The sequence below is a fragment of the Bemisia tabaci genome, chromosome 4, assembly GCF_918797505.1.
Source record: "Bemisia tabaci chromosome 4, PGI_BMITA_v3".
Taxonomy (NCBI): Eukaryota; Metazoa; Arthropoda; class Insecta; order Hemiptera; family Aleyrodidae; genus Bemisia; species Bemisia tabaci.
Genome location: NC_092796.1, coordinates 23588544 through 23660632, shown reverse-complemented (window position 1 = coordinate 23660632; position 72089 = coordinate 23588544). Strand labels below are relative to the sequence as shown.

The window sequence follows — 72089 nt, the reverse complement described above, 5'->3', positions numbered from 1 at the left end:
TTTAAAGATAATTATGAAGAAGGAATATTTTTACAACATTGTAATCGCGCTGATTCCTTTTTGCTAAATGCAATCTAATTGTTGATCTTTTCATATTTTTGAACGTTTTGTGTAGCACTAATAAATACGCCGATCTATTAATTTGCGTGCAATTGATTTGACGAAGGAACTTATTTTAATTTCTCTTTATTTTAAGTGCAACAAAATCTGCAGGCTGGTTATTGAAATTTTTTGTTAGTCGGGCGGGCGTAGACGACGTAAGTTAAATGGCGTATAATGGCGTAATAAAAGTAATGAATTCCAGATATTAGGCCGATCCAGGCACTATAAGTCTCATTTATTCGTGAGCCTCCGTTGTCATTCATATAAGAATAATTTTCAGTTTCCTTTCTTAATAAACTTTGAGAGACAAGTTAATATTCCTGTTCTAATCTAACCAAGGAATTGAATGAGAATAGTAGTTACTTACATAAAGATTTAACAATAACAGATTCCTTTCTTAAACAATCAGAGAATTGAAGCGCTGAGTGCAGAGGGGAAACTTCTCGATTTTGATGTCTTAGAATCTCTGATAATGTATCATTTCTCACGATCAAAGCAAATGTATTTGATTCTTTGGAATTTAAAATGAATTTTTTTTATGATTTTACCATGCTCTGGACGAAATATTCCAGAAAAATTACCCATAATTATATTTCTTCTCTAATAATCAAAATAATAGGGAGGATGAACCACAGCCGAGAAGGACCATCTCTGCATCCAATTCATGGTCACAGATTACCAGTCAAATCCATTATTCATTAATTTTCCGTGTTATTGGCAACAATGGAGCGAAAGATGGATGCTATGAGTTGGAAAGGAGTAAAGTTTAATTACGTCCATAGTGTCATTTAACGTCCGTCGTCGAGAGTCAGTTGTCGACTCTGTGGCGTCTTTTTCGAATCATGATCAGTCCATGAATCCAAGTCAAAAGCGTGTCAGTCCAGCCGGAATCGTGAGGACTCCAGTTGCCTAATGAAAACTAGAAACTGTCCCAAATGCAGCAACGGTCCCCTCTTTTTTTCTCAAATCCCTCCTTTGGCATGAAACAGAGCTCGCTCGCAATAGACTGATTTAGTGGCTACGTCATTCTGCATGGCTATGTTCGACCTATCGATTTGTGATGGTTGCGATTCTCGACAAATCGATTTACGATGTTTTTTAGCAAAACAATAGCATGTCTAAATTCCATTTAATGTTGCTTTAGACAATTTTGTCGTTAACAAATCATAAATCAATTACTGACCCGTGAAAGTCGAAAAACTTCTATTGCAAGAAACACTTAGACGTGCTCTACCACTATAATAAATTAACTAACTAACACTTTTCTTTATCACCATCACCTCACCGCGGTTGTTGTTGCTCAGAAGTTGTTTTTGTTGCACAGGACACCGCACCGCAATTTTGAAAAAATTGGTTGCTTTTCGAGATTTCTGGTAAAACTGTTAACTGTTATCCCATCCAATTTTACCTCCGGAGGTGGGTCGAAAAATTTCGGATTTGGTTCAGACACTACCAGTTGCTGATGAGCTCAACAGACTAGTGGATTGGGTTGAAAAAAAAAAGGTTTTTCGTTAAGGTTTGGTCGAAAAAGTTAACCAAATCCACTCGCGAAAATTCGCCTCTAGTTTAGCGTGCATTAAACCTCCACATGATGGCTTGAAACGTAAGAAAGAAATGAAAGATTAGAAATTTCAGTGAAATATTTCACGTAATCTCACGAGTCTGTGAAATATTTCACGTAATCTCACGAGTCTGTGAAATATTTCGTATTTTTCAGGGGCGAGAGTATGCAACCCGCGCTCAAATACACAAAAATAGAAGAAAGCCACAATTTTTACATTTTGCGAAACATGAAAAGGAACCGGTATTTTTCAATGTCTTTCATACATGTCTGAAATTTCATGGAATATTTAACGTGAAATTACAAGATTTTATTTTTCATGAAATTTTGCCCTCCCGAACCTCCACGTACGTCGCACGACCCCAAAATTGCGGATACACAATTCACGTGCGATGAAACCATGCAATCATCACGAGGAAATTAGGATTGTCGGATCTCATCAAAAATTCACGCTCACCCATTCAAAGTACGCGGAAAGAGAGAATTGATCCGTTGACCCGACAATAGCGCTCAGATGCGTGTTTAATTTATAGCTGCCGCGTTAGAATGCAAATCGGCCGTCACTGATCATGCACGTTGCACCCACTGCGACCCCCTCCCCCGCCACCCTCCCACCCTCCCGCCCGCTTTCCCGTCGATATTTCATTCATTTTTTTCACCGGACGCTCTCGCGGTCTCTCTCGTGGCTCTCCGTCGTTTTCAATTTTCGCCCGGCTTCCCGCCATTAATCCTCATTCATATTTCATCATCCGGGCCCATTAATGGTCATTCATTAAAAATTATGTGCGAGGCTCCCTTGAACCGTTGCCACATTGAGGGTGGCCCTTTTGAGGGCAAAGAAAACTTGGAAACCGTGTCCTTTAAAAAATAAATTCAGCTGTAGCTGGTAGAGCACCTATATACAGGAAAGTATTGCCATCTCTGTACCACTCTCTGATTGGTTCATCAGTTTTAGGCTATCATGGAGCTCCAAAGTTGGCTCAATGTAAACGAACCCGACCCAGAGGAGCACGTATTATCGACTGAGGAATGAATGATAATCACACTCAAAGCTTAATTTTTGGCAAAAATATCCATCAAAGTTCGATCCGAACAATTTAGAAGTTGGAAATAAAAAAAATTCTATCACTTTGAAAATCACGCCTAGAACTTTGTCGCCATCTTGTTTGTTTACATTGAGCCAAACTAGGAGCGGAGGGGCTGGGGTTTGTTTACATTAGGCCAACTTTGGGGCTCCGTGATAGCAGACCAATCAGAGAGCGGCACACTTTTTATATAGTAAAAGGATTGAGATGGCAATACTCTCCCGTATATCGACGGTGAAACTACTAAACCACGTTAAGTAGTTTTTCGATTAAAAAATGAAGTATGACAGGAAGTCTGCGACGTCGCAAACCGAGATACGTGGTTTGGTAGTTTCACCGTCGATATGTACTGAAACTGGTCTAAAATCGTAAACCTGAAGTACCTGAAATTTCAACAAGCATAGGGCTGAACGCGAATGAGGCACTCCGAAAGAGGTTTCAAGTAAAAAAGCGTCATAAATTTCAGCCTTCATTACTTCTAGGATAAATATAACATATACTTGAACGACAGAACTAAATCATGAGAAGTTGTTCGCCTATCTTGGTCGTTCAACTAACTGTCCACCGAATTCAAATAGTCGGCCAGCTGAATGGGAGCCTCGAAATATCGCTAAGGTTCAAGGTGCCTTCCTTTCACAAGATACATACAAAATATTTTACGTGGAGCAGAGGTTACCATCCAAAAATATAAAGGAACTCATCTGCAAACTAAATCACGATGCATTAAGTAACGGTTAGCGTAAACTGATTGCCTAGCAGAGAATCGCACCGAAATGCGAATAGTCTTAATTACACGGTTATTTTAAACACGTAATTTACAGCTATTTTCCCTCATTTTTTTAACAGCGAAACTTTTTTTAAAATTTACACAGATCAAGTTGCGACAAAATGCACTCTTTCTGTGTATCCTCCGCGCATGTGCATGATGCGCGTAGAGTATTTGATAATTTCTTAATACTATGACTTTTCCTGCTGTTTGACTTCTAATTCCAAACCAAATTCACCGTTATTCCCTGAAGATTTTTTTATAAACTCATGCTATACCCTTACAGCTTGTAGCTGAAAAATTGGATTTTAATTTACGGCTTAAAAAATTAGTATATACTTGAAAGAAGTTACTTCAAATTTCCAAAAAAAAAATCTAAAAATGAACTCAAAAATTCTAAATCAGTCACTCGATACCCTCAAATTAAAGCGTTCAAATTCATACTATGTAATAAAAGAAATTTTTAAAAAGAAAAAGAAGCAAAATGAAGAAAAATTCAAATACTTTATGCATACTGTCCCTCACAGCGCATTCTTTTAAAGTTAAAAAGGTCACACAAGGGATACATAAGGACTCACTGTGCTTTTACTTATTTTGAGAAACCACCCTTAAAATGTTTTATTCGAACCATCAAAATTCCATTTTAAGGACTTGTTTGCGAGCAAAGGAAAATAATCAGTTTGACGTTAAAAGAAAGATCCACAATGCTTGACGTGCTAACCTCTCATGCGAGCGTATACGAGAGAGAGTTGGTTACTCCTGAGAAGGTCAACTATTGCGGCACGAGTGTACGCTTGATTACATACACTGCAGGAACAGTCATGCCTCTGTTCCGTACATCAGAGTCTTCCTCAGATGTGCTTCATCGCTCACTCCACTACATTTCATGCGTCTGCACCACGGAGCACTTTTTGAGGTAAGAAACTCAAAAATGAGCGCTTTTAATTGCCTCTTGGAAATTTGCACGATACACATTTTGCTTCTCCAGTGCGTTCATGATATTTGTTTAATAATTATACAGTTCGCTCCCTTGAGTTTCAGCAGAAGCTCATGATAACCCTAGTCTACACATGAAAATATCCAGAATGACATAGATACGGCTGAGCCCTCACGAAAAGGGTGTAAAAGATACTCTTCATGATATTCCTGGATTACGGTGATTATAAGCAAGTGTTCGTGAAGGATGGGCGTGGTTTGCGTCAGTTGCTGCCTAATGAGGTGCTGGTGCTAGCCTTTCTGGGAATATCAATTTGCTAACAGGTCTTGCAAACCTTCCACCCTTGTTTACTCATCCATAGCCTTAACAAGATGTGGCTCTCCTCCAATAGGCCGTAAAAACTCGTTGTATCGGTATACTTTGCGAGGCAAACTATATACGGTGCTCTACTTTTCAGCAAAACGGCACAATCTGAACAAAACGTAAGCACATAGTGCAGTCAATAGCCTATAAAAATATCCCTCCATATAATAGTAAAGCTGTCTCCGTTAACGAATTTGTCGTTGACACGATAAACTTTGTTCAAATCGCGTAACAGCATTCAAAATTTTTAGTGGTATACTTTTAAATCGTTTGAAAATTTAGTTCAAATTTGACCTGTAGAATATTTACCGTTTACCAATAGACTGTCAGTAATGTAGATGCTCTTCTTTAGCTGTTAACAACGAAACTTTTTTTAAGTCTCGTCCGAGTTTGAAAGAGAGAGAAAAAGAAGAAGAAAAAAGAGAGGGTAGGAGAGGAAGTGGGAAAAGAAAGAGGAAGGAGAAGGAAGGGTAAATCAGAGGAATAAGCGAGGAAAAAGAACAAGAAAAACAAGATAAAAAGATAGAACAGTGTAGGGCGATGAAGAAGAAGAAAAAAGGAACAGAAAGAATTGAAGAGAGACGGAAGGCAGGAAAGAGAAATGATTAGAATAGTGGTATCATCATGAGATTGCACTCTAACTTGAAGCACGTAATAAAGTGGAAAGATTACTTTCAGGCACTACTTTTCGTCTCAGATTTCAGTGTGGGCAACTCAAGCTCTAAAAGTGGTATCCTCGTTTAATACCACAGCACAAAAATGAGTGATTTTTACCAAACAAAACGAGTTTACTCCAATGTCGTATCAGTTCGCCTTCAATATTCAGTGTAGGCAACACAACCTCCCACGCGGTCGAATAGTGGTATCTTTCACCATATTAAGTTAGACGGTCTCTATCGGAGAATTTGTTTTAGTCAAACTTTTGTTAGGTCTTATTTATTGATCGACTCATGTCAATCGAAAGAATTTCGGTGAGTTTCCCCGGTTGATTCCAGTAAATTTATCAATTAACAGGACGATTGATGATTAATAGTGATGGATCTAAAGTATACATGTTTCTAGGTGGAAATCAATGCATCTGCAATGAACCATTTCCCCCTCACAATCAGTTTGGCACCAGTGCTCATAACAGTTTGAATTTTTAAAATGTATACAATTTTTGGAATGGTTTGATCATGATTTTCCCGCAGAATAGTGCGAACACATCTAAACGGGACCGCCTTTACCTAAAATCATGGCTTCTCACTGGTTGAGAAGCATGTATCGTCTCTACCAATGAAAAACATTTAGAGTTACAAGTAATTGGCAATCAAAGAGGTAAGACGGTGTCCTTGCGTAAATATCTATCGGATTGGACTACCGTTCAAACAAATATGTAAGCGTTCGTACTTGAAAAAGTTCCTTGGTTGGTAGATACCAGGGCCGGATTTACCTACTTGCCGCCCATGTGCCGCCTGTATTTTTCCGCCTCTTTCAATAAATACCATCAAGTGAACGTACCAGGGGGGAGGGCAGCATGAGATGCGTTTACTCGTGTTGAACACATGTTTTGGGAATGCCCTGTCAACACTACTAGCCAAAGTTAAGTTTCGTAAACCTGTCACTGTGTGGACAAGGCCTTTCATTCATAAGAAATGAACAAACAAATTATGAAATACTTGATTAAAGGGCGTAACGCCGTTGTAACGTGAGCCCTTGAAAGCCTGCACTGGAAAAAAAACACATTGGATCTAGAGTCCAGACTCTTGAAAACATTAACAAGAAAAAGGACTCTTGATTCAATCAGATTTAAGCTTAAATAAAAAAGGAAATCCGCTCAATTAAGAGGCTTGGTTCTTTATTTAAGCTTAAATCTGGGTGAATCAAGAGTATTTTTTCTTGTCGATGTTTTAAAGAGTCTGGACTCGAGATCCAATGTGTTTTTTCCCCAGTGAAGAACAAACATGAATGTGGTTTAATGATTTTAACTTCCTCCGCCGCACCGCGCAGACCGCACCATGTTTGGCGCAATGCGTGAAGTATTCATGCATTCTTGTAGGCGCTATCCGTTTCACGCTGACCGCAGTGACCGCACTGTGTTTGATGCAATGAGTGAAGTATTCGTGCAGTCTTGTAGGCGCTAATATGTGTTACATGCCGCTCGCCGCGCCGAGGGCTTCTCCTTTTCATCTCAAGTCTTCGTCATCATTTCTCTCTGCGCCGCGCCGTTCCAGGCCAAATTGCGTGTTTGGTTTCTCGCTTAACTCGACTAATTAAAGGTGCTGTCTCTTGTATCACTGAAAGACGACAAAATTAAAAATTACCATACTCTCAGGGAATGAGAGATTTTGTCGCCTTTTCTTGTTTGTAATTCTTTTTCTAAATCCGATATTTTTTTTTTATATCTATATTTAAAAAAATTGCAAAATTTGCCGCCCTCTAGATTTGCCGCCATGGGCCGCGGCCCATGTGGCTACCCCCTTAATCCGGCCCTGGTAGATACAATACAATTTAGTAGCACGATCAGTGGAGGCACAGCATTTGGACTAAATTTTACAATTAGAAATTACAATTTCTGACTCAGTTTAGAAATGCGTACCATTAGTGCTCCTATACACACAAGTGCTTTTACAGAAGAGTCAGAAATTATAGTTCGAATTACAAAATAAAATCCAATTTATTCACCCGCTACCCTTGCCCTTGCGTCAACAATTCAAGGCCGAGCGAGAGAGCCCTGATCGAAGGAAACTCGTCATTGTTTATAACGAACGCCCACTTTCCCGCGAGAGCGGAAAATGAGGGTGGGATCGAGGGAAACGTCCCGCTGGAAGGACACTGGGGCGCGAGGGGATTTGACCTATATCGAGGTTCCGTTCAACGAAGGTCAGGTCAGGGAAAGAGTCCTGGTAGACAAGGATGGGGCAGAAAACTGAATGAAGGTGGTTGCGAGTGAAATCATTCACTCGACTCGCGACGCGCGGGCCGCACGCCGCACGCCAACGCACAACGTCACAACGTCACAACGTCACAACGTCACAACGTCACAACGGTGGGGAATGCAGGGTTACGCACGTCGCACACTGGAACACGTTTATAGAAAAGGTCGGACATGAAACTTTTGGCTAAAATTTCAAAATTTGATGTTCGTTTCGTCACAAATTCCATGTAACAAGGTGTTTTTGAAAGGAAATTTTACGAAAAAACCAATGGAACCACTCTCAAACATTTTTGTCTCATATTTTTTGAAAATATAAGCTTTCGAAGTTTCCATATTTTGTCCGACATCTCCTATTGGCTCGGTCCAGTGTGCGTCGCACAACACGCCGTGTCATGTGAAAAAAACACGCCTTTCGATTTGCGACGTTGCAAATTTCTTATCATAATATAATTTCTATTCTAGGGAAATGAGCATTGTTTCATGACATTTTGAATGATTTATCTTCGTGCTACTCACTAAGCGCGGGCACCAGGTCCTTCATGCACGCTGGGCTTGTCGATTTCCTTTGACATTTTTGCAGTGGTGAATGCATAGCTGAAGTGCGCTTCAGCTAGAATTGTATGTACAAATGGGTGGTTTTTCTACGAGGATTAAAAATAAACAAGTGGCACGGAATATAGAAAAAAAGAATATGAACCAGGCCCGCCACAAGGGGGGGATACTGGGTCCCTGGTACCAGGGCCAGGGCCCTGGAGGGGCCCGTGACGCAGGTGACAAACCACTACGAATTCATGTGTAACCCTTGTCTCGTAAGGAAAAGTGAAAAAATTACCCTGAAAATTCCGCAAAAGGTGAATAAAGTTTCAAAAACACGCTAGGGCACTATAAAATTTTTCTTACTTTTTTAGAGATTTTCAAGATTTTGAGTATATGTAGAATGATATTTTTAGTAACTGTGTTTCATTTTCTTCCGTTGTCGGATGCTAAGAGGCTCCTTTCTGGGCATCCTCGACTTCAATGGCTTAACTCCCTTGCCATAGACGTACGAAAGGGGAGTCCAGGGGGGCCCGGCTCCCCATAGAATTGAAAATTATCATCTGCCCCCTCAAAAAAAAATGTATAGATGTTTTGAATGCAACAATTCGAAAGTTTTTGGTGCTGAAAGTAAACAAAAAGGCGTAAATATTCTGCAGAAATTGATGGAAAATCTCCATCATAAGAGCTTCATAATGCGTCCAAATAGATTTAAAATTTCAAAAATTTCCCGGGGGAGGCCCCCCGGACACCCCCCCCCCCCCGTGCTAGGGGCCCGGGCCAGAAAATTGGTACCAGGGCCCGAGATGGGATGTGGCGGGCCTGATATGAACTATGCAAAACGATAATCCGGGTATCGGAACTTGGCTGTTTTGAAAACGCCTTCAAATGCGGCGTGATACCTCACGCATTCCGGAGAGTTCAAATAGTTGTATCATTGCGCCGTAAGTATGTGACGGAAGATTGAAATGGAGATAGCCTCCATGCACGCTGGGCGTGTTGATTTTCTTTAACATTTTTGCAGTGGTGAATGCATAGCTGAAGTGCGCTCCAGCTAGAATTGTATTTAGCAAATGGGTGTTTTTGCTACGAGGATTAAAAATAATCGAGTGGTACGGAATATAACAAAAGAATATAAACTATGCAAAACGATAATCCGGGTATCGGCTTTTGTTGTTAAATATTGATATTAAGAACGCATTTAATAGTGTAAGTTGGGACGACGTTATTAACACAATGATTAAAAGACAAATCCCTCAATACTTGATAGAAATACTGAAATCTTACCTATCAGATAGATATCTAATTTTCCCAGAATTCAAAGTTCAGATTAATTCTGGAGCAGCACAAGGTGGCTGCCTTTCCCCCACCATATGGATATTAATTTTCGACGAAATCTTAAAATTGCACACAACACCAGAAATCCTCAAGCAAGCATATGCAGATGACACCCTTTTAATAATAACTGGCAACGATACTCAAGAACTACAAAAGACTACTAAAGAAGTTACGAAAACGATCAAAAATGCACTAAAAAAGAAAAAGCTACTAACAGAAGATTCTAAAACCGAAGCACTTCTGCTTCATGGTCCTCTCAAAGCCAAAGACATTGAACTGACAGTCGGCGAATCTAATATTAATGCTGCCCCATCGCTGATCTCCCTTGGTTTCACTTTAACAAGGGGACTCAGAATGGGGCAACACATAAAAGATATGTGCTCCAAAGCCAAAAAAGTAGTCTCAAATTTTCGCCCAATTCTTCCAAATCTAGGTGGACCTACGTTCGTAAAAAGGAAGCTAATAATACATGCCGTTTTCTCAATCATATTTTACGGTATAACAGTATGGGCCGATACAAAACTTACAAAAACAAGCAAAAATGAACTCAGAAAAACCATCAGACCCCTTAAAATTGCCCTTTGTTCAGCATACCGTACAACCTCCGACTTCTGCCTGGACATAATCTCTGGAATTCCACCCATCGAGATTCTGATTGAGGAACGTCTGGCCAGATACAACCGTGAAGACCAATATGAAATAGAAAGAGACAAAATCAAGAAATGGCTAGTACTTTGGAATGGAGAAGAAAAGAACTACTGGATTAGAAGTGTTGTACCTGACCCCAGACGTTGGCTCGAAAGGAAATTTGGAGAACCAGACTTTTACATCACTCAGTTCTTATCGGGCCACGGAGCATATGCCCAATACCTCCATCGCTTTAAGCTAAAGGACTCTCCACTCTGCCCTTGCAATAAAAAAGAAATAGACTCACCTCATCATACATTCTTTGAATGTAAACATAACGAAGACTTACGAACCAAACTTGAAACAGAAACAAATCAAACTATTTCAACTCAAAACATCTTGGAAATTTTAACATCCTCAAAAGAAAATTGGAGAAGAGTACACCATTTTATTCGGGAAACTCTCATAAGGAAACAACGTCTTTTGAATGCAGACCAATCAACCAATGCCTCCCTCGAAGAGAAACCAAATGGTAATGCCGAGGAAAATCAACCACAACATTAAACTAGAGTCTGAGGAACTCAAGATACAATTATTATTAACTTAGAAATCTAAGCTTCCACGGGACAGGGGGGAATTATAAGTAACAAATAACTGTATTATTTAGGAACTTTCTTTTAAAATGTAAACAAGGCGTTCGGGTGATATTCTGTTAAATATCATTCCACCCTGTAAATAAACATAATAAAATAATTGATTTTTGTTTAAAAAAAAAAAAATCCGGGTATCGGAACTTGGCTGTTTTGAAAACGCCTTCAAATGCGGCGTGATACCTCACGCATTCCGGAGAGTTCAAATAGTTGTATCATTGCGCCGTAAGTATGTGACGGAAGATTGAAATGGAGATAGCCTCCATGCACGCTGGGCGTGTTGATTTTCTTTAACATTTTTGCAGTGGTGAATGCATAGCTGAAGTGCGCTCCAGCTAGAATTGTATTTAGCAAATGGGTGGTTTTGCTACGAGGATTAAAAATAATCGAGTGGTACGGAATATAACAAAAGAATATAAACTATGCAAAACGAGAATCCGGGTATCGGAACTAAGCTGTTTTGAAAACGCCTTCAAATGCGGCGTAATACCTCACGCATTCCGGAGAGTTCAAATAGTTGTATCATTACGCCGTATGGATGTGACGGAAGATTTAAATGGAAATAGCCTTCATGTACCCATAGCTAATATCACACGATCACACCGTGCTATCAATGTAGGTATGGACGTATTCATTGTAAAAGGAGCTATGTTACACGCAAAGCCAATACACATAGTTCCTTTTAGCATAAATACGTCCATATCAAGGTCAAGCTCAGATGTTGTGATTGACTTACTCGATGACCTGGACTAATCACAGCATTTGACTTCGATATATTAATAGAACGGTTTGATCGTGTGACAGTAGCTTATGCTATGCACTCTGCGTCACGTTCGTCCACAAGCAGGGCTATGTACATCGCTTTACAGGCAAGATAATCTAGAGCGCCTTCAGTTCTTCGCTATGCAACCGGGGCTTCACACATGCGCGAATAGTCGCATCCGGAAGTTATTCCAATGTCCTTCACTCTGCTTCACGTCAGTCCCTGTGAAGCGCCGCGCGCTGCGCGCTTTCGCTTTGATGGTAGGATAATCCAAAGCGCCTTCAGTTTTTCGCTATGCAACGGGAGCACACACGTGAATAGTGGGAATAGTTGCACCTGAAAGTTAAATTGCCTAGGGACAAACACCCACGAAAAAGGAGCGTCTCCTGCTGTTGGGCGGAATTTCAGCAAAAAAACGCGCTCGATTGTGCGTTGTGACGTATGTGAGCGGAAATATCCCTACGTGAGATTGATCGACTTACACTGCCGTACTAAGGAAAAACGCCACATGAATATTTGCATGTTGCCGACTTTCCCCTGATAAAAAATGTTATTGTGTAGGAAAGTTATACAAAGATGCATCATTCTGCGAAATTTCAAAATTCGTCCGTTGTTTCAAATAGATCACTTTGAGCGCATTTCCCTCGGCTTTATCCTCTCCTCTTTTTCCTCTTCTTCGTTTGCCTTTTCGTCTTCTTCGTCTTATTCTTACTCTCCTTCTTCTTCATCTGCTTCTTTCTCTATTTCTTCTCCTCCTCTTTCTAGTCTTCATTCTTCTTCTCCCTCTTCTTCATTGATATTCTCCGCGGGAAGAAGAGTCACTGAGTCGACAGGAACTTCAACAAGGTATAGCTCCAGACAGCAACGTCTAACATGGGGATTCCCCGAGAATATTCCAGAGGTTCCAATAATTGGATGTATTTCTATCAAAGCGGAACTATGTGCATTATGACTTGAGCCCTGTTATGCATATATTCTTATGGGTCTCAGGGCTCATGTCTTAATGCACATAGTTCTGTTTGGTAGAGATACGTCCAATTATCCGAACGTTCGAGAATGTTGATGGCAAAATTGGTGCACAGGTGGATACAAACGTTTATCTATTGTCTATCTTCTTCACCGCACTCTCTGTGCGGCTTGAGGCGGTGGTGCGACGGGCGGCATGGAGCAGCGGTCCGGTCCATGTGGCAAACTCACGTCTCCATTGCGTCAGCCCGCGCTCGGCCAATCGTTTTGAAGCGGGCGTTTGGCGCCAAGCGCGGCGCGGCGGCGCGGCGGGAGGGAGCGCTTCCCCTCCGTGCGTTTCTCCTCGGCTCCGCGAAATCTCCGCTCGGTATCGATTCGGCCGAGCCGCGAGCTCCGCGCGTAGTTGTGTGCTCGTCGCTCCATCGCTGTGCAGTGCCTTGTGACATTCCATCAGCTGATTCCCGACCATCATGGAACAAGCGGAGAGCGCGAATCCGCAAGTGTGGGTCTTCGGCTACGGCTCCCTTTGCTGGCACCCCGGCTTCGAGTACGACGAGGCCGTCACGGGCTACATCAAGGGATACACTCGGAAGTTCTGGCAGGGCAGTGCCAATCACCGTGGCACCAGCGAGAAGGTAAACATAACCTAACCTCACTTTTTTCAGTTCGCAGACCTCGCTTCGTGCATGCGCGAATCGTTGTCATCACTTGGACAGAGCATGGTATTCTTGACCTCTGCTAGAAATGAGGCCAGGCTGTGTGGATACACGTATTTTGGAGACACTTGATGCATATAGCACGGAATACTTCGGATTTTAGATGAGCACGCTATGAATCTCGTCTACATCATCACGTGGTACATTCCACCTGAAATAAATGCGTTTTTTACATTCATCTCTACAGTATAACATAATTTTAACATCAATCTACATTGCATAGGACCATAATAATTCGCAATACGACGAATTGATGATTTTTCATCCAGCTCGCATGCCATCAATCTAGCATCATTCGTAAACATGCGAAGAGACTGAGATTATGTAATTTCGTTCTTTCCACGAATCACTTCATTTTCGCTTTTCTCTATTGAAAGTAGACACCTCAAGATTCGATCAAGTTTCATGATCACATATCAACCGCGTAAGCTTATATACGAGGAGCTGGTCTCATTTCAAAGACGGGCAAAAACAATTACCAGCACTTTCATTGGCTACCAGTGAAATCAATACTATATAGATCTTTGCCTTCACCATACCGCAGAACCAATAAGTATACGTAGGTAGCAATGGAAAATCGTATTTTTTCTCGATCTATAATATAGTTGTCGATCCATGCGCGGAGCGCACACTATGTGAGCACCTAAACTTCTTTAATTCTTGCTAACTTTTTTCCCGCCCAAAATTGTCCCTAACCAATCAGAGATCATCACATTTCCGCTCAATTCTGATCGGCTGACCTGCAGCTGCCTCTATTATTAACAGGCCTCCTTGTTATGGGTGAATCAATGTAAATTACCTGTCCTCATCATCTTCCCGCGCAAATGTGCAACCCCGCTGTCTGTAGGCAAGGGTGGTCCCACCTGATTGGCTGGGGTCCAAACAGAGCTTTGACCAACCCATATCAGCTTTATGTAGTACTTATTCGAAATTAGGTCGCGAAGGTTGCATTTCATGTGATGTAAAAACTTATCGTGGTGGCGGCGCGTATGTTTGTGTTATTGCAGTAATGAACGACTTAATCTGGGTCCTAAAAGATGATTCATACAGTCTTGTTCGTACCCGGAAAGTTGATGCGATTTTCAAACATATTATCAACACCGAATTCCGTTTGAAATATCACCGTGTCTTTTGTAACTGCCGGTTTCTTTTTTGTCACTTTCGAGATTAATTTTGGGCCAAGCAACAACTCTCTTGCCTCGCTCTCAATGTTACCAATGCAGAATGTAAAGATCGATCTCAAGTAACGACCGGTCAATTTGCTGAGGATATTATTGAATTCCTCGTGAAGGTTCAATGACCATTCAAAATAGTAGAGGTCAGCTTGCTTTTTCGCCAAGTTCAAATCCAATCCCACACGACAACCTTTTTGTTTACAAACATTGACCTCCTTGTCCCAGCACGTGTCGACTGTGTTCATGAAAAGATCCAAACAAGTTCTCTGACCCTGAAAAAGGCTACCGATTATCTTTTCGCGCGTTGGCGGAATCCGCATGGTGCGAAGTGCGATGCCGGGAAACGAGCGCGCACATTACACTAAAAATCCTTGACGCGGCGGAAAAGGGTGGACATCAGAAAGGCAGCGGAGTCGTGAGGCCAGAGAGGCGCGAGGAGAAAAGGGTAAACCCCGTAAAACAAAAAAATTCAGCTCGTCTTTTCTTGACTGAAAAGGCACTTCGAACTGTGAAAACTGTGAGTGAGGGTGGTGTGCAAGCGATTTGGTGGAGGAAAATCACTTCGTCACTCGTCAGTCATTTTGCAGTTGCACGTGAGTGGAAGATTGAACGGTAGAAACTGATCCGAACTGAGCTGAAAAGTCAGTTAGAGGGTATTAGGCACCATGTCACGTCAGTGGGATTTGTTGAGTTTTAGACGGACTGAAAAACATCTAAAAATCCTTGACGCGGCGGAAAATTAAGTGGAGTTGTGGGAGAGCAAGAAATGAAAATATTTGGAGGGCCGAAAGAAAGATTACATTAAATTTTGAATAGATTGAAATTACAAAAAGGAGTCACACTTTAAAATAATACGCTAGATGAGCAGAAAGGCGTAACAAGTGTACACATGGGTCGGGGATGGAATGGACCATGAGAAATAAGCAGCACAAGCTTTTGTAGACTTGATGACGTCACGAGTGGCGAGACAGCAAGTCTATACACTATTGGCTGGCTATAATCAGTGGAGCTATCAGCTGCAAGTTCAGTAATAAAAGTAATGGGTGATTTAAGGTGATGGCTGGAAGATAGGAATGAGAAAAGAGGAAAGTGTACGAAATCCAGCCATCCCTAATGAGTAAACCGAATATGCATATAAGAAATTTATAAGTTTATGAAAGGAACAAGTTGCGGGTAATTCAATACCTGTGACACTTGCATCGGGTTAGGATTGAACAGAATTAATAGTTATAGAAAAAGAAATAACAGAATCCTCTCCAAAATGTATACCGCCTAATTGTAGGTACAGACCGCGTTTTTCAATGGATGGTAATGCACTGTTACAATTTAGCAACATTTTCATCGTAAAGAACTGAAAATGACAAAAAAAAACCTCGTTCTTTAAACTAATAATCATCGGAGGAACAGAATTTTTGACCCTTCGCACAGCGTTAGCCTTACAGCACTGTGTTCAGTCACCATGCTCCACCTTCTCACCTTCAAATATCTTAAATAATTTTACCACTTACGGGCTTGAAAGCTTAGAGGTTACATGTAACTTAGGAAAGGAGCCATCAAGTTCAGAAACATTACGGGTTGCTCATATCTATATTATACAGCTACAAGCAAAATCTTGGAAGCACTATTTCTGACGAACTGCCGGACCGATAAGGATGATCTTTACATGCATGTCATCTGTAGTAGATGTAGATGTGCAAAAAAATATGAAACCCCGAACTTTTAATGTTCAGAGCTTTTAAAGCTTATGTCACTTAAGTCCAATGTTAATAGCGTGAGAGATATGTCGTTTCCGCTAGAAACGTCAAGGTGTGGGATTCTACCTGAGTGACTTGAATAACAATAAAACAATGGAAAAGCTCGTGAAGGGCTCCTCATTCGAAGAGTTGAGGAACGGTGCATCGCTCAGGGTTCAAGGTTCAAGGTCTTAGGTATATGTACATCCAGCTATTCCTCATCATTTACAAATCTGAGTGTTACGTCAAAAATTTTGAAATCGATGCAGCTCGAACAAAAAATGGTGTATTAAAATGGAGGAACATTTTTGCCTATACATATGCGTCCAGGGCCCACGAAGCGGGCCTGAGGGCGCGAGGCGCCCTCCCGGGGGTTGGACCGCGTAGCGGTCAGGGGGCAGGGCCCCCTAGTAATACGTATAAAGATCCAAGGTACAGGAGGTTCGAGAAGAGCGTTACGCCATTTTATTTTTACGTGTTAAAGGATAGGGACCAATGCCACAAACGCGTTACGAGGGGGAAGAGGGTTTGAAAAATCCAAACATACGCGTTAAGTAGTTTATAAATTTCTATCATTTTTATTTCACATTTCAAGAGCAATCCATCCGTATCATGACTCATTTTTTTTTTAACCTTTCATGATCTCACTCAAATATATGCAAGGGAATTTTGAGAGTAAATATTTTCTAAATGCGTCTCTCTTGAGGTTTTTGACCGAGAGTGGGGCCGGGGCAGCCTTTTTCTCTAGTTCCTCTGTTTTGAATCTAAATTTGGCAGGCGATCTTTGTTTTACCGCGGCTAAAAATAGAGACTGAACCCGTCATAAAGGAGCGTTTCAGCTCGGACAACCTTGCCTTAGCATTCCGTAGCATAGGTCAGCTCCCTTGCCCATCCCATCCCGCGCTCCAAGCTGCGAAATTAAGTCTGGATAAGGGCCTTGACCTCACTTTCCGTACATCCGGGACCACGCCACGCGGAAATTTCCCTCCGCAATTACCAACCTCTGCCGAGGCAGTTTCATTCACAGCTACAGTGCGCTGCGTACGCAGCCAAGTATATACAGTTGGATTTTTGATGTACCTTTCACGGAGTTAAAGCGATGAAAGCAATATTTTGAGCTCAAATTGTACAGTATTGAATGACGAGTGACGCGTATAGCGCAACACAAATTTTCATAGAGCTCTTCCATCTCTCTTACTCCCACATGTTTGCGCTCACACTATGAATCCTAAAATTTAAGCCACGAGCAAGCTTCACTTACTCGTTGGCGTCATCAGTCGACTGCCTCTTTCTTTATAAGTTTTTTATCAAACGACGGCAATGAGGAGGATGGAGTGATAACGCTTTTTAGAGAGCTAAGCTTCTCCGGGCTCTAAAAAGGTCTCCTTGCTTCGGTCCAAGCCTTCGTTCTACAAGCATCTCGCACAGCCGTCTTTTAGGGCTCCCAAGGGAACTATACACTTACTCTTAAAAATTTTAACGATTCCAGCTCCAATATATAACTTAAACATTTTCTAAATCAACAGTCCCTTCGCCGTGACAGGATACCGAAACCCGTCCTTCAACATAACATGGTACCTCAAAGCTCGTGTTAAGTTCCATTCACGTGGCAACGAGATAATGATGTTTTTGGAATATATCTTCCCATCTTTTAGATTTTAAACACACTGTGCGTCTCATTAATCATCAGAGGGTAGTAGAGAAATTTCTCTAATTTTCTAAAAAAAAAGTCTACGTTTTGTAACTAGGAACTTCAAATGTTTGCTCGGTTTAGAAAAAACGTATGTATACCATCGCTTCCCTATGCCCATAAGTGCTTTAACAGATGAGCTAGAAATTTCAGTTCCCCATTGCAAAAATATATAAATGGATTCGCCTATCCTGTCGTGCTAAGGAAGAACGCCGTATAAACATTCGAGAGTTGCCAAATTTCCCCGAATAAAACATGTATTTTTGAAGAAAGTTATAAAAATTTTGTATCGAAAGTTTCGAAAGCTGTAGGTGACATTACGAATAAAATTATCTGAAAAATTGGAGGGAAAATATTCATAAGTTTACCAGGAAATTCGTGCTTTACAAGAGGAAATTTGGCAACGCCTGAGGGCTCATACGGCGTTTTTCCTTAGCACGGCAGTATTATCGTACTACTAAAAGTCCCGTCCAGAATGAATGACTGAGCTTGACCCAATGAGCGCCAGCGTGGCCGGCGTGCCTCGCTGTCTGGAGGCATAGTCAAAGCAGAGCCGCCAGCTCGAACTCTACGCGTTTAGAAAATCTATCTCCAAACAACTTGTGAAGGATTCTAAAATTCCGAGTGACAAGTGGCAGTGCCTGCTGGACCGATGACTCATTACGTCATAGCGTTGTCCGTTACGTTGAACTCCCGGGCGAGACGATTGACGCGGCTTCAGGCCAGACGGCGTAAACAAAAATTAGCGCTCAAAATGCGAAAACACGAAGGCCACGTGTTGTGGCACATGTTTACAACGGCGTCCACGTCGATAATATGTAATTAGCGAGCAGGTGGAAATTCGTGCCGGAAAAATTGAGTCTGTTTCCCGTGATTTAGAAAACCGTAATTCGGTCGAGAAGTACGGCGAAACTCAAATTACTCAAAAACCAGCTCTCCAGGATGGGATTCTCAAATTATCTATCTCGAGAATGTATAGATTAAAGAGTACGAGAAGAAAAATAAACTTATTAAGACTTGTAATGATGTTTTTCGAACGAGAATAAGTAACTTTTTGACGTTATTTATCCGTATCTGAATTAATGCGTTTTAAAACTGTATAGGCGGATTTCTACACGGTTTAAGTTCCGCTGTCAGCTGAACTTTTTAGACCGTAGAAGATGATAAAGCCCCAACCGGTGACAGTATGTGTCCAATCAGATATGTCAATGCAGCGTTAGTCAGATTTCATACACGTATCAGCAATGCAATGGTTCTGTACATACATACGTTGTATTCATCTTTCCTGTGCGTGTCCGTATCTGCAAAAAAACCAACCAACAGTACTATCACTATCTCATAATACTTTCGATAAGAATGTGGAAAGGAAAGATAAATTACGTGGCGAATTTTTCGGTATGGTATCATTCATTTCGCCTCTGTAAGAAACGCAGTATCCTCCAAAAAATGACCATCATACACATCGTTTCGTAGACGAAAGAACGTGAATCGATTGCAAAGTTGCAGACTTTTAAAGCAATGATTCTCTTTTCACCCATGACTGAACACGCAATGTCTGTCAGTAGTTTGTCTGGAATTCTGCCTGCATAGATTGGCGACGGTTTTTAGTAAAAAATTTCCAACGGGCCCCACAAGTAAAGGTATAAATTGCGAGTTTAATTGAATCTCGCAGTTCGAAAGCGACCCAGTTTGAGTTACTTTTTTACGATGCTCATTTTTTCCCGCGTGGAAACACTCATTTTCCGACTGTCACGCAATTTTTACCGTTTCCTGAAAAAGTTCATTTTTCCGAGATGGGTCGTTTTCGAACTGAGAGATTCAATTCATACAACAATGACATGGAGATACGTTCTTTCATCTGGGAATCGACGTTGCTCTTTCCTTTATTAACGTAGCATCCATGGAAAAGGACTTTTTGAGCTACTGTGCACGGTCAAAAATTGTTTTTGCGACTTCTCTAAGATAAAGCCATGAGTAAGAGGCTTAATAGAAGTTAGTGCAGGAGCTAGAGTATATTAGGTGCATATACCGTGTCATCCAGTGGCGAGCGAATGATCGCTATCGATATTTCCCCATTTGAAGCTGTGGGAAAGAATCGATAGTTCAGGTGTTTGTTGCGAACGACCTGTTTTCGATCCTCTTCCTCAGGTTTAATTGATAGATCAATCGATACATCGCAAAGCACGCCACGCCACTGGTGAACTGGTGTCATTGTCGCTGGACCAGAGCTTGCTCGACCCACGACTTCCTTCCATTAAGGTCCACTCTGTGCGTGTCACGTCCTTGACCGGTTAACCAAATGCCAGTGCTGGCTTGATCCATTTCTCCTCTGACGTATTTAGGTTGCTTGCAATTACTGCGCAATCATGCATTGAGAAAGAATTATCGGGACTCTTTAAATCCAATGATTCACACTCCACCTAGTTTTTTGGCTGGAAATGATTGACCTTCAGGAGTACGAAGGTGGTATAACTTAAAGGCGATCAAAACTAGGAAAGAGACGGAATCATCCATAAGTCGAAAAGTATTGTGTCATTGAACGGTGGGTGAGGAATATTTAAAATAAGTTAAAAAACTGAAAAATTGAATAATGTATTGCGATCACTTGAGAACGAAAGAAAATGACTTAACTGCACTCCCGCATGTGTTCTAAGCAGATGTATATGATCAAAGACAGCTCCATCACTTGTTTCTTGACGACCGAGTTGGCTCCCAAACGTCCGAATCGGCTCCCGTTTGAAAAAGGGTCCCCTCCCCTAAGGGTCGAGTTGGCTCCCGTTAGAAAAAGGGTCCCCTCCCCTAAGGGTCGAGTTGGCTCCCGTTTGAAATGAGTGGCGTGTGCGACGCGCCGCGCGTAAAGCGGCGGACACTAGGTGCGAAATGCATGAGATAAGTCTGAGAAATTAAGAGTGCTGAGGAGAAATCAGTTATCAGCAGTAACACTCACGCCCAAACAATGATTAGGTATTCGGCACTGGACGTTGTCACTTTGAAAAGCAACTGATTATTTTCAATGGAGAAAAAACTTGGAATTTTTTCGATGGAAAAAAGTATAAAATTAAAAAAAAAAAAAACTTTCCCTTCACACTTAATCCAGGCTTAGGACTGGCCAAAGAGTGTAGCGTACTCAAAGGGCGTGTTTAAAAAGTTTTTTTTTTTAATTTTATTTTGTTTGTTTATATCGTCTCTCTCCGGACAATGGGTATTAAAATGTAGGGAATGGAAATGATTAAAAACAGGTTATTAATTTTCACCTGCTACGGCCAATTAGCAGGACTTGTCATTGGAACATGGCCATGGAGTAGGATACTTATAATCGGGAAGGCAGGAATTTAAAAGAGACTCGTTTCACAAATTCGAACCGTGAGTATTCGTAGGTTTTTAATTTCAACATACAACGCTCAATGTACTCCGTTTCAATCTATTTTTCTACTTGGTTTTCTCATATTGCATGACTTAAGTTTCGCATATGTATCAATCTGCATATTGATTAGAATTTGAAACGTGGTGAGTGTTTATTGTACTTTGTAGCAAGGCAAAACACACACTCGCGAGTTATTATCGGATACTGATTTATGACGAGACTGCCGACGGACACGACGGAATTTTGGAGGCGATTCCGCTGCTTAGTTGCCGGGCACGGCGGAGCGGAAACTTATTCGACGCCTCGCTCGCTCGGGTCGTCCGCCGCGTACGATTCCGCGGCGGCATTCCGCGTCTTAATTGCCGTACCTTAAGCGTAAATAAACGCACGCTTACGGGAGCCAACTCGACCCACCAAAAAAAGACCAATTTTCAAACGGGAGCCAACTCGACCCATAGGGGAGGGGACCCCCTTTTTCAAACGGGAGCCAACTCGACCCACCTAAAAATGGACGGGAGCCAATCGGCAACTTCCGTTTTCTTGACCTCGCTACCCCTACGTTACATAACTTGTCCCGAGACATTGAAAGAGAGCATTTACTTAATTACATCGGTAGCATAAATCATTTTTTGTCTCACAAAAGCAATGTTTGAGAATTAAATGATGGTTATGTGATGTCTCTTTGCCAATAAATCAAGTAAATGTGAACGCTGCACTTCCATGTGATCGATTACCAAGTGTTTGAGCATCTTCAGTTTATTACTGCCGCGCTAAGATTAAGCGTCATAAGATTCCGGAACATTCGATGCTTCCTAATTTCCTCTGATTTTTTCAATGATTCACCTTTAAATTTTGGAGTACTTTCTTCGCAATTTACTCTAAGTTGTATTCCATTTAAAATTTCATGGAAACTTATTCACAGTTCTTCTCCCAAAAATTTATCGCGCAGGAAATTTGGCAACAATTGAGTGTCCATAAGGCGTTCTAACTTCTACCTCAGCACGGCACAGTACGTAACTGTGATTAATTCACTCCCATTTACTTATCTCTCATCGACTCTCAGTCATGCTTTCATTAAAATGTAGAGTTATTGGTGAACTTTCCAGAAGCTTTGCCGAGAGGCACCTGCAGCCTTTCTGCATGGATTTGTTTAACGCCAAATAAACCATTGATTTTCATATTTTGAATGTATTAGTCAAAGTTTTTCCCCCGTTCGCATCTTCTTTGCAACATAAAAGATTTTCCCTCTTAATTCTGACACCAACTCTAATATTTAAAATTTAAAGTCTCAAAAATTAAAAAGATTAAAGATCGAAAAAAGGAGTAAAAAAATCTGGCGTGGTCCTGACAGCTTCAAGTCCCCACTATTTAGTGACTCAGTGTATTTACGAATCAAGAAAAAAAGAGAAAGGAAAAAACCAAGCACAAAATAAGTGGGAACCTCCAGAATATTTTAATTTTTTTAATGATAACATTTTTCACATGAAAATGAAAAAAAAAAAGTTTAAACTTCCCTTCTTTTTTTCATAAAAATACGAAGGTGCACAATCGTATGACAAGCATTGCAATATATACTCGATTCTCATTATTTATAGACACAATATGACCATCATTTCGACAACGAGCGGCCGTTTCTGACCTGTGCTCAATTTTACAAAGCACCCGATACCCGAACAGCGAAGATCTCTCCATCATTCCATCAGCTCCCTCATTAAACTCTGCAAGGTTTCGATATGATTGTTACTCTCAAAACCCACGATATAAAAATTAGGAAACATTACCCGCCAGATTTTGACGCGGGGATGCCGCGAAACATCTCAATATGAATATCCGAACACGGGGTGTGGTTGAGCTGCTGCTTCTTTTTCTCTGTCCTCCCTCCCGTCCCGTTTTCGCAGATTCATCCGAGACCCTCTTCTGGACCGCTGACCAAGAAGACACATAACTCCAGTGAAAAACTCAGGTAGATGCGTGGTTCATACCTGTGTTCGAAGCAACTTGCAAAAAAGTAGGAATGAAAGGGCGACAACACAAAAGGAGTGAAGAATAGCCGTGCCTATTGTCCGTCTGTCTGAGGAACGTCTAATTGGACACCATGGAACACGAGGAGTTTTTTTCGAATTTTTACATGAGCCGTGAATTATATGTGAGTACATCGTGTCCGAGGTTCACGCTATGATGTAGACGAACCTCTTCTACTCGACGCTGTCCAATTTAAAAGCGTCGGAATCCCGTTATTATAGTTCGACCCAAGTCGGCAGGCTCCGAGGTCCTCAACCCAACTGGATAGTTATTCCTCAGCCAGAAAATAAGACGTATGGAGAGCAGTTTTGAAAATAAGTAACCTCCGTTGGTTGCCCTCACGGCACTCCGGTCGGAGAAAAATCTTCGAATTCAGATTTTGAGCTACGGGCTATGAGAGGCCCACAGCAGGCGCAGGGGTGCATCGGTCGCGTGCGTGAAAATCGGAAGGCCCCGAAAACGGGGTTTTCAAATAGGTAGGCCAGCAAAATCGCGGGTCTTTTTTTGCACAACTGCGGTTGCAATCACGCAATTTCATAAAATCGTGGTAAAAATTACTTGTTCTTTTTTTGGGGTGCAAAATTGCGGAAATTTATACGCACAGATGCTACAGAACCAAAAAAGAGACCAATCAGTCGAAAAAATGTTGTTCTTTTTCATAATTTGAGGTTGTTTTTTTTTTTGGCCCCCAACAAGCTTTGCACAAACGCAAAGTTGCATGTCATTGATGAATGAATTTTCGGTACGTTTCACTCTGGAGCTCAATCTTCCCAGAGTGATTCTCTGATTCTACTGATCCATATCAGCCTGTCACGTCACTGACCCTTGACCCTACTTCATGCCAACAGCCTCTCAATTCAGCGTTCTCTATAGTCATAGGCGGATCCAGGGAGGGCGTACCCCCCCCCCCCCCCATCACCGTTCGCCCGAAAAAAGGGGGAAGAAAAAGGGGAGAAAGAAAGAAGGGAAGAACGGAGGAAATTGCATACTAGATGCTTGAAAGTTTCTTCGTCTTCTCTCACGTTGTCTTCTTTACTCTCTTTATCTTTCCAGCCTCTCTCTCCCTCTCTTTCATCTGTTGCCTTCCCCATATTCCACTGTGTCCTCAATGTCCTCTGATTTTCCTCTTCACTTGCTTTTTCTTCGTCTTCTCTTCCACTCCTACCATGTTCGCCATCAGCAATCCCCTCCAATATCCGAAGTCTGCCGAACTCTCTTCGGCTGACATTGAAGACTGCCCCCCCCCCCCCCATGTTCACACCGCGGAGTTCCGCGACGCGTGTCTTCGACATGCGGAAGGTCAGGGAAATTGAGATTCCCCGCCGGGGCGGGAAGGGGACAGAAATCGGCAGTCCGACGACGACGTGTCCAAGCGGCAGACGAGACAAGGAACCCGGAACGGAACCACTCGCGCCATTGTTGTCGCCGCCCGATCGGTGCCAGCAATTTCACAGGCGCGGAGAAAGACCACGTCGCATCGCGCTACACTTTCGGGTTGCAAAAGGCGAAAGTGGGAAAGAGAGGAACGCTCCGACGTGGACGCACCAATCGGGCGCCATGTTGCCGCAGTCCCGGGCTCAGTCCATGGCACCGTCCACCGATCCAATCAGATCGTTGTTCATAGCTTGACTCACAGCGCCCAAATCAACACGGAGAAAAAAACTTCGTACATGGGACCCGAAGTTGAGGTCTTATGGATCTCTGAAGTTTCCTGATCACGCATATGAAAACTTGAGGTCCAGCTGCCGAAGTTAAGGTCGACATTTGAAGTACTGCGGTATATACCGAAGTACTTCAGAAGTCTGGCCCGAAATTTGGCAGCTGGACCTCATGCTTTCAGATGCGTGATCAGAAAACGTCAGAAATCCATATGACCTCAACTTCGGGTCGAGATCCATGTGACCTAGACTTCGAGTCCCATGCACGAAGTTTTTTTCTCCGTGAAACCGTTGAATTCAGTCTAGGTCATTACCAGTACCTATTAAAGTATCAACCTCTGAAGTAGCTGTTTGCATGCACTTGCATGGGCGGGAAATGTGGAGCTAGGGGCCTTCCTTGAGCGGCCTACAGCTCCAGAAACCAAAGGATCAGTAGATTCTCTTCAGGCATGCAGAGATCTGAAGGGTCCCTTTGTTGGTAACAGTTTTCTGCGTGCTAATTGCACTTACTGCTCCATTTTATAATAGTCACAAGATATGCACAGTACATCGAACGTGTTCACCTGTTCTACCACTATTAAACCCGCGCCCACTGGAAAAAAAATAACGGGCCATATAGACATACCGTCCGTTTCAGACTCAGAGGCCGAAAATTCCGGGTGCTGGAGCCGTAGCTTCGATTGCTCCGTGTGCTACGCCCGGAACTTTCGGCATTTGAGCCCGGAACGCGGGCGGTATGTCTATATAGCCCGTAAGGAAGACTGCTTCCACGGTCGGAGTTTTTTTCAGTGCCCCAGCCAATGGGAGAGCCCAAGTTCCAAGACCAGGAGCTCTCAACGTTTTACTTCGTCTAATTTTCGAAAAGGCTGTGTACAACGTTGCAAACCCGCCGACAAAAAGGCGACCCCATTGACTCAGTAGTCGAGCATCGAAAGCAAAAGTTTCCACCTGTTGCCAGGAGGTGCGAACGAGCCCCTCGTGGCTTCCATTCGAGAGGCCCAAAATTTTGAGGTTACGTCAGGGACCGGATGAAATCCTACTGTTTACAGACGCGGTATCCGGGAGAGTTTGACGTCACGGTAATTTGGTCTAGTCTAGATATATCGAAAGCAGCGGCAGGAAGAGAATTCCAAATTCGCGACAAAGTGAGACGCAGCGGCCCGCGGTTCCGATAAAATTCCGCGCAAATCCACGCCGCGCCGGGCACGTGTCAGCTAGTCGGCCGCCAAATCGATCGTGACGAAAAACCCGGTTGAAAAGTCGCGCGGGAAAGAATAAAAATCAAATCAAAATACACGACGTTCATGAAACTCCGGGGGAAAGGTGAATTATGTTCCGATCTGGCACCTCCGGCGAAAACTTGGCAGATGCCCCTCATAACACCGCCTCGGGCCTCTTTGACACTCTCACCCTTTAGGCGGTTGTCAAGTGGAAATTTAATCATTCACCGCGGAAACAAGAAAATTTGTTCAAGGTCTCTTTTGTTTAAATCAACAAATGCTTTAGCTTCCCAAAAAAAGTCTTCCTTTTTATATTAATTTTGGAGAAAGGAAAATTCTCTAAAGGTGATAGCGCGGCATCCTCCTTCATGACCTTCCTGCCAACGATTTTACTCATCTGGTGTGTAGCAGCTAAATTTTAACAAAATCAACGCCCATATCAACAATTTTTTGTAAATTTGAGGTATCAGTTTCGTTTTTGAGCGAGTTTTAAATTATTCATTTTTGGTTTCAAGGACACGCCCCAAAATAGAGTACCAGTGCCTACATCAGGAGAGTACTGTCATCTCTGTGTCGCTTTCTGATTATAGCTCGTCAGTTTGAAGCCTTTTCGTGAAGTTCTTAAAGGCCAATGTAAACAAACTGGATCAAGAGGAATTTGGAAAATTATAATATCAAGGGAGAAATGAATGATACCCTCTGCAAACGCGTAATTCTCGGCGAAAATACCTATCCGTCTAACATTAAGTCTGCTCGGCACTAATTTCAGGAGTTGGAAATCAGGAATCCTTAGCACGTCTAGAACTAAGTGGCCATAAAGTTTGTTTTATCGTGGTCTAAAGCTAGGAGCGGAAGAGCAACCATGAAAGCCTAACAGGGCCGGATTTACCTACTTGCCGCCCATGGGCCGCCTGTATTTTGCCGCCCCCGTCTCATGCGTTTTGAAACATCAATAAAAACCATCAAGTACCAGCAAGAGAGGGGTGCATAAGACGCGTTTACTCGTGTTGAACACATTTTTTGGGAAACCCCTGTCAACACTACTAGCAAAAGGTCACGGAACTTTGCGCGAAAGTCAAGTTTCGTAAACCTATCTCTAATGGACAAGGCCTTACATTCATAAGAAATGAACGAAAAATTATGAAAGAACAAACACAAAATTTGGTTCAATGATTTTAACTTCCGCCGCCGCGCCGCGCCGACCGCACCGTGTTTGGCGCAATGCGTGAAGTATTCACGCAGTCTTGTAGGCGCTATGCGTTTCACGCTGACCGCACTGTGTTTGGCGCAATGCGTGAAGTATTCATGCATTCTTGTAGGCGCTATCCGTTTCACGCTGACCACAATAACCGCACTGTGTTAGATGCAATGCGTGAAACATTCGTGTAGTCTTGTAGGCGCTAATATGTGTTACGTGCCGATTGCCGCGCCGAGAGCTTCTCCTTTTCATCTCAAGTCCTCGTCATCATTTCTCCCTAAGTCGCGCCGTTCCAGGCCAAATTGTGTGTTTGGTTTCTCTCTTAACTCGACTAATTAAAGGTGCTGTCTCTTGTATCACTGAAAGACGACAAAATTAGAAATTACTATACTCTCAGGAAATGAGAGATTTTGTAGCCTTTTCTCGTTTGTAATTTTTTTTTCTAAATCCGATTTTTTTTTATACCTACATTTAAAAAAATTGCAAAATTTGCCGCCCCCTAGATTTCCCGCCATGGGCCGCGGCCGGCCCATGTGGCCACCCCCTTAATCCGGCCCTGAAGTCTAAAGCTCGCCGACCAATCAGATAGTGTCAAATTTTTTCCGTAGTAAAATGATTCAGATCGCAATACTATCCCCACTTAAATACTGACGGCCAAACTATTGGAAGCCGATCTGATCATTTGTTACAAAGCTTAAAATTTCATCATGTATTTCATTTTGATTGTTGCAAATTCGTGGAGGTAACGACATTGTAGAGAGAACTTACTATCTACACTGTAAAGGGTGATCCGAATGTCTCAAACCACCAGCACCTTGCATCACCTCTATAACTTTTGAAAAAATTGAGATAAAGGCTTGACATTTTATGGGTGCTCCAGAAGCAAAGGAAACAACTTTTGAAATCCCCCAACCTCTCAAGGAGATCACCCCGGTAAAGGCCAAGAACCCTTAGTGCTTAGAGATTATGTGTGAATTTTGGATCACCCCGTAGTAACAGAAGAGGACAGGGCTTGTCCCTGATGCCTTTTAAAAACAATGTAACGCGGCAGACATCATTCCCTCACGAAGCTGATTAAAAAAGACATCCAATGCTTTCGCATTAATCATTCCGACCGTTCAACTCGTTTTATCGCGCTACTTACACTTACGTATCACAGCATTAGTAGTCGAGAGATCGCCGCACGTGCCCTTTAATTGCCGGGTCTCGGGTTCGAACTCCGGCGCGGTGGCACTGTTCGCCAGACAGCACGGCGCTGTGGCGGTGGCGGTGGCGGCGTCTGGGCAGTTCCACATGCCAGCAAAGTTCAACGCTGAAGGTGACGCATTATCACCGCGCGGCAGAGCGCCTACTCGTGTGAAGTCGAGTGGCATTATTTTTATCGTTGTTTATAATGTTATTGATACTTTTTTCTTGGCTAATTTCACCTCGTCTTTTCCACCACTTCATGCTCATGCAAAGTTATCCTTTTCAGGAATAACTCCGAGGTTCTATTTTTGTAGGTCCCTCTTAATTCATCATTTGGACTGCATTTTGCAATTTGGAACAATAAATTATGGCTCCTCTGGAAAAACACTTATGTGCATAGGGAAACTAATGGCACATACGTTGTTTTTAAACCGGGCTAGACTTTATAGTTCCAAATTGCAAAATGTAGTCCATTTGAACCCTCTTGTACAACCGCGAGTTTCCAGGGCTACGTGGGGGATTCGGATTCCCCTCGTTGGCGGGGAAGGGGGGCGGGGGGGCCCGTCCGCTATCGAATAAATGGAATTCATTTTGCAATTAAGGACTACAATTTCTAATTCGTCCGTAAAACACCTATGTGCACAAGGAAACTAATAGCACACACGCTGCTTCTTAAGTGAGCCTAATAATGTAGTTCCCAAATTGCAAAATATAGTCCAAATGTCTTTTGATACTCTGTTTCCGATTTAAGTCGATCAAAAATTAGATCCACATCTTAATTTGATGGGCAACACTTAACAGTCGCATCAATGTTCCATTTTAATCGTGGAAATATAGCTTATGGGCGCTCCTCCGGTGATATCCTATCGGAAACTTATGGAAACTAACCCGCGAATAGAAAACGGCCAAACGAGAACGGGTTTCTGGGTCCTGGATCCAGCCCTCCCACGCAGATCTGCAAGAAAGAAATGCAGTTATTTCATGTCTGGGAGTCTGAAGAATTTCAGTTGCGTCATTGACTGGCACATTTTTAAGCATATCAATCGGGTATTTTCATCGTGGTCCCCGCAGCAGGGAGTCCGTGAGGCATGAACTGTGCAAACAGGCCGTCGTAAAAATCACGCACCCACGTAAGGTTGCTTTTGAAGTTACGCGATTCTTGCTGCCACTCCGCACCTGCGGATCAACGGAAGGAACGGAAAGGTTGCGGAGCTTAAGGCTCGCGTGACAAGTCAACGTAATACGAGCGTTTAGCATTTTTTGTTGAATGGCTGCTAAATCGATTTGACTTAATACTTCCATAATTAGATTTCCCGGACTTGAGCTGTGCCGCATCCTTGGAGCTGTTCGAACACCCAAGGAGCCACCTAGACCTTAGGACCATTTTCGTGAATTCAGAATCAACAGATACCAAGTATTACTCTGCCGTGCTAAGGAAGAACGCCGTATGAACATTCGAGAGTTGCCAAATTTCCCTTGATAAAACATGCATTTTTGACGACATTTAAGCACATTTTTCTTGGAAATCTTCAGATATTTTAGATTAAATTGCGTACAAAATGGTCTGAAAATTTGGGAAAAAGTATGCACAATTTTCTCAGTGAATTCGGGTTTTATCGAAGGAAACTTGGCAACGTCTGAAGGCTCATACGGCGTTTCTTCCTTAGCATGGCAGTACTTGTGTACTTTGAAAAATGTTCTTTGTCTAAAAGCCGTATGTGCGACTCACCGAAATTTATCTGAGGCTCAGAGGGCGGAGCTTTGGGGCCTTAAAGTTAATTTTACGCCTCTGAACTCAAAAATTGGACAAATTTTTCTATTAGTCTATGATTTCTGCTTTCATGAAATCCCCATGAGTACCCCATTGGAATCTCATGGACTCCAATGGGACCGGTTTGACAGAGATTTCTGTTGTAAAAAAAAAGGGGGGGAGACAAAATCAGGATGAAAGCAGCGAATGAGAAGACGAAGCAATCACCCGGCTCACTGGAAAAAAGTCTAAAAACTTTCTCAATTATAGGAACAATCAAAATCAGCAAAATCGGGATTGCGCCAGAGCTTTTCAAAAATAATTTTACAATAGGGTGTTATTCAACAAAGTCGAGGTGGCTGCCGTTTTTGCAAGAGTTTGCAGTACTATATCTTAAGTTTCGCGCACGGTAACGCGAATCAATTTTTATTAAATGACATGAAATTGTTTTTTTTTGTATGGTAGGACGACCTCATAGCCAAAGGCAACCCGGACGACCGCCCAAGAGATGGGCACAGAGCTGCCTTTCATCCCCGGAGAATTAAGTGATCTCTCTCATCGGCATCATATTACTGTTTTAGAGGCTAGACAAACAGGGTCACGGCCCTAGTCAGAAGGCAGAAGAAGAAGAAGAAGAAATTGTTTTTGGAAGAAATCGGCCAATGGAGCAAAGCAGGAACACGTGGCTCGATAAGTAATGAATTTGGCATGTGACTTTGAGTAATATAATCACGGCATCCTCTTCACTCGATAGTCATTAAGAGGTCGTTACAATCAGCGCACGGCCAGTTGGGCACTAAAATATGACAAAACTTTGATGTGACATTGCGTTCCATCTCTATAGCGTTATCAGTCTGGCATGAAAAATCGCGTTTCTTATCATCTTTCCACACGTAGTGCATCTGCATGGTCGCAATACCTGGCTCCCGTTGTCAGTTTAAATGCGCAGGTCAGTCATTTGAGTACCTAATGTGACTCAAACAATGAATAATTTAATATATAAGTTTACCATGTAAGGAAGAGGCTAATTCATAAAATACGTAGACCGGGTGGGGGAGAGGGAGGGGGCTAAGCTAAAGTTACTGATGCATTATTGGAGGAGAGAGAAAGAAGTCCCTCGCTGCATCAGGTAATACAAACACCAGATCGTGCTTCGAGTTTCGAAAATTCAAATTGAATGGTTTCGCTTAAAAGTTCTTGCCTGCCGATAGCCAAAAATCATGAAAATGACAAAACCAAGAGCCTAAGGAGTCATTTTTGGAGCTTTGTGGCTTGGCTTTTTTCTGTTTAACGCGGTCCAATTAGAGCATGACATTTGTCACAGTGTTTTTCAAAGGGCTTTAACACGGAAAACCTTTCAGTTCGAAAATATCGAACTGTTTTGTCTTATTCTATGAAATACCATTAAAACATGACTTCATGATAACCACCACCTCACTGTTTCCTCCTGACCCATCTTTGACATCATTTTCGCTGTATGGCTCCTCATCGGACATCCATCAATCCAGCGCAACTAGTGTATCGATTTCTATCGGAACGAAACAAACCGCTGTGGTGATGCCAGCGCATATTTTCATTCAATCTTGTCATGAAACCGAATACCTCGTTCGAATCGAGATCAAAAAACGATACAGAACATCTTTCGCGCAAGCATGACAGCGCACAGCCACAAAAAGTTGATATGGAATATTGCTGTCGCGTTGTTCTAATTTGAAGCATTACTACTACTAGTGTAAGACCAATGATTTTTGCGCCCTTAATGAATATTTCATCGTGATTTTCCGTTATAGAAAACATAGAAATACTTATGAAGCAAAGAATTAATATTTAAATAACTGAAACAATTAGTGCTGTTTATTCCTTTTGAATTTTCACCTTAGATCTATGCTTAGGGGCCAAACTCCACCCCAAAATTGTCAACCTTGAAACGGTTATGATATTGATGCAACTTTATAAAAAAATATCTTCTCCTTGTCATAATATACAAACAGACGTAAAAGTAATTGCACCGATCTATGACTGTGAATGGTCATGAAGGTGTTTGGGCGAACGCCAGGATTATTAACATTCCGACCTAATTATAATTGCAGATTTTTAGCCTCTTTGAGAAAGCTTACCTATGCCTATACCGGAAACAAACTTATGTTGAATTTTTATTTCTCTTTGAAAATGAGGAATAGAAATCACCTGCCAGCAAAACCACTTGAATTAATTTTTTAATGGATCATTGGTCCCTTCAGCGGATTTCAGAATGCCTCACAGGGGACGTCCATAACGAACATCAGACACGTTGAAGGGAGGAGTGGGAAGTGGTTCGAGGGTGTCTATTAACTATTGCCAAAAACTCTATTGTAGGAGCTCGGCATCCAGGAGTGTAAAAATGTCGAAATATCTAAAAATTGGATGATGAATGGCTTTTTACCCTTAGAAAGCAACCCTTACTCATCAAAATATCGGAAAAGCGTCGCTGAAGTTTTTTGGGAAGATAACCACCTAGCAGTGTTTTTAACGTTAAAAATTAAGTATGAGTGTTTTGGAATGAAAACCAATCAAAGTTCTCAAACTATACACCCATCCAATTTAACGAGGGAACCAATTAAGAATGTTACATGCCTCCTGTGACCAAATAAGATTCGTAAGTTGCTTAACAGTCGGAGCTAATGAATTTAGACGTTTAATTTTTTAAATGATGCGTTTCGCACTTTGAGACCGTTTATCAACTCGCTACATTTGGGGGAAGTGAACTTTAGATTTACCGCCTTGCTGGCCACTCTCCATTTATCCATCTCCAATGTTGAAAAATGAGAATTTTCAATGCTCTGCTTGCGAACAAGAGTTTTTTGGAGAAATTTTGCACCGATGTTTTATTTCATTCGGTTTTGTAAAAATGTGCGAAGCTCTCAAGGTTTGCAAACTGTGACTTCTGTTTATTTCAACTCTTATCGTTACTGTAGCCTGGCGTTACTGTAGCCTGGCAAGCTCGAAAATTCACATTACACAGTGCCAGCCTAATCAAGAGTATGTTGAGTGATAACAGCTGCTGAAAATGATTTACTTTCCATGCAATAATGGGTCAGCTGGTCGATTTTTTTCCTCCGCTTGTTTGACGCGATCTACTAAACGATCCACTAAAAGCTTTATACTTTTCTACCACAGAATAAATAGTCCCGCATCGTACGGGCTGCCCAGGCCTTTTTTCTCGGTTATTTTATGTCGAACGAAGACCAGAACCGCGGGGACGAATATGGCATTGACCCCAAGGAATCCGAATTTTGTGGTCGCGGTGCCCCTCCAGCCCTTTTAGAAGTATAAGGGGGGGGGGGGGGGTGTACTTCCAAAATTTGGGCTCACGTCAAAATGTTGCAATTATTACATCGGAATCGGTTAGTACAGAAAATTCTAACCTTACTCGACACAATAAATCCAAAATCGCCACATCCGTATCCAAAATATTGACCCCTAAAAGTTTGAGACAGAGCCTCCCCCCCCTCCCCCATCAAAAAATGCACGTTTGCCAAATTGACGTAGGGGCTCGGGAAAAATGTTTTCCTGGGTAGTTGACCCCCAAGGAATCCGACTTTGAGGGTCCTGTCGTCCCCAGACGCTTCTCTAGTGAGCTACAGCGAGGACCCAACCCCACACTGGTCAAATTTACAAGTTCAGGGTCCCCTCTCTCGTGAAAAAAAATGTCTATCCTACTGCAAATCTTTCTCGCGTCGTTCTCTGCGAAATTAATTTTTTTTCCCCGTGAAAGTATCGACTTTTTTTCGTGATTATCTTTTTTTCTCTTTTCAGAGGACATTCAATAATTCTTCATGGAAAGTAACCGTACACATGCCTTAAGTGTGCATTCTATATCGAGAATAATTTACAGCACTCGACGAGAGATTCAAGTAGCTTCTCAAATGTTTCGCCTTGCGCACGCCACTTTCATTTTAATCTCACTTAAAACCTCAGAGTTATCAGTAAACATGTATCTGTTAAATAACCCTCGTTCTTAAATAAGCAAATATCATACCTACATAGTAACCCTTGACAGGGCAATCACAAAATTCAAATGTATGGGTAACTGATAAGTGTTATTCACCTATGGTTTTGCTACTCTTCCAACTTATTGGCCCGTATAACTCTCCAGCTCTTCAACCTTTAATTCAGACGGTTTTCCTTGGAGGAAGAAAGAAAAATTATGCTACCCATCTGTTTCTGCGGCATTATTCGAAAGAGAGCTGGTGTATAGTTTTCTTTTCATTTGTTTTCGGGAAGTCTGTCGAAAATGAGAAAACACATATTTTTCATTTCAAAACATCTTAGCTCGAGAAAAGACATTCAAAATCGCCAAAGTTTCAACCTCGTTTTTAACGATAAAATATCTCGCCAGCAAAGGTTTTGTCTAATTAAGGTGGAGCTAATTACAAAGTACGTAATAAAAATAAAACCGTATTATCAGAACTTAGATTTTGGTCTTTCAGCATAAATTCTAATTCATAATTCTAAGTCCCAAGGACCAACTACTCCAAAAAAACTGCTTCCTCATATTTTTTTCCCTCTTCATTTCTTTTTCTTCCTCTCCCTCAGAGATTTGGTTCCATGCTAGTGGATCGTCCTCCAGATCACTCATGAATCCATCGCGACGCGATGTAACGCATAGCAATCCATTTCTGAACATGCAACTATTTCGACACGTGGGAGCTGTTTTTGCCTACCTAGCCAAAATGAAGGAGGAAAACGTCCTGTGTCACTGCAGTCGTATCGAATTGTTGACATAAGCTAACTATGATCGCTCATAAGTCAAAATATCGACGGTGAAACTACCAAACCACGTATCTCGGTTCGCGACGTCGCAGACTTCCTGTCATACTTTATTTTTTAAATGAAAAACTACTTAACGTCCAGTCTTTAAAATTTCTGTGATTTTTCCTCTTCGTGCGAAAAAAATTCTGTGAAAATGTCAAGGAATGATATTGATTTGGTCTACTTCAAAAAAATATAATGTGAGCGTAGATTTTTAAACACCGCAAACGAGATACGTGGTTTGGTAGTTTCACCGTCGATATGTCACTTACTCTTTCATCGTCGTTGTTTGCAATTTTCTAAGGAAAATTATTACACATGAATATGGTTGCGTTAAAATACAAAATCGAAGTATTACCTAGTTTGAGTGGAGCCAGCCACATAGCACACATTGAAAGTAAAAATCGCCCAATTACAAAATGTTAGTTTTTTAGCATAAACCCTTTTGAGGCTCGGAGAATGCTTATGATTTTCTTAATTTTAAATCTGTTTTTCTCGAAATTCTTAAAACTTTTCTGGACTTTTAAGAGTTTTGACAATCCAAAAAAGAAGAAGAAATAACAAATCTTAAAACGCACTCTCATGGGCGTAGTTGATTCCGAGAAGAAAAAACATCCGTATAAGTCGGAGAGTACAGAGTGACATCGGGGATCAGTTTTTCAGTTTTCGAACTGTGATGACATCATAGAGTATGCCATTTTTTCAAGCGTGCTGTTTTCGCATTTTCACAGAGTGATGGTTTCTCCCATTATAATGATCAATCACTCTTAAATATTTGTCTAAAATTTGGCATCCACGGTCAGCCGCTCTGCGAGTATAAATAGAAGCGGAATTTGTATACAAACATCGCTCCCGCCACCGACATGCTCGCGATTGTTCCAAAAACTTCGCCAGTTTTTCAAGAAAATTGGAAAGGAAATCAGGAAAATCTCTCAGTGACACAGAACCAAACTTTCTCTCAGTGACACAGAATCAAACTTTCAGTCACACAAAGTATATAAATAATCGAACTTTCATTTTAGTTTTCCACAGTGTTTAATAATGTACGACAAAGTTTGTCTGAGTTTTTCTGTTTTGTCTCCAAACTTCAGTCTTGCGAAAACCACTAGTACGCAAGAAATCTATACGCAGGTCAAAATCAAAAAGCGCTCAGCTTTCTCATCACCACTGAAAATTCTGCGCTTTTCAAAAGCTCACATGCGGTGTTTTTCGTAGCACGGCTGTACTATAAAGCGTTCGGTAAATCGGAACTGCGCCGTTAAATTTTTTCGCCTCTCCTCTTCTCCCATCTCTCGGAGGTTCCGGAAGGTTGGGGATAGCGCGCCTACTCATTTACGACAGAAAGCTCACAAGAATGGCGGTCGATTTTTTTAGTTTCCACGGTCTGAAAGTGCGACTACCGGATGGGAGTGAGCGCTTATGCGTGGTTGAAATTTGATCGAAGAATTATGACCGTATTGTGGATGGTTTCCGCGTTCGCCTTGGTTCAAGTTCACGAATCGCGTCTGATGGCATTCTGAGCAGCGCCCGTTGTGTTTGTCTCCCTGCCAAAATATTCGACTGCGGATTTCACTCCTCACTTTCTTCCCCCGAAATATACCCCACCTCCGTTAAACAATTGCCAAATGATGCGTGGAATACTAAGGGGACCTCTAATTAGCGGGTAATTTGTAGCCCCTTTGGGTACCAGTAGCGTGGCGTGATTTGCGATGTATCGATTGATCTGCTATTTAAACCCGTGGAAAAGGATCGATATACAGGGTGTTCGCAGGGAACGCCTTAATAATCGAATCTTTACCATAGCTGCAAATGGGGAAGTATCGATAATCAATCATTCACGCCACGCCACTGTTGGGTATCATCAGTAGAGTGATGAATATTCCGCTTATCTGTATGTAAAAGGGGTCTAAAGAGTCGGACATGCCACTTAGGATTGCAGATATATATTCAAAGGAACTTCGCGAAGTTGAAATGCTTCAATCTCATGTCTCATCAATTTCAATTAAGCTTACGCTCTGATATCTTATTCTCTCTTTCTCACGTTTCTCTTCCCCTCTACGCGACTCTCCTTTTTTTCCTCCCTTCTCCTCACCTCTTTGCAATTTTAGGTCATGAGATATGGTTTAATATTTCCTCTATTTGAATTTATTTTAGCAAAACTTGAAGAAACACATTTATAGCAAAATGAATCAGTAATAAAAGCTCAACCAGTTGCGATAAAGCACAAAATTAAGTACGTAATAGTAAACAAATGCTGTCGTCCTATCAATTCGGCGAGGATTTCTCCATTAAAAATTAAAACTAGGGGAGCGAGAAAGTAATAATTTGGGAAGAGTTTGTGTGGCAAAATGTCACTACAACTTCATTATCACCGCCAAGATCTCATCCATAGAAATTTCTCCGTTTTTTTCCATGTCTAGTGCCCCTAAAAACCGGTGAAAATGCATGCCTAGAGAGGTAGGTCAAGTGGTGTCATTTAGATATTGGGGTAAGCACCATAGTCATGTCCGAATTAGTGTCTAGCCTTCCGAAGGCAGAGCTGATACCTACCCAAATGAAATCTAGGTGATGCCATTCTAGGACGCCAGCCCTTCAGTAACTCCTACGTGAAAATTCTTTTTTGGATTTGCCATTTGCCTTTCCATTGTTTTCTTCATCTTTTCCTTCTTCATTTTTATGGATTTATTTTGCTCTCTTGATATCGTCTGCCGATAAGTTCCGAAGTTTAAATGTAGAGACATACTACAGAAGCGCAGCAAGAAACGGCCGACCGTGCTAGACAACGAGACCACTCACACCACTGCCGTGATAGCGAAGGGAGCAGTAAGTGCATGCTGGGATGAGCATCGAGACACATAACAGCATGTGCTAATCATGGCTCATACAAAAATGCACTTACTGCTCTCTTCGCGAAGAGAGCAGTAAGTGCATGCTGAGATGAACCTCGAGACACATGAAAGCATGTGCTAACCATGGCTCATACAAAAATGCACTTACTGCTCTTACTGAAGAGAGCAGTAAGTGCATGCTGAGATGAACCTCGAGACACATAAAAGCATGTGCTAACCATGGCTCATACAAAAATGTACTTACTGCTCTCTTCGCTATCACGGCAGATCATCGGGTGATCACCGCAGTTAAGTCACCGCGTGGTTACGTCCGCGCCTTTGTATTAAGTGACGTAAAACTTGTGTGCATCTGCACGGCACCGCGGAGGCAATCTGATGATCGATAAATCAATTGATCATATTCTCGCAAATTAGCCTCAAGCAAAATTATTGACCTAGTTTTGATCTTTTTCTTCTTTTCATTTATCGCGGATCAATTTTTCCTCTCAACTCCTTACTTCCTATTTATTATCGCCGCCGTGAGCGCGACTGTAGTTAGCGGCGTTGTCGAACGGGCAAAAAGCTCAACATGAAAATTCACAGGATCTGACGCTCTGCTCAAGAGACTTTCGTCTGATCTTTGGTCTGATTTCATCTATTTTATCTCCTTTTGAGAAAAGGAAAATGGACGATAATTACTACCGCGAATCAGTTTTCCTTTTTCGCCTTTTTATAATGAGCTCGTTTAGCAAATTGGAATTTTAGCCTTTTTGATAGGTCGGGGCGAAAGCACTTACTTAAAATTGGTTTTTAGTAAAATTGTACCCTATTTTTCTTTTCTCATATATTTTGTTTTGTTTTTGGAAGATAGTAACCTCAGAAATAACGAGTTCAAACTTGTGCGTGTTTAAGTCCCATTTTCAACCTCATCGCCATGAGGGCTAAAATGACGTTTGAAAATATCATTTTTGTCGTGGTCACAATCCTGATCTCTCGTTGCAGATCATGATCACAACGAGAAGGATATTTTCGAACTCCATCTTGGTTTTCTCGACATGCGTTGAAATGGGAGCTTAAATTATTCCGCAACTTTGAACTTGTTTTTCGGATCGTCCAAGAAAATTCGGAGATATTCCTATCTACAAGTGTAATCTTTGATCTTCTACAATGCAAAAATTAAAAATTATCGTATAAGTTCATTTGCGATATGGGGTTTTTCCGCGAAAGGATGTTGATCTTAGTTGAGAAAAAATAAATATAAAATCGGATCGATAATCGACCTTTTGAATCAATGAAAGTCGCTTTCCCATTTGAGTGAATGCAGCTATTCTGCCGTGCTAAAGAATAACGCCGTATGAACTTTCGAGAGTTGCCAAATTTCCTCTCTGAAAAGAGTTAATTTTGAAGAATATTTAAGAATATTTTTCCTTGAAATTTTCAGTGACTTTAGGTGAAATTGTGAACAAAATTTTCTGAAAAATTGGAGGAAAAATATTTACAAATTTTCCAGAAAATTCGTGATTTACCAAAGGAAATTTGGCAACGCCTGAAGGTTCATACGGCGTTTTTCCCTAGCACGGCAGTTTTCCACACCGTACTACGTATCGCTTTTAAAGATTTCTTGGAAGTCTGATAATATTGGTGCTGCAATTTTGTAAATGACATTGAAATTTGGAAAGATGCAAATGCAGATGCTGGGAGTTGATGTTTGCCATATTTTACATTTAAGTGGAATAATTTACTATCTCTTTCAAAACTTTCCAATCGTAAATGGCGGAAATGTCAATCGATGCATAATTTCACCGGAGATTACTCAACACCACACATAAGTGATGGTCTGCAAATTACTTTCCGAACTTTGACTCTGCCTTTCCTTTTTAATTTTTCGTTTTTACGTAATGCAAACGCTGAACGTAGCGAGACTCCGTTCAATGCTGCACTTTTACTGACATGGTGATGAATAATGGGCAATATGACGTAAACTATTCACTCAAAATTGGAGTCATCCATGTTATCAATTCCATGACTAATTATTTTATTATTCTCACCCAAATTAGTCCTCAGGTTTTATCATCCCTCTTTACCCTGAAGCAGTCAGGTAGGTTGTGATTTTTTTCTGTGATGAATCTTTCTCTAACTGCTCTCTTAACATTCTTCACTGACATGATTGGTTATGGTGTTTCTGACTAATCCAAACTTGCGTTGTCTTCACAAGTGAAACACTTAAATTTAGCAGAAGGGGGGATTTTAGTGATTTTTTAGAGCCCTGCTTTTCTAAAAGTTGCCTTTAGAATGTTTTTCCACATAGTTGTATACTTTCATATTGTATATGAGGTTCAATCGTTCCGTCTCTTGTTCTTGCACATTCTTTTGGAACGAATTTCGAAGAGAAGGAAGTACTAAAACATTCCTGAAAAGAAACTTAAACAGGAGCGCACGTAAGAATAAACTGAAGTTCACTGAGGGGCGATGGAAGGAATCATACGTACATTTTTGACTAGGAACAGGGTCTTAGCTCAGCTTTTCCCGCATGACGAGATTTGCGATTTAACCTGTCTTTTAAACGTAAAAGTTCGCTCTGGCCACTTCGCGCCTTAGGCGTTAAGCGTTACGCTTTATGCGTTACTCTTATAATTCTATATTATAGAGTAAAATGTTTGGTCAGATCGCACTTCACTGAAAAAAAAACTCCGGCCGTGGGAGCCGCAATTACGGGCTATATAGACATACCGTCCGTTCCGGGCTCAAAGGCCGAAAATTCCGGCTGCTGGAGGCGTAGCTTCGATTGCTCCGGGCTCAGAGGCCGAAGCTACGGCTCCAGCAGCCGGAATTTTCGGTCTCTGAGCCTGGAACGGACGGTATGTCTATATAGCCCGTAATTGCGGCTCCCACGGCCGGAGTTTTTTTTTTTTTTTTTTTTTTTTTTTCAGTGTATCTCCCGTTTTTGTAGGGGTACACTTGCCTAATTTGAATTTAAAAAAAAGCAAGTGACTGGATCATCGAAAAACTTGACCGAGTTCCTGAAATTCACTCGAACCTCTCAGAAACCAACAACTTGCAACACCTTTCAACCTTTCATTCACTGAATGACCTAGAAGGTTACTCTTGTACGGTCGCCTCATCTGCAAAAGCCTTGCGTTCCCACATCTAATCCCCGAAGATCACTCACAGTTGCTAAATGGATTTACCAAGCGTTCGAGCCGCGACTCCTCTGAATTTTAATAGAGGGAAGTCGTATTTCAGCCATCCGTTTTGCAACATCGGGCTTGCTGATTAAAATGCTCAAACTCCTACAGAGTGATCGACGAAGGCGCTTCAGTCACCGATACGGTGATTCAAAGCGGTGTTGTCAGATTGAGTTAAAATATTGCCACATTCAAGTTCTACGAAGCATGGATATTGAGTGTACTATATAAATCGAGTTTATAGATAACAGCAGACGGAGAATCCCTAACTTTGTAGTAACTTTCAAAATTGTCGTAAAATATTGTGTTTTTGTGACAGGGCGTTCAAGCACCCGCAACATATTTGAGTCATTGCTAAAAGGAGATTTCACCCGCCAAAATTACTACTTTTGCCACAAAATCTAGGTGCGCGAAGGTGATTGAAAAATACTGTCATTCTAATTTGGGGAAACGCAACATGTTCGATTCGTTTGAATTGATGGTTATGCTGTAGAATGAGAGCATATTTGTATTCCCAGGTCTTCAACTGATCATGTGTTCGAGGCCCCAACTTTGGTCGGTATTTTTCAAGGGTAGGAGAGTGAGAGAGAGAAATTATTATTTCAATTAGGTATAATATTGGACTTGTCTCCAGGAGAGAGAAAGGAATAACGATTTTGAGGTTGCTAGTCTCCAAGCTCGAAAGCAAAAGCTGGTGATTTAAAAGCTCCATCTGACAAACACACGGTCAAAGAACTTGACCTTCGTTTATAACTTTAGTAATCAAAGCATCGCACATTGAGGCAAATCTGTGCTGTCGTCTTGGTGTAGCGTTACAATATTGCCTTTATGTTTATTAATCATTTCTCTAATAGTATACATACTCGTTGTTGCGCCTTAACAAAGGCATTGACGAAATCGAACCATGTCTTCTGGATTTCTTCCAAGTGTGAAACCTACCGTTCGCAGAAGTGTAGTATTTATGAGAGGCTTTTACTTTTCTTCATCAACATGATAATGAGGGCGAGTCTATCAGTTGTGCCATTTCCATATTTGCACGGAAGTTTCAGATCCTACGGAGCTGACGTCGTACCATCTTTTTAAAAAAATGTTGGCTCGGAATCAATGATGGCAGCTCTGCTACATGTCAAAATTCAGCCTATGTTTTCATGGAACAATGATGAAAATAAAAATATAAAATAATGTAAAAAAGATTTTCCATAAAAATTTTGAATCTCATTATAGATACTTCATTTTTCCCTATCAGTGCATAAGCCATCTTTGCAAAGCATGTGGAAGAACGTTTTACCCTGGGTCAACATCGGAAATATAGCTCATGCACAACACTCATTGTCAGTTTATTTACAAACCTCTAATCTTAAAGAAAGAATATTAATCAATTAAATAAATGTAAGCAGAAGACTTGGTCGGCGTCCTGACGATGGTTATGACGTCTCAAAGACGTAAGGGCCAGGTGTTTACTACTAGAGAATTTGAATATTGTTGGAAAAATTGCTCCAAAAGGAGATTTCAGCATATTAAAGTTGATTTTCGTTTGTTTACAGCCTGGCAGAGTTGCGACCTTGGTGGATGAAAAAGAGGTATGCCCCCATTTGCCTATATCATTTTCAATTTTCATTCTTTTTCCATATGATTTTCTTCTTGTTTTTATTTTCAAACCTTTTAATTATTTCACTTATCGTAATTTTTACTATGCCATAGAATCGCACGAAAGCAACACTTTTCTTACAACGCCTATAAAATCTTCATAATATGCTATCTTATAATTTCCAATGAAATCCGTCTTAATAAGCTTTGAGATTTTGATGCATGTATGCTCCCTGATTGTTTACCTATTTTAGACTCTCGTTCCACATTCAAAGTTAGAACTAAATCCTACAAAGTCCATGGTATAAGTGCTAATGCGTGACGCACCGGGATATTTATCAAACCTAATTTTGCAAACGTCAAATTAAATTATGTACAAGCCTCCCAATTTTGATGTATAAAAATTGAGCAATCAAAAATGAGAAAAACCATACCATATGATGACGAGCCCAAACTTTGGAGAGACCTGAGTGCTTTTTTTCTACAACTGTAAAGAGATTTTTTCTTCCTCTTTTTTATTTTACCTGCGAATTTCTTGCTCGAGAAATTAGACCTCAGGCCCTCCCCCTCTTCAGTGAAAAATTTGTGGGTTCCCCACTAGCCGTAGCCGGATGTAGCGTGTGGCATAAAGACATTAATCAATTATTTTAATGGTGTAGCATACACCTTCCCTCTCTGGTTACGAAATTCATGGTAAGTCACGCGAGTTGATACACGTGTAGTCATTTATGGATACAAACTTAAAAATTAATTCCTAATGTGTATATTGCAAAAGCATGCCAGCAAACTTGTCTAGACCACGGTCTTGGAGTCGGGCTTTTAAAAAAATTATCTCAACAAGTTAGTGCGTGTACTTTTTCCAAAAAGATAACGGAAACTCGAGATAGGTTATATCTTTTGAGTTCATGGAAAGGTAATGAAGCTAACTCATCAAGAGCTTTTGCACTCCTCTACTTAACATCGATCGGTTAAATTTAGTCTCACGGTTCGTTATCGTAAGTGGTATGCCCTGCTATGACGTCTTCCGTCTCATCCACGTGTCTGCCCTCCTACGAGTTTCAGCGGAGAAAGGGGTTGGCAAGAAGCTAAAGAACAGGAGCGTTAAATTTTTAATCTCGAAAATTAACCTTTTTTGACGTATAATAAGTGCGATTTAAGTCTAAAAAATATTTTAGATCATACAATTCACTCAGTCTGATGGGTGTAAACTTTCGTTCTGTTTTTGACAGCTTTCATTTTGAAACATTATCGTGTGAATTATCTTAATTAAGGTACCCCGAGTTGAAAATTGAAAAAAACAAATATCTTTCCTGGGGAAGCGACCCAGCATTGATTTTTAGAGGGATTTAAATTCAGGATCCTTTCCTCCAAACGAATTCAATTGGGTGTTGGTTATTTCCTGCCTTATAACCGGATATACAGGGTGATCCAAAAGTCCCTTCCACCCCCTCTAACTTTTTACCTAATTGAGGTAAAGATTTGAAACTTGGGGGATATTCCTAGGTCAAAGGGAGCTACTTTTTGGCCCCCCTAAAATTTTCAGGGGGCCCCCCTTAGGGGGGCAACGGTCCCCAACTTTTAATTTTCAAATGGGAAGACCCCCTTTGTGATAGCTCGTTCGAAAGAGCATAAAAAAAGAAAACTTTTCGCGCAAATCCGAAGTCAATATCTCAAACCGTCTCAAAATGGCGGCCGGTTAAAGTTCAAAATGGCCGAAAATTCACACCGGTTATTTGTCGATGGATTTGCGCGAAAATCGGTATGTTGGGGTATTTTGACACGAGAAAAACGAATTTGACGTTAGATTTTCAAAAAAACCAAAATTTCCAAAATGGCCGCCGGTTAAAGTTCAAAATGACAAAAAATTGATTTTTTTAGAAATTTAAGTTCAAATTTGTTTATCTTATGCCAAACTACTCTCAAATTCCAAGTCTTAGGCAAATCCATCAGGAAAAAACCGAGGTGACAATTTTCGGCCATTTTAAACTTTAACCGTCGGCCATTTTGGAAATTTTGGTTTTTTTGAAAATCTAACGTCAAATTCGTTTTTCTCGTGTCAAAATACCCCTACATACCGATTTTCGCGCAAATCCATCAACAAATAACCGGTGTGAATTTTCGGCCATTTTGAACTTTAACCGGCCGCCATTTTGAAACGGTTTGAGATATTGACTTCGGATTTGCGCGAAAAGTTTTCTTTTTTTATGCTCTTTCGAACGAGCTATCACAAAGGGGGTCTTCCCATTTGAAAATTAAAAGTTGGGGGCCGTTGCCCCCCTAAGGGGGGCCCCCTGAAAATTTTAGGGGGGCCAAAACGTAGCTCCCTTTGACCTAGGAATATCCCCCAAGTTTCAAATCTTTACCTCAATTAGGTAAAAAGTTAGAGGGGGTGGAAGGGACTTTTGGATCACCCTGTATTTGACTAGTTAAAGTACTGATTTTTTTAGCTCTTTCAAAGTAAACCTCTTATGAAACCATTCCTGAGAAACGCTTAAGCATTGTGTCCTGTTGTAGGTTCAATCAACTTCAACATTACGAAATAAACCAAATTATCCAAGTCAGGTTGATCAATTATTTCTCGGAGAAAATCAAAGTGTAACTCTGCGAGGAATTAACAACAGGACAAGTACTTCTGTTTCGAAACGATGTTGGTCTTTTTACTGATTTATTTCTCTCAGAAGGAGGACAGCTAATTTGAGTATAGATGTATATAGTTATCTATTTATCATGATTTCTGACCTCCAGGCTGGGACTTTATACAAAGCCCAGTGTAATAATTATTCCATCTTGAAGTTCCTAGGCGTAACTTTTCAACTTAGCATGGATATTGAATTGGAAAAGAATAGGGAGGGAGATTCTGCAAAAAAATATAAGAGGAAAGACGGAAGGCTTCTCATTTAACAAATCAACCATTATCTCCAAGAATCAGAATATTTTAGAATTAGCACGGTCCTAGAGGGTTTTGACCGGATCATGTTCAAAGAGACATAATTTTTCGGTTTGATGTGCGACTCGCGTGCAAACTAACAATTGACGACATGTTCAGTAAAATTGTTTTTCGCTCATATTTGGTGTATCAAGTCAGAGTCGCGCGAATTTTCGATTTGCATATTCCTGTTTTTGAGGGTAACCTTGACGACCAGAAATTCATGAGATACGCTCGCGACTCAATGTAAGAATGAAAGTCCGTGTCAATCGAGTATTTCCGAGAGATTTTTCGCACAAACATACCTATCATGCAAACACTATGACACTTTGAATATTGCAAAATTGACTCACGTCTTGGGTTCAAAATCACTGAAGAAAAAAACACATTGGATCTAGAGTCCAGACCCTTAAAAACATCGACAAGAAAAAGTACTCTTGATTCAATCAGAATCTAGCTTAAATCAAGAACCAAGCCTCTGAATTTGAGCGGATTTCCTTTTGATTTAAGCCAAAATCTGATTGAATCAAGAGTATTTTTTGTCAATTTTTTAGGGTCAATTTTTTCTGAACAAAGTGAACTTAGAAGTGAAATAAGCACACTTAGGAGAGCGTGTATAATGGAGTCAGTGGCCTTAGTTGTGTTCAGATCGGACAGGCAACTAATTTAACTCCGTGACAAAGCGTGAAGTATCACACAAAATGAAGGCGCTCCTTGCCAAGCGCTTCGTGATTTTGATGGTCATATGATCATCACTCATCAAATTTCATACCGATGCGCATAGTTGCACTTTTTCTATAACACGCCTGGACCGCTTGCAAATTGCCAGATCGATAATCGCCCTTGAACAATACAAAAATCAGTAAACCAAAAATAATAAATCATTAACATCAGGGATTAAAATTATTGAAAACGCTATGAAAACAGTAGAACAGTAGTAAAAACGCCTCCTACTTTATAATACGGCGAAAAATATTACTTCCTGCTTTGTTGACCTGGAAAAAAATATGTATTTTCTATTCGCAGATGCAGTATACTTTTCAAACCACAATCAAAATGTTTCCTATTTACACTTTTATTCTAATGATTTCTTATTTTTAATATCATTCGCAAACGTTTGATTTTTAATTGATAAAAACTAAGTCAAAACCTGCGTCGGTGAAGAGAAAGAGCAAACTTTTCTGCATTTATTGACGTCACCCAATTTCGTCCTAGTCCCACTGGAACCGCTCTAAACGAATCAAATTCAGTAGGGATCCCGTTGATCTGCTCAATAACCCTTGTGTATGAGGCATGTCCCTTTGATCAATAATTGGACCCTTTCATCCAGCCGCCACAACGAGGAAGAGTCGCAAATTACGTCTCAAGAAGATCGTTATAGACACCAAGCTGGGAATTATGAGGAAGTGTCGATCGGTGTTAATTGGACGGTTCATTTAAGAAAGGTCGTGCGTGTCATAGGGTCTTGGTAAGGTATACGCCTTTTTTTTTTCGACGAATCCTCAATTGAACCTCGTATGTTTCACCACTCGTGTGAATGAGACTCTATGTAGCTCTGTGTGGACTTCTAATAAGACGAGGTGAAGATTTTCTAAACTTACACAGTATGACGTCACATTCGGCCAAAGTATCACGAGCGCTTTACTATGCGACGTTTAAAAATTCCCGCGGACATTATATTTTTTTACAGAGAAATTTTCGGTAGAATCCGTTTGAAAATTTCACTGGATTTTATCGACGTCACAAAGAAAATTCATTGAAATTTTCGGATAGCTTCGCTGAACAATTTCTCAGTAAAATAATAGAATGGCGATGGAAATGTTCAAACGTCGCATGGCGCTTGTTATAGTTTGGCTGGAAGGTGACGATATGCTCATGGAACATCTCCTTACTAAAAATCTTAATCATCGATGAATCGGCACCAAAACTTTGACTAAATAATGATAGAGAATTGTTTTTTTCCGAGCGGGAAGTTTCAATTTATGCATCGAACAATCCTAATCTCTCGGTTACTTCCAGTAATTTTCGTTGTACAACTTGTTCTGCGTGAAATTTCAATGAGGAAATATGCATCCTAACGCCTAAATTAGAGCCTTGTCCAGGGTTCATTGCGGTACAGAGAAAATTCCCTGCACTTTCTCTAACGTACTCGAGAAAAGTGTTCAACGTTAATTTGTTTGTTGTTTCATGATGGAAACATCGCGCCCGTGGGAACATTGATCCGTGAGCAAGAGGTATATCTTTTCCAGGCGTCTCCGGAAGAATCGTCGTCACAACAACAGTACTTTCGCAATGAATGTATTCCAGCTCGCAATACCACCCTCCCTCCATTCAAGGATCGCAGAGTACCCCGTTGCTAATTTTGGCGATAAAATGTCAACTTGCTTACCGTGGATTTGAGGTCTCAATCAGTTAGAGTTAAATTAAAGAACGAGCGATTGGGAGATTTTTGATGACTCAAACTATATACATTTTTTAATATTTCGTGTGAAAATAATTTGATTCAATAAAACGAATCGCGGCATTCTTAAACTATAACGTACCATCTTTCGTAACTTTAACTTTGTAAAGCGACTTTGAAAGTTCATTAAGATCGTCGATGATGAAAGTTTCTTAGGATTTTATCCATTCCATGATTAGGCGATTTTACTTCATTTTCCATGTAGCGAGCCTGCGATGAGCAGATTTCTGTAAAATTATACCATCATCTTATTCAGTATTGATTGGTTTCTAGCACAATTTTTTTCGTGCACATTCCAGTCATGTTACCTGAAAAAAAATATTCCTCAAGTAGTTATATTTCTTACTTATTACCCAGGTGCATTTTAAAACCAAGAACCTCTCCAATAAACGTCCGATAACCCTGCTCGCACTTTTAAATCCAGCGATCTCAATCTCTTTTGCTTTAAATCACTGGCCAAACATTTAAATCACTTACTTTTTCATTTGCAAAGCACTTAAAACCACAGGCAAGCCTTGCTATCAGAAAATATTGATAATCCATGTTTTGTGACGCCTGTCAGATTTTGCCACGCTGTTCTTGAGACTCTTCAAAAAGATTTCGAGTGGTGAGCCCAATCAACGAGCATGGTCTAGGGGAGTGATAGACGGTGGAGATTCGAGAGGAACGCGGTCAAAGTTTAAATCGCTGCGAATTTAAATGAAATAATCACCTCAAGCGTTGTTATTCAATCGTCAATTCCCAGTAGTACCCTCCCCCTCGTTTATGTCATCGCAATACTATGTTGCTAAATGTTCGGATACCTCCATTGATAAGCTATAAACGCGTAGTTCTATAGATTAAACGTCCAAAAATTACAGATAAATACATAGATGCTCTTAACATAACTTTTTTCAAATTTTTTTGACTGGCTTGATTTTTCACTCAACTTATTCATCAGTAAGTGAAGAGAGAGGGGGCGGGTGACTCTATCATGCTAAATTTAAATGCACCCAGAAATAAAATAAAGGTAGAGAGGGAACCCTTAATTGGAGTCTCATGAGTGCAGCTAAAAGTTTCTGCCCTTGGGGCTACTCGGTGGCAGATCCAGGGGGCATGGTGGCATGTCCCCCTCGGGCTAAAAAATGGAAAAGAAGGTGTAAAGTGTGAGAGAACAAAGATCATCTCAAAATTTACAAAAATTATTTTAAGACAGGAATATAATGACTAAACTAAAGGTTTCTCAACACCCCAGAAGTAAAGTCAATACTCTTAAATAAAATTACATTAAAAGAGTAATTATTCGTCAACGTTCAACTTCCAATGAATGTACAAGTTGTATGCTAAAACTGTTTAAGGTGATTCGATGGACGCTATATCTTCTGTCAAAACGACGTACGATATATCGCATCGATTAGTTCCATTTTTTCAGCTACTTGTCACTGTTCTCGAATTATGAGATCGAAATTTTGGTGTCAGGAGACTAAAGAATTCTTTTACCGATTTTAACAAATAAATTCAATATAATTACGGCGTGGTTTTTTTAGAGGAAAAATTTCGCATTCGATACTGATATCGGAACTGCACTCGAATTCGAGATTTTCTCTTTAAGAAACCACGCCTATAATACGTTGAATTTGTTTGTCAAAATTGGTAAGTGAATTCTTTAGTCTCCTGACAACAGAATTGCGATCTCATAATTCGAGAAAAACGACGAGTAGCTGAAAAAATGTAACTAATCTATGCGATACATCGCATGTCGTTTTGACACAAAATATGGCGTCCATCGAATCACCTTATATTCCATTCCGGAGGGGCAATTTTTTTCCTTACTTCCGAATTTAAATTCCGCCAATCGCTGTCAGACTTCTCGACAGTTAATCACGCTTTCGAATACTTCTTACCTGGGGAATGAGAATCTTCCTCCATGAACGTTTGATATGTTGAACGGTAAAATTATCGCACCGCATGACGAATTTAAACCACGAATTTATAGCGCTGAACCAACGGAATCGTAAATGCAGCGATACAAAAGTGGCAGCATAGCAGTCTCGAAGATGATCCGTGATCTTGTAAGAGATATGTCAGATTATTAGCGGCCCAGCACTCAGCAGCCGGGGACAGACTCAGCGACAGAAGCCGCCTCTACGGCTGTCAAATTGTGCTGAAAAGCTTGCTGTTTACATTGAGCCTTACGGGATTAATGCTAATTTTCAGCAAAATCTGACAAATATGGCCGCCTTCGATGACACGCGCGACGGAAGGGGACCAGGTTTGCGATTCGATGATCTCGATGACTCTTTTGTCGCCGAGTAACTGGACCGGTTCTTTCGTCTATCCTCTTCAATCTCGTAGATGCCAGATGTTTGAACCGAGTTTATCAGGAAGGAACCAACCCGCATTTTCTTAAAAAATTAGGTAAAGAATATTTTCGAGTTCTAGCCGTATATTTTCTCCTGCCAAAAACAAGATATCGAAGAACAGAAATTAGTTCGTGAAAAGAGGGGATAACGTTTATTTTCCACATTTAGGCTTATGCAGGAATAAATCTTCAAACCTCTTTTTCTCAGTTTCAACTCAATGTGGGTTGGTTTCTTTCTGATGAACTCAGTCGATCCATTTTAGAAGTGAACTCTACCGATCCACCTCGCATTATTCATCATTTTGGCACACAAAAAAAAATCATATCTACATTGGTTACCAAATGTTGCAGTGTGTAACCATCAAGGCCGGATTTACCCACTTGGCGCCCATTGGCCGCCTGTATTTTGCCGCCTCCTTCTCATTCGTATTGAAACATCAATAAAAACCATCAAGTGAGCGTGCGGGGGGGAGGGGTGCATAAGACGCGTTTACTCGTGTTGAACACATGTTTTGGGAATGCCCTGTCAACACTACTAGCAAAAGTTAAGTTTCGTAAACCTATCTTTGTGTAGACAAGGCCTTTCACTGAAGAAATTAACACAAAAATTATGAAAGAACAAACATAAATGTGGTTTAATGATTTTAAGTTCCGCCGCCGCGTCGCGCAGACCGCACCGTGTTTGGCTCAATGCGTGAAGTATTCGTGCATTCTTGTAGGCGCTATCCGTTTCACGCTGACCGCAATGACCGCACTGTGTTTGATGCAATGCGCGAAGTATTCGTGCAGCCTTGTAGGCGCTAATATGTCTTACATGCCGATCGCCGCGCCGAGGGCTTCTCCTTTTTATCTCAAGTCCTCGTCATCATTGCTCTCCGCGCCGCCGCGCCGTTCCAGGCCAAATTGCGTGTTTGGTTTCTCTCTTAACTCGACTACTTAAAGGTGCTGTCTCTTGTATCACTAAAAGATGACAAAATCAAGAATTACTATACTCTCAGGAAATGAGAGATTATGTTGCCTTTTCTCGTTTGTAATATTTTTTTCTAAATCCGATATTTTCTTATACCTACATTTAAGAAAATTGCAAAATTTACCGCCATGGGCCGCGGCCCATGTGGCCACCCCCTTAATCCGGCCCTGGTAACCATTGCCGAGTAGTGCGGGCAACAAGTTTACCATTGACCTGATGTAAATAAGCTGCTGCGATGATAGAACTAATTCAAAGAAGAAGTAGCATCAACATGGGAATTTCTCGTAAAACCACTGCACTTAGAAGCGCGAATCTATTGCTCAGTACTTGGTACTCAAACGCCTCTTTCGCTACATCGCGTACCGCCTCACATTTTTTCTGGCATGTACACACCAACTCGCTTATCTGAGTTTATGAAGTTCAAACAATAAGTTAAACATCCAGTGCGGAATTATCCGATAACTTCCGACTCTATTTCCTGTTCTGACAAGTCTGCGTGCGGAACTCATCAACCGGGGTCACATAATATTGTTTGAATTCATTTGAGCCAGTGATATCGTGTAACTGTGCTGCAGCCGTTTCAACCCACTCACTGGGTCTCAACATTTTTTGCCCGCATCGGGAGGGCTGTCAAACTTTCCCACCTCTTAATAACTAAAAAAATAAAAAGCACGCACTATACATATACTGTTTCTTTCCATGCATATCGCAGACTTTTGGCAAATAAATGCCGTATAATGTATACGAATAGATCATGTCCGACTCATTATCTTCATCTATAATGTCTCCTTGCAGTACATACTGAGGAGTACTCACTGGAAAAAATTATTCGTGGAAACTCACTTTCCGACCTAACGCAAAAAAAAAAAAATAAAAAAAAAAAGGTACCGCACGCGCAGCATCATTTTCCAAGAATTTGAGAGGAGAGCGAGAAAATGTGGCATGAGGCGTATCATCAGTGTGCATTGAGCCGAGCATTTTACGAGGAATTCCTGCGTCAATCAATGAAATAGGTGTTACATCTGTGTTGAATTAATAGTATCATAGTAGCAGCTTTTTTATATCAGGTTTGTGGGAAACGCATTCCGCATTTGCAGGGCTATTGTAATTTTTCCGGGGCATTAAAACCATGCATTCGATTGAATGTGCGGCGCAGAAAATACAAAAACTTCTTTCCCGAAGGCATTGGCAGTGACCCAGTCAACCTAGTAAATTGACAACATCGTTAAGGCTTTATAGATGCGACTATGGTGCCAATTTCCCTTTGAAAATTCTTTATTTTACACGTGTTCCTCAGGTTAAATACTTTTCCATGCATGCTTTTTGATTCAGTGGCGAAGCGAATCATTGATTATCGATATTTCCCCATTTGAAGCTATGGGAAAGAATCGATTAGTTAGGTGTTTGTTGCGATGACAGAAGGTGATAAACAGAGGTGTTCGCAACGATCACCTAAATACTCGATTCTTTCCTATAGCTTAAAATGGGGAAATATCGATAATCGGTCATTCGCTTCGCCACTGAATCAAAAGGTATGCTTGGAAAAGTTTAACCTAAATCGATACCGCAAGAAATCCAAAATCGGCCCATCCTTGTCAAAAATACTGACACCTAAAAGGAGGAGGTAGAGCCCCCTTTCAAAAAATGTAAGTTCGCAAAATTGACGTAGAGACTTGGCAAAAAAAATATTTTCATAGTTATAACCGACCTCAAGAATTCCCAGCCAAATTCCATTCCCAGAGACTTCTCTTATGGGGCATAGGGGGAACTCTGAATTCGTGAATTTATTTGTACAGGATCCCCATGTACCCTATGTTCTTATCTCACTCTGTGTCATTCGAGGTGTAAACATCGTGCGATAGTTAAACCGAAGCGCCGAAATTGAGGCCGTCATATTGTCATATTGCTGACTGTCACAATAACGTTTGGTGTGCAATCCAACTCAAAGTAGATAATTGTCTTCTCTATGAACGGGATGTTTGAATTTATGCATCGAACAACGTTAACATCTCGGTTAGGAGTTTATTTTAGTACTTTTTGCTGCGCAAATCGTGTTCTACGTGAAATTTTGGCGAGGGAACATGTATCAGAATTCTTAAAGTCGTAACTTGTGATGTCTCCTGTTACAATGACGAGCGGAGACTTCATCAGAGACTTGAACGCAAGGATATAAAAGATAACCAAACCATGTTTTACATTTTCAACGGTTTGGAACGACATAGCCACGGTGACTTTGCACTGCAAAACAAAATTCATATTAGTCTACACGAAAAATTCATGGATTATTCAAATTTAGGGGCCCTTCCCCTGACCGCTTCACGGCCCAACCCCTTAAAGCGTTTCGCGCCTCAGGTGTCATGCGTTACTTAAATTCGTACTTTCCTGTACTTTTATGCCCTGAATTCATGAATGATCTAAAAAAAAATTGAAATTTCAATTTAAAGAGAGGGTTTGGGGGTATTTTGGCACCTGTAGTCTAGCCGTTTATCCCTGGATCACCCCGTAAATCGCTTTCCTGGGACGTGGCACCAACCGTGTCCATACACCAAGCCCAAGAAGCGAGCCTGAAATCGGACGGGGCCTCTCAAAAGCTGATTGCTGCCGGTGCCGCGTTTGTCGGATTCGGCATTGGTGCGACGACGAAGGGAGCTGTAGCCGAAAAAGGAGCGAGAATAAATTAAGAACTCATTGAGTCGGCGTCTACATGTTTAGCATTCCGCGTGGCTCTTCGCACCTGTCGTTGACGCCATCGCGAGGCAGCAGTGTGGCCGGCGCTTTCGGTTCGCGCCGGACGCTCTTTGCATGATTTACGACTTTGCGAACAGGGCGCAGCCCGCAGTGTTAGGTGACGGTTTGGAAGGATTAAGGAAGACGCCTGCACCCGCTGCAGATACCACCCGTACTGCATCGAAAGGTACCTCGATGGATCCTGCTCCGCTTCGCCGCGGAAAAGCAGTAATGACCAAATTTTGGAGATTGAATTTGCTTCTATTTGAGACGCGTTAAGCAGAAAGGAACCAAGCTACATCAGCCAATGCCAAAAATTGGAAAATTTAATGTATTCACATGAAAATGGTTGTGCCGATTTTTGTGCAAATTTCAGAGAATTTTCTGCATAGTACGAAGCAAGTTCCATAAAATTTTCAAAGGAATCCGCACACATGTTCTCTTGTAAAAACACAGGGTGTCCTGTTTATTTTTCTCCCCCCCTTCTCTTCCCTCCCCTGTTATAATATTAGCCGAAGTACCTTTTTCTAATCAGCACAAGACTTCTTTTATTCGACCTCATCGTGCAGATATCACGATGTTGATGTGTTTTACAAATTCAAGCGTTTTTTCCTATAAAATCAACCAAACGTCACGCACTGGAAAAACAAACACATTGGATCTAGATAGAGTCCAGACTCTTAAAAAGATCGACTAGAAAAAATATTCTTGATTCGATCGGATTTTTGCCTAAATCAAGAACCAAGCCTCTTAATTTGAGCGGATTTCCTTTTGATTTAAGCTTAAATCTGATTGAATCAAGAGTATTTTTCTGTCAATGTTTTCAAGAGTCTGGACTCTAGATCCAATGTGTTTTTTTTTTCCAGTGCGGACCTCCTTTATTGCGGCGAAAGTCATTAAAATCCTAGTTATGACCAAATCTGACTATGATTTGCCAATCACGCGTCCCGAAATCATCAACACACTTTCTATGAGCGGAAGTGACGTGCTCGAGTACTTCCACGTGCGTAGATAGAGGTCCCGTTTCGGTGGCGCTTGTGTGGCCGATGTGCGATGACGGCACTCGTTTCTCGCGGGTGGCGCGAGCGTGTGGGGTCCGCAACAGCTCCGACCAGCAACAGCCAACAACCCGTAACTTTGTGTCGTTGGATGTTGCGCATCGGGGTGGCATGCCGCGGCTTGTTTGCACACAATGCGATGAATTGAAAGCCTTAAAAGTAAGGGCTCCAATCACCACCTACTCGTTTTACGGTCTCGTTCACTTAACTGCAGCCCTTGCGTCTTGCAGCGTTGTCGCTCTCACTCCGCGCAGCGGTGATACTATGACACGACGGTGACGGTGGTTTCCAAGCATCTGGGTGGAATCATGATCCTTTTTCTGTAGCATTTTTTCAGTGTCGCACAGCTCATCGTGTTTATTTCTAGACATTTGACTGCCTTGTCCAAAAGCAGGATTCTGAATTTTTATATGGACTTTCTTAAGAGGAGGTTTTCCACAAACGCATTGGGATTTTGCCCCCCCCCCCCCAAATAAAAAAAAATTAACGCAAAGTGCGAACTTAAGTATGCTGTTACATTTCTTGAATGCACTGTTTATCTAAGAGAAATGTTGAACCAAAGTCAACTTCTAGAATCGCAATTCAGAAATTGAATGATTTCACAGGGGGAAAAAGAAACAGATATAAAAAAATTCCTTTACAATTTGTGCCCCAGTCAAAGGTAAAACTTGTCGACAGAGCCGGATTAAGGGGGTGGCCACATGGGCCGCGGCCCATGGCGGCAAATCTAGGGGGCGGCATAGGGGGGTTGGTATAAAAAATATTGGATTTAGAAAAAAAAAATTGGATTTAGAAAAAAAAAATTACAAACGAGAAAAGGCTACAAAATCTCTCATTTCCTGAGAGTATAGTAATTTTTAATTTTGCCGTCCTTCAGTGATACAAGAGACAGCACCTTTAATTGGTCTTTAAGAGAGACACCAAACACACGATTTGGCCTGGAACGGCGCGACTTCGGGAGAAATGATGACGAGGACTTGAGATGAAAAAGAGAAGCCCCCGGCTCGGCAATCGACATGTAACACATATTAGCGCCTACAAGACTGCACGAATACTTCACGCATTGCATCAAACACAGTGCGGTTATTGTGGTCAGCGTGAAACGGATACCGCCTACAAGAATGCATGAATACTTCACGCATTGCGCCAAACACAGTGCGGCCAGCGTGAAACGCATAGCGCCTACAAGACTGCGTGAATACTTCACGCATTGCGCCAAACACGGTGCGGTCGGTGCGGCGCGGCGGCGGAAGGTAAAATCATTAAACCAAATTTTGTTTTTGTTCTTTCATAATTTTTTCGCTCATATCTTATGAATGGAAGGCCTTGTCCATTAGAGATAGGTTTACGAAACTTGACTTTCGCGCGAAGTTCCGTGACCTTTTGCTAGTGGTGTTGACAGGGCTTTCCCCAAAAATGTGTTCAACACGCGTAAACGCGTCTTATGCAACCCTCCTCCGCTGGCACGTTCACTTGATGGTTTTTATTGATGTTTCAAAACGAATGAGAAGGGGGCGGCAAAATACAGGCGGCCCATGGGCGGCAAGTAGGTAAATCCGGCCCTGCTTGTTGATATCGAGTAAGTAATTGATGTCCATTGCTTAAGAGAGAGTACAAAAGCCTATACATTTTGCGATAAAATGAAGAAGGAGCTGACATTTTGAAACAACTTAAAGGAATTACGTGGTTTCGCACTTTGGCCATCAATATTTGATGAATGAATCGATGAATGAATGTATTAATTATTGTCTTGAACCAACAAGTTCTCAGTCGAGATAAAAAACTTCCATGAATCCAAGATGAAATCTCCAAGGTAATATTCAAAAGAACCACCGCTCTTAATAAAAAATCTCTATAAACCACAGATAAAAATGCGCTGCAAAATTATGCTGATAATGACAGAATTCGCCTAAGTTTATTGATTTCGTTACACTGTGTTACACGTGATGGCAGCGTTGCGCAGATTTTTCGGAAGGCACCTGACCCAAGCCGTAACCACAAGACGTGGCGTCATACGTCACAAAAATCGAGAGGAGCTTCCAAATATCGTTACCGCAAGATTCCTCCTCTCGGTCCGAAATCGAGAAGTATCTCCAACCGAAGACACAGCGGCAACGGCAACAGGAGGAAGGTGTAGTAATTACAAGTGCAGTTATCGTTGCGACTGGGAGCGCACACCTGCAAGTTGAAATCAATCTGTATCCATTGAGCTTTCCTTCGGCCCGAGCTTGGATTCCAGGTTTCCGTTCCGTCCGTTTAACGCTCCCAATGTCAAGGTGAAGCCGCAGCTTCCTGTTCCGAGGAGATGCGTCGATGCCAAACCAAGATCATTTCCAGCAGACTGACTATCAAAATTGATAGATAAAGCCATAGACAAAGAAGACAAACGGAAAATTGAGCGATCCTACCGGTTAAAAAAATTTGTTGTTATACACTAAGGTAGAAAACAAGAGACTATAACTAAAGGATCTCTCGTGGGTTGCTGTTCTATTTTATCATCGCAACCATCCATTTCCACCAATAGGATCGCCCCACCATTTAGGTTTGTCTTCTTTGTCTATCGTTTTGTCTATCAACTTCAACAAACAGCCCGCAGAGAGCTCAAATGAAACAAGCCAAATTGAATATTTAGAGAGGTAATAAGTCACTGAATATTCGATGTATTTTAGGGATGTGCATATAAAATTTTGAGACTGATAATGTAGGAGTCATCTCCAAATGGCATTACTTTGAACTTCGATATTTTGCGATTTGAAGCACATTTTAAACAAATCTACCACTGACGGTTACATTAAAATCTGATCACTTTTTAAATTTCTGTACCATAATATTATCACAACAAATTATTATAATTGCTAAAATTGAGTCTTATCTTACCCTCCCTCCATCGATGCATATTTTTCTCATTTAACATATGTACGTGATGTTTGCAGTGATTACCGTCACAAAATATACTCTTCTATTCGAATATGCAACACCGACAAGCGTGAACTGTCCGGTACACGTGCTGTGGCCCCTACCCTCTGACTTAACCTCCCTCTCCCGCAAAGAGTGTACCCGCCTTCCTGTGCTATGCCCAATCTGTAGCCACCCTTTCCGGCCTCGTACCTTTCACTCTCAGTCTCGTTGTAAGAAAGTATACTGAAACCGTTCAAACTTTGCGTGTAATTGGAGCCCTTACTATCTGTGCTTTATTATAATTAGAAGTGAGTATACTTAGGGAAGAGGGAGGTTGAAAAGTGAGAATAAACAGTTCCATTTTGAGCCGACACAGTATTGATACTTGCATTACCTTCTTTTTCCATACATACATATTCTCATGAAAAAAGCAAATAGTCATGCACGTGAACGCAAATCACTTTTTTCGACTAAAATAACTATATTTTTCACACTTTTGTCTTCATTTCAAATTCCCATCTTCCGCTTTTCTTTCTGAAAAGAGGGATATCGATAAGGCCGTTTTTGGGCCTATCCAAGGTGAATTTCCACACTTCTGCGATTTTTGACGCATTAAAGGTTTAAGTTTTGTGCAATGCATCATGGTTTGATCAATTCCTGGACCCGCAGGTCTAATACTATAGATTTGAAGTGGGCGTGAAGGCCGATTTGGGCGAAAATGGCATATTTTTCGGGTTTGCGGACAAATTCTAAAAAATCCGCATTTTTCGCCAAAGTCGGCCCACAGACCCGTTAGGGCTACCTAAAGATAGGAATTGACCAAAACATACAAAACATCCCGTAAAATTTAGACCTTCAAAGGAACAAAAAATCGTGAAAATGAGGAAATTCAGCTAGTTGGGCCCAAAATCGGCTCTTATCGATACCTCTCACCCCTCCTCTCTCCTCACGTGCCGCGGAAGGTTCACCTTGAATTTTCCAAAATTCTACCGTTTATATTTCTCCGTGTCAATTTCACGAGCATGAAAGTACAGCCAGGTTACACTTACCTTGGACTTGGCCTGCGTTCGCACAAGTTGGTCATCGGCCGGTGAAGAAGGGTCTGTTTCTCGAGGCGCGGGCGAGCAATGACTCCGTGTTGGAGAGCATCTACGGTGTCCTGTTCTCTGATTTCATCGGCAGTGCTTTTGTCTGGTGGCTCACTGCCGTGACGCGATTTGCTAGAACGATTATTTCTCGAGCACATCTAGCTGTTACGCTGCTCTGGTTACCCTATCATGTTAAGAAACTGGTTCGGATCGAGACTTTTCTTTAAGTCTAAACTGCACGTATTTCTCTAGATTATTCTGAGTTGAAGGATGTTTTAGCATAGTGAATTTACTGAGTTATCAGTAACACTATAGATACCACACTTAATAACCATGTTGCTGTGAGGACAATAATTGTATTGGGTTTCTTTTTCGTATTCCTTAATGGAAAATTTGATGTATTGTTGAACAGGGTGTATCCCAATACACCCGCCTGATCTGAACACACTCTCTCCTCAGTCTTGTACTTACTGATACTCAGAAGGGCTCAATTTTTTACTCTAATTAAATTTTCCAACTTTTTGGCCGTGCTTTCACCACACAATAGTGTGTACCCAGCACTATTTTGCCAGATTTTTTAGTATTTTTTTTCTTGTATTGTCAAACTAAGCAAAATCACCATTAACATGAATGCGGAGAACATGCATGCAGAAACATCCATCAATTAATGATCGACATCCTGGCCTGATAAAGCCCTACAAGTCGAAACCAATTTTTCGCCAACAGGTAGAAACGGATCCACCTCAATATCAGACAATTTCTTAACTTTTGTTGGGTAGGTGATTCTCTCGACTCACCAAATCGAAGCTCCGGAGTGCTCGCTAGCAGGTTTAAATGCATCGGTTTCCGAATCAGAAAATTACGTAACTTTTGCACTCTGGTGGTTAGGTGATTCCTCCAATTTGCTAAATTGGAGCCCGCCTCAATTGCCGCGAATAAATGGTTCGCCTCCGTTTCCCACGATCGGGAAATGCGCATTAAGGAATAAGAAGCCGTGTTGTGCATGCACGCATTGACCGCTCCTATTTTAAGCTGCACCGACCCCTCCTCCGCCCCCTCCCACATTCTGGAGGAGACGGGAAGTTGCAGTAGGCTCGCGTGCAGTGCAGTGTCTATGCAATTACTCAAGATCCTAATTCGACAGTACTTACATAGCCACGCCAACGTCGCCACACGCTGCCGTCAAGTTTCTTGAACTTTTCCGATGGATTTCCCAAAAAACGTGTCCTTAGTAAACGTGTCAAAGTAATTTTCAGTAATTTTCAAAATATTTCAGGGAGGGACAGTCATTTCCGAACGGTCCATTCTACGGAACGTTTTTACGTTTCCCAGAGCGAATACATGAAAATGTATACATCATCCTTAAAATCATCGAATATACAGATGGTCAAGTGCGAAACTACGTATTTCGTTTGAAACGGTATAGACTTCCTGTGATACTTCATTTTTTCAATTGAAAATTAGTTAACTTAATTTCTTGAAAATTTCCTTGATTTTTCTTCTTCATCAGCAGAATATTCCGTATAGAGATGTCAAGTCATATAGTTAACTTGTTTTTCCTCGATATAAAATAGAATAGGAGCAGAGATCTTGGAACACCACAATGGAGATACGTGGTTTCACACCTTAGCCATCGATATCTTCTTCAATAGGCATCTGAATTATCCTGTCGCTACCCAATTATCTGCGGTTTATCGAAGTTCGTCCCACAAATGGACGGCGCCAAGCAGAAAGGAACCAAGCCATATCAGATATTTCAAAATTCATTTCGGCAGTTTATAACTTTTCACTTAAAAACGGTTTTGCGGATTTGTGTGCGAATCACAGTGAATTTTCTGCACAGAGCGAAGCAAAGTCGCTAAGATGTCCAAAGGAATCCACCTAAACGATCGCTCTTGTGAAAAACTAAATTGCCCAGTTAAATTTGGCAACAGCTGATGTGGCTTGGTTCCTTTCTGCTAAACGTGGTCCAAACGATGCATACGTCTTTCTTATATGAGACCAGTTCTAAGAACTTGACTAAACCCCCAGCATCAAATTTCTAACACTGGAAAAAAAACACATGGGATCTAGAGTCCAGACTCTTGAAAACATTGACAAGAAAGAGGACTCCTGATTCAAGCAGATTTAAGCTTAAATCAAAAGGACATCCGCTCTAATTAAGAGGCTTGCTTCTTGATTTAAGCTTAAATCTGATTGAATCAAGAGTATTTTTTCTTGTCGATATTTTTAAGAGTCTGGACTCTAGATCCAATGTGTTTTTTTTTCCAGTGAACGATCGAAAGACGGCCTCATCATCCGTCTTTTTGGTGTCCTTAACGTGACCGGAAGCCCCGTGCGCTGAAGGGAGCCCGCGGGACAAAAAAAAACGGACTTCAGCACTTCCCGGGAGCCACCCCTCTGCCCTCTCCTCCTCGGTACGCACAGTGTCTGACCCCGCGACCTTACTTCCGCAAAGCACCCGCAACTTTCAAGTATACTCGACCACGTTACGCCCATTATGATGCGTTATGCCTCCTCGAAATTCCTCAAAATCAGCTAATTTTTGCGACCCCTCAAACCCAGAGACAAGCAGCTCATTAATAGCTCCCTCGGTTGGTGTCAGGTGTACTGCTGCATTAAGGCAAAACACCGTATAAAAATTTACGTGTTGGCAAATTTCCCCTTTTAAAAATTGTGTTTTCGAAGGAAATTATGCATTTTTTTCCTTGAAACTTTCAGGTATTTTATATTAAATTCTGAACAAAATTTTCCAAAAAATGGGATGAAAAATATTCACAACTTTCCTAATATATCCGTGTTTTATCAAAGGAAATTTGGCAACTCCTGAAGGTTCATAAGGCTTTTTTCCTTAGCACGGAAGCGTAGTCGTGTCATCAGCGCCGCTGCATTTCCGGTCGCGTGCGCGTGCGTACTGCGGGGTTGTCAAATCTGACTTCGAATCCCGCAGAGTTGACGTTCTTTTTCCATCTCCTCTGGGGATGAGCGATGGCACGTGAAGGGCGGATAGATGCTCTTTTCGCGGTATCATAAGAATTCTTAAGGGCTGCGACCCTCGAGTCCCTAGTCCCTCTGACGCGGTGCCGCCGTATCAGTCCACTTCATCACGCACTTGCTCTCCTTTGCATGAGCCTCACGATAATGAATCAGCCCAAACAATCCCTATCTCAATGATGGTTGATCTCAATATTGCATATCCCAAAAAATGAAGGCCCCTCAACTTCCTTCCCAAAGACGCAGCGCGCGCACGACACACGAGGCGCGACGCACAGTGGATCGAGTCAATTAAAGAGGTCAGACAGAATTTTTGACTAAAACTGCAAATTTCGATGTTTATTTCGTCTTATTTTAAATTACAAGGAGCGCTCCAAGCAGGAAATTTTACGAGGAAACCAATGTAACCACTTTTAGAACCTCAAAATTTTGAATAAACGGAATTATAAGCCTTTAAAGTTTCCAAATTTTGTCCGACTTCGCCTACTAACTCGGTCCATTGTGCGACGTACCTCACTGAATTGCGAACAAGACTTCGTTACTAAAGAAGTGAGAGGAGAACATTTGCTCCTCATGATGAGGTGTATGTACATAACGCGTTGAACAAGATACCCGAGATGCGTGACGCCGTGACGCGTGACGCGTTCAGCAAGATAGCTGATTAAACTACGCTTATTTGTTAGAAAAAAAAATGCCAAGCAATAGAATATTTACATTTGCTTCAAGCGGACCCAGACACTTTGAACGGAAAGGGGTGGAAGGGGGGTCCAGGGGCCTCCCTCAATAAAATTTCGAAATTTTAAAGCATCTAATAGCAGTTTGAGTCAGTTTCGTCACTAATAATTAACAAATATAATTATATCCTTTTCCTCTTCTTTCCTCTCGTTTTCTTCCTCCTTTTTTCGGGCGAACCCAAGGGGGGGGGGGGGGGGGGCACGTCCCCTACGCCCCACGATGGATCCAGTCAATCGGAAAAGTTGGACAAAATTTGGAAAGTTTAAACGCTTATAACTTCCTTTATACACAACTTTGAAGTTCTAAAAATGGTTCCATTGGATTTTTCGTGTTTTAAACTTCAAGAAGCACCCCTCTTAGTTTAAAATGTGACGAAATAAACATAATAATTGGCAGTTTTAGTCGAAAATTTCATGTCCGACCTCTCCAATTGATTCGATCCACTGCGCGCCCCCTCTGGATCCGCTTACGACACGATAAATGTATTTTTCAATCCCTTTATTTCTTCTTTCTGAAAAGCTCATAGGTCGGTTTTCTTTCTGTTACAGGGTATAGTTTGGGGGCGGGCCTTCAAACTGACCGGTGACCTAGCGCTTCACTACCTCAACGACCGAGAGTGCAAACTCGGTGGATACACGACCCTCCATCTTGACTTCTACCCCAAGCCAGACGCACTCTTATCGGATTCAACAGACTCGATTTCAACGTCAACGTCCACGTCATCCGAGTTTAGTTCCACGTCATCAGAAATCTCTGCGTCAGATTCTTCGTCAACAGGGCTCAGTTCTGCGACGACGGAGCACTCGACGTCAAATTCAACGACAGTACACTCTACGCCTAGTTCAACCGAGGGCTCTGAAACGACAGCGATCTCTGTATTAAATTCTGCGTCGAGTTCGAAGCCGTTCAAAGCGCTAGTCTTCATTGCCACGCCGGCCAACGATCTGTGGCTCGGCGAGGCACCCCTCAATGACATTGCCGACCATATCGTCGGCTGCAAAGGCCAAAGCGGTTACAACGTAGAATATGTTTTGAGGTAAGTTAGGATTTTATTTTCTTCGGTTAGATAAGAGTTAATGAGTCTCTCTCTGAGTGTAGTGTTTTCCTGATGAGTGTATAGGCACGACATCAAACGTTTGCACGAAAAATATTATTCGTTTGTAAAAACAAAGGTAAAGTAGTGCTGGGATTACATTATTTTGCGAAAAGACATAAAATTCCAAAAATTTCAATCCAAGTCAAAAATTTGAGCTCTAATGAGGAAGTAAAAGTACAGCTCAGGCACACGGAGAAAAAAACTTCGTGCGTGGGACCCGAAGTTGAGGTCATATGGATTGCTGAAGCTTTCGGATCACGTGTCTAAAAACTTGAGGTCCAGCTGCCGAAGTTCGGGTCAGACATCTGAAGTACTTCGATGTATACCGGAGGGTTCGGGTATACATCTGAAATACTCCGGTACATACCGAAGTGCCTCGATGTCTGGCCCGAACTTCGGCAGCTCGACCTCAAGTTTTCGGATGTGTGATCAGAAAACTTCAGAGATCCATATGACCTCAACTTCGGGTCCCATGCACGAAGTTTTTTTCTCCGTGTGTAAGGGCAAGACTTTTCTTTCACTAATTCTATCTATTAATAACACCCTAAATGCGTTACTCCAGTTATCTAGTTTTTCTTTTTCTCTTTCTTTTTTTTTGTAAAGAAAAAATACTCTGCGTGGATATCAATTTGATTCCGGGGTGGTTTTCATAGATTTGAATCCCACAAGTTTCATCATTCTCAGACTATATTTTCTCAGAAATATATATGTAAATACCAAAATTCAAAAGCTCATATGAGCTCTTGCAAATTACTACTTTGACTTCTATGGACGAAATTTTTTACCCATTTTTAGAAGTGTGGCGAGTTCATAGATTATATCACGGAGAAAAAAACTTCGTGCATGGGACCCGAAGTTGAGGTCGTATGGATCTCTGGAGTTTTCTGATCACGCATCCGAAAACTTTGAGGTCTAGCTGCCGAAGTTCGTTTCAGACATCGAGGCACTTCGGTATGTACCGGAGTACTTCAGATGTGCGACCCGAACCCTTCGGTATGTATCGAAGTACCTCAGATGTCTGATCCGAACTTCGGCAGCTGAACCTCAAGTTTTTAGATCCGTGATCCGAAAACTTCAGAGATCCATGACCTCAACTTCGGGTCCCACGCACGAAGTTTTTTTCTCCGTGTACGATTTTTGCGCTTCATCAAATGGATTGCATTTTGCAAAAAGGAACCACTAGCATTGCAATGATGCTAAGATTGTGTAACTTCATCTTTTGCAATAAAATTGCGGAAATCGTGAAAAACTATGAAATTTAGTTGGTAATTTTTGTCTTAAATTTACAGTTTTTAGCGAGTAAAATAGAAACTATTAATGGATAATCGGGTTTTTCTTCCAAGACAAAAGAAGTTGCACAATCTTAGCAACATTGCAATGCTAGTGGTTCCTTTTTGCAAAATTCAATCCAAATGATATCCTTGCTATCATCACTTTGTTTCCAGGTTGGCACACTTCATGCACGAGCACATCCCGGAGGCGAAAGACAACCACCTGTTCACCCTGGAGTACCTGCTCCTGAACAAGATCGAGGCAGCCAACCTGTGCCTGAACGAGATGATGGGTACCAAAGCCACCGCCGGGAGCGCCGGCTCATCCCGAGGGACCACCGACACCGCCCTCCCGGCGCCGCCTCAGGCCAGCTACCAGTTCTCAGCCCGGGTCCCCTCCAAAAAGCTCCGCTGCCTCAATATTTGAGTCTTGGTCTTCCCTGGGGGCTGAACTCCAGGACTCATCACCCGCTAAAAGCTTCGTAGAAGCTCCAAGCTCCGTGCTGCTTGGCCAACGAGTGCCTTCGGCCTCATCGCCTCCGCGAAAGTCCAAAGAGCTTTCTCGCGGGTCGAGAAAGTTCTCCATCCATATTCGTCTCGTTGCATTCGTTACAGGGATCAATTTTTCAAAAATCGTCTCCAGCGCCACTCGAGAGATGAAAAACCCGCATTCTTTCCGGTCAGTTACACCTTTCACAGAATCGTATAATGGTTGAATAGTTGGACTGCATTTTGCAATTTGGGACTATAAATTCTGGCTCTATTGGAAAAACACTAATGTGCATAGGGAAGCTACTGGCACACTCGTTGTTTTTAAACCGGGCTAGAATTTATTGTTCCAAATTGCAAAATGAAGTCCAATTCCAATAGCGATCCGTCCAAACTCTTATACCACGATGAAGTGATTTGATTAACATGGTGATTGACAGCATCTGGTGCATACCGTGGTTCCTTTCTGCCGTGCTAAGAAAAAACGCCGTTCGAACCTTCGTCATTTGCCAAATTTCCTTCGATCAAGTACGAATTTCCAGGAAAACGTGTGAATATTTTCCGTTAAATTTTAAGAAAATTTTCTTTTAATTTGATCTGTATCATCTGAAAATTTGAAGAGAAAATATTCATAACTCCCCTCAAAAATAAATATTTTATCGAAGAAAATATGGCAACTCTCAACTGTTCTTATGGCATTTTTCCTGAGGAAGTGGACCCTGTATTGACAAATTTATCACAAGGTCGAAAAAACCATGATATGCGCAGCAAGCGGACATCCATCATACATCGTGTATTTCGATAAGCTTATTCTGGTTATATCAAACGTAGAAATTTGACACCCTAGCAGATCTTATTGGATTTGATTTTTAAGATTCAAGCATCTAAAATTCTATGAATAGCGCTATTGACTCATTGCTGATCCATCGGGAGGCAAAGTCTGAAGTTCGGCACAGTTCTTTCACGTGACGTATACAACGTAATTAATAGTCCAACTGTGGGTCAATGTAATTTTGCAGCATCAATTTAAAAGAAACAAAAGAACACTGCAAAACTTTATAATTTTTATTCATAATTACTGTAAAACAGCTGAATTCCTATATTATGGAGATATTAATGCACATGATTATCATTGGATCCCTCCCGCTTTTATTTTCCCGTTGAAAATGTTCGCAATTTTTAAAATTGAACCATGGAAGATTCCTGTTCGGAAAATTACTAAGCGGATTTGTCATGATCTAATTTCAAATATTCTCGAAAATTGTAAAAGTGTTCTTGAGATGTGTCGATTTTTTGGGAGCTCCTTGGTTGGAAATGTTGTATCATGTATTTTAGAAGATAATTGACATCTGATGAGCACAGAAGGACAATGCAAACGACGCTGTTTGACGCTGTTCAAATGAAATAATATTTTCTTAAAATATTTTTTTTAAACAACGGTACATGAGACCTTTGACTTCGCAGGATTTTTACTTTCATTCATCACATTAAGGATCGACTACGCTAAAATACCTATTTTATTGAAAGCTAAGGATCCGTAAAGAGCATAAACTTCTCCAAGAAGAAGACTGAAGTGGCATTGTCTATTTTCCTTCTTAGCATGAGCTGTGATTAAAAAAATTAAATAAAAATGGAAGAATTTGTGAATCTGAGGATAAGTATTCATAATGACCAGAACCTGTCTAAATACGCCCAGCTAAAAATGTATCCCATACAAGTATTCAAATCATTTACATCCAGAGCATACAATTCTTTTTGTCCAACTGACTCGATGGTAGGCCAAAAAATGCTATTTCTGCTCGTAAAATAACGATGATTCTCGCTGAATTCCTCCCAGCACTTTGAGGTGACGCAAACCTCCGCTCCGCTACATACGCTACTTTTGAAAATACACCAAGAACTTTTCACTTTCCTGGACAAAATGTCCGTCATTATATCGGGAGTCTGTTTGGGCTTTACGCATATTTAGACTTAGCAAACACTTGTCTTGATACTGCTACATCTATTTGGGTAAATCTTCATCACAGACCTTCCATTTTTAAAAGAAAGAAATTATGATGATATCGTGCTTTAGACTTCCAATATTTTCAGACGATCTATTTGTAGGTGATTAAATTGTTGATTTTGTGGTCGTTATTATGATTTTTGACTTTTTCTTAGTTTTGATAGCTTCGCTTAAAGACTTTAATCTTATTTTTGCGTAACCGTATATATTTTTTGATCCAAAAACTGTGAATATTGTACCAATTTATTTTTCTTTAAATGTTTGTACGCTAATGCTACTCAAAGTTGTAAATTGGATGACATGTTTTTTATGAATTCCTCACAAACAGCTTTATAGTTTTCATGTTATTTTTTTACTTACCTACTCAAGATCTTTTGGTCTGTTTCTCTAAAAAGTAAGTTTGAGTCCCAACTTAAGGGCCCTCATCTATTGTCTGCCTCTTGATTACCCACGCTATCTTTTTATTTTTATATTTTTCTTTTTGGTTTTGCTTCCCAACCAGATTGCTTAGCCGCTTTTCATTGAGTTTCCATAATTTTCCAAAGAAGCGTATCAGAAGCACCACATTTCTTCTTAATTTTCCCTTCATTAACTACTCGCTTACCTGCAACTAGTTATTGAAACAACAAACGTTCTAAAAATACGAAGAAAAGGTTCGCAATTTCACTGAAAACTCTTATCATTCTTTACCTTCCTGAATCGCGTATATTTACGTAGTTGAGCTGTCACAGTAAAGTCTATCTTATCCTAAGTGAGACTTTTGTCAGCATTGGGGTAAGATCGCTTAAATTATACGCTCAAATGAAACGTTCTCCAAATTTTATTTTAATTTTTTAGCACCGCTAATATTTCTTTGGGTCCTAATTCAGCTTACTTTTTCTCCTTTTCTGAATGCAGAGGCTGTAGTTCCGTAGGTATTCGATAACGTCCTTTTATTAGTATGACCGATCTTGGAAGGTGTGCGAGGAGGAGTTTTTTCCTATAAAGTTTTAGCACTTTTGATCAAAACCGAAAGATTACCTGAAACGTTTACACAGCGGCCCAGAAAACATATAATGATGCCAAATTCCACTAGTGTAAGTAAGACTGCAAAATTAGAAAATTCTTGTAATTCATTTATTCTTGATCTTGAAGTTCGATTTCTTGAATTCCGTGGAGAGAAACCGGATTTCTCGTTTTTTTCCCGGAGTATTACGTATCTTCTGATGAAAAATAAGCATGACCTAACGCTTAGGCCTCATTCATCCTTAACGCACAGCACCTCGGATCAAAAATATTTCAATTTTTCCTCCTTCTTTTAAAAAATTAATTCGATAAATAAATCTTCAAACGAAAGAAAACAAACAGAGGGTATTCCGAAACTTTATAAAACTTCGTTTACTCATTTTAAAAAAATTCCGTCGAAGGAATGACTATCAGACGCTTAGGCGCAAGGGTTGTGTTTGTACTCGTTCCTTAAACGTTAAGGTCTCCCCCTTAGCCATAAGAATTACGTTGGCGAGGAGGCTTTAAAGATTGAGAAGAGAGGAGAATATGACCCGCAGACACAACAATAGCGGAAGGGTAAAAAAGAAGGAAGCAAACAAACACACTGTACCCCAGTGATATTCTCGTGTTAGTTGATATATCATTACACCATTACACAAACAACCCATTTTGTATCTCAATTTAACGATTAATAGATACTGCCATGAATACCTTTGATATACCTTTCCTATGCTTCGCGCCTGTGCGGAGTTTCTTGTTCAAAACATGTCTAAGGCCCCTCCTTCCAATTCAAACGTACTTACATGAAAAGCACCATCCCACGATATTTTTAAAATTTTTAGGATTGCGACTGACGCTTTCACTTTTTCCTACTCCTCTGTACAACGGAAGTGATTACTCGCGTCCCAAATTTCTATTTTGAGGACTTTTTTGTAACGTCTGTATATTTCTGTAATTATTTTGTAAATTCTCTAGCGATAAGTCCTTGTTCCCCTTTTTTCTACATTGTTTGTACATAACCAAAATATTGTGATCAAATAAAATATTTTACTTTTACTTCGATGTTTTGTTCAAGAGCCCTAACGCAATTTAGCAGAAAGGCACCAACTCACATGTTTAAGAGGAGTGAGTTATAAATCATTTCAAACTCAAAAAGCACACTCAATTATCATATTAGAAAACCATAACTCACAAATAATTTTCATTATGCCAAATCTTGACTCAAGGCTCATTATTTACATCAAATTTGTTAGAAGAAGAAACTTAAACCGCTTTTTTGATGTTATAATTTGATGTCACTTGGTTTCTTTCTCTCAATAGTCCATTTCAACACTTTCCATGAAAAATTCACCCCGAAAATGTTTTGCAATTGACTGCTACTTGAGCTGTTTACGACGTAAAACTTAGTAGAGTATGCTTTACGAAAATCATTATGACGCCTGAATGCAACTATTCGGGCTCCAAGGACGTCTATGTTGCATACGCACGTAAGTGAAGGCGATTTGATTCATAGACACCAACCGCCTGTCGCGATTTTAGACGGACTGAAACGTCTAAATAACCTTCATATGCGCACTGAGATTGTGGGAGAGCAAAGAATAAGAAATGTTTGAAGGGCCGAAAAGTTTGTAGTAAGTTGAATTTGGAAAGTTATAGAATTTACAAAAGAGGAGTCACACTTGTGCCAGAAGGGCCAGAGAGGGCACATCGTACATGTACGGGTCAGATGGTAAAGGACCAAGATTTTGGGGCAGCGCAAGCTTTTATGGACTTGCTGACGTCACAGGTGGGGAGAGAACAAGTCTACACGCTATTGGCTGGCTATAATCAGTGGAGCTATCAGCTGCAAGTTCAGTAATTAAATTAATGGGCGATTGTAGGAGATAGCTGGGTGATAGAAGTAAAAAAGAGAAAAATGGACAAAATCCAGCCATCCCTAATGAGTTAGTGAATATGCATGAGAAATTTATAAGTTTAAGAAAGTAACAAGTTGCAGGTAATTCAATACCTGTGACACCGCCTCACCAGCGGCGCTCTTGCTCTTTGGAGCGAGTCAATAAGACGAGTCATACAAAATATGAAAACATTAAAAGCTCAAATCGATGTTTATACAGAACGTAGAGGTTTTGAAGCGGTTTCATTGATTTTCTCGTAGAATTTCATTCGAGGAGCACCCAATACATTTTATAATGTGAAGAAATTGACATCGAAATTTGCAGTTTTAGTCGAACATTTTTTGACCGACCTCTGTTAAAGGCTTGTTTATTGTGCGGTAGGCTTTGCTGTATCGACACATCGGGATATCAAAATTGAAGCACAAAATATATATACTCACATCTTACGCCTGTATGCAACTATTCGTGCCAAGGAGATGTCTTCGTAGTATAATTAGGTAGTTAATTAATGTATTTATAGTAATTCAGCACCCTAGGCTATTGACGCCTTTACAAAGAGTATACACGAACAATTGAAAAGGATTTTGCCATTTTGGGTCTTATAGCGAATAAGTTCGCCGTTGGCGCCGCGCCGCGAGCGAAGTGGGGAGTGCCTGGACAGTTAAAACGCCTTCGCTTCCGTGCGTAGGCAACACTGATATCCAAGGAGCCCGAATAGTTGCATCAAGGAGGTAAAATAATTCGTCGCATTCAACACTAACTATAAAGGCGCTTTCCTTGTGTCTATTATGCCGTGCCATAATTCCAGCGTTGCCTAGTGTGCCGATGAAGTACTATCACTGATTTTTATCGCGACATCGTCAATTTCTTGAGTAATGCATTAGTTGTTTGAATATTTGACAGCGTTGCCGTCCTAACCTGTGGGCTGCGGCCCCTGCCCTCTCTGAGCTAAGAACGGCGAAAGCGGAAATGCATGCATCTCAACCTATTTTTATTTTTTTTTTTTCGCTGAAGAGTTAGAAAAAAGTCCAGTCAGAAATGCAAATCTACGCATACGGGTATATAATTCAGAGCCTGGGGCGGCAAGACCCAAAGTTTGTAGAAAATATGTCTCGCGTTACTGATTGCTTCAGGATCATAGAATCGGAGCATCAATTGACTGAGTTCATAAAAAAACGAATCAATGATGAAGTATTTAAAAGTTATAGCCGCCGCACTGTGGATCGAGTCAGTTACTGAGGTCAGTTTATTTCGTCACATTTTAAAGTTCGAGGGGTGCTTGTAGAAGAAAATTTCTCTTGAAAACCAATGGAACCACTTTTAAAGCCTCAAAGTTTTGTATAAATGGAGTTACAAGCGTTTAAAGATTCCGAATTTTGTCCTACCTCTCCTATAGACCTGGTGCACTGTGCGCCGGGAGCTGGAAGTGAAGGA

At 41.1% G+C, this 72089-nt stretch overlaps 1 protein-coding gene across 2 annotated transcripts; it reads left to right on the top strand.

Annotated features, from left to right (window-relative positions):
* Window positions 1-12944: 12944 nt before the first annotated feature.
* Window positions 12945-69816, top strand: LOC109039013 (glutathione-specific gamma-glutamylcyclotransferase 1). Of its 2 annotated transcripts, XM_019054327.2 has the most exons (4): window positions 12948-13244; window positions 42672-42707; window positions 63461-63948; window positions 65454-69816. In XM_019054327.2, exons 1-4 carry the CDS (start codon window positions 13080-13082, stop codon window positions 65704-65706), a joined length of 942 nt encoding a protein of 313 aa, XP_018909872.2. In that variant the 5' UTR covers window positions 12948-13079; the 3' UTR covers window positions 65707-69816. The 2 variants fall into 2 exon arrangements, with proteins under 2 accessions (XP_018909873.2, XP_018909872.2); XM_019054328.2 differs by lacking the exon at window positions 42672-42707 and having other exon boundaries at window positions 12945-13244.
* Window positions 69817-72089: the final 2273 nt, after the last annotated feature.

Bases quoted from the DNA above. Each gene is read 5' to 3' on its own strand.
- LOC109039013 (XM_019054327.2), top strand. From the start codon at position 13,080: ATGGAACAAGCGGAGAGCGCGAATCCGCAAGTGTGGGTCTTCGGCTAC. The intron at 13,245-42,671 runs GTAAACATAACC...GTTTGTTTACAG, and splicing joins ACCGTGGCACCAGCGAGAAG to CCTGGCAGAGTTGCGACCTT. The intron at 42,708-63,460 runs GTATGCCCCCAT...TTTCTGTTACAG, and splicing joins CCTTGGTGGATGAAAAAGAG to GGTATAGTTTGGGGGCGGGC.